Raw genomic sequence first — 72,089 nt, forward strand, 5'->3', positions numbered from 1 at the left:
TTTTAAAAGTTTAACCTAATGTGTACAAAACAACATAGATTTATGAAACCAAAGGTAGTACTGTTAGGTACAGCATATATATATATATATATATATATATATATATATATATATATATATATATATATATATATATATATATATATATATATATATATATATATATATATATATATATACACACACACATATATATATATATTATATTAATGTGACCATTTGTTGTTATAAACATTTTCGAATAATAGGGTTAGAATAAACCAACCTTTCTAAAAATTTGGTCAAGTTTATAGGAAACAATCCAAATGTTTATGTCTCTAGTAAAAGGTTTACTATAAGAAAAATTCTATAATAATTACTCTAACAATATTTATTTAGTACCATAGACGCTAATACCTTTTATATAAATTTGATCACAATTAAAATTGTTTCACTTATTGAAATACAAGGATTGCAATCTTTTTTGGGATGTTGGGGTCTCTGGACAGATGCATGTGGCCTTCATGTGTTTGAACACATATTCAACTACAGTGAGTCTATTGAATGATCTTTAGATCGAATGTCCTTCTCAGAGTAGTGATTGCTCCTAGGTTTGAGTGAAAAATATGCCGTGCGGTATACTAGTGAACACACTTCTGGTTTGAGCATAAAAATATCAGTTTTGAGCATAAAATAGTGACAGATATAGCGTAAATCCTCACTGGATCGTCCGCTTCCGCCACATATGTATCCTGCAGCCGCGCCCGTCGTCGCTCGTGCATCGCGCAGCCGCTGCCCGCTGGTTCAAGTCTCAATAAAACCGCCACCACCGCTCGTGCTTTGCGCGGCCACCGCCTGCACTCGAGCCTCGCATGGCCGCCACCGCATGGCCTCACATATGTCATTATATTTGTTTTGAATAATATTTTCATCATCCTATACAATTACATGGCACTAAATAGGTTATAGAAGAATTGTGGTTGAAAGGGAAATATGCCCTTAGGCCATTTCTATAAATGTTTTGGTGATTAGATGCCCAACACATAATATTTTAGTTCATATGTGCCAAGTGCTAAAGAGAGATGCAAATCAAAGAATCAAGGTATTCTCTAAGTGTTAGGAACCTTGTTTAATCAAAAGAAATTGGATTGGAGAAGGTTTGGCTAAGTCCAGCCAAACTTGCACCAGCCTTCGGTGCATCGGACACACAGGCTGGTTCAGCAGCGAACTCGCTGCTCTCGGGAATCGGTGAAGGCGCCGTGGCTAAAAATCACCGGACTGTCCGGTGAGCCATCAGCGCCCGCACCAACTGTCGGCAGCGAAATCAACGGGCGACACGTGGACCAAACCAACAGTCACCAGGCCGCACTGGACTGTCCAATGTGCACCGGACAGTGTCCGGTGCGCCAAGGGGGCCGAAGGCTCAACGGTCGGCTTCGCCAGAAGAGGAAAAAAAATAGGCACTGTTCATGTCCGGTGGTGCACCGGACTGTCCGGTGCGCCAACTGGCAGAAGGCAAGAATTGTCTACCAAATAGAGATCCAATGGCTCCTAGCTGCCTTGGGGCTATAAAAGGGACCTCTAGGCGCATGGAGCAACATACCAAGCCTCCATTGAACATCCTAAGACGCCTAGACTCCGCAAACACGCATTCAGATCATCGTGACTGAGATTTGAGCACTAGCTGTGTTGTGAACTTGTTGCACTGTTCTTGTGTGCTCTCTTCTTGACTTGTGTGCGTGTCATTGCTGCGATTCTAGCTCTTGCGTGTGTTTATTTCCCTCCATTACTCTTATGCTTTTTGCTGTGATCAACATTGTAAGGGTGAGAGGCTCCAACTTGTGGAGATTCCTCACAAACGGGAAACGACTATAAGGAAGAAAACCATGGTATTCAAGTGGACCATTGGATCACTTGAAAGGGGTTTAGTGCAACCCTCGTCCATTGGAACACCACAACGTGGAAGTAGGCAAGTGTTCTACTTGGCCGAACCACGGGATAAAATCACCGTGTCTCTTGTGTCTCTTTTCATTGTGATTAGTTTCTCTTCTAAAGTTCTTGCTTAATCATTTGTGTGATTGTTCCAAAGTTCAATACTCATTCGAGAGGAACAATCAAGTGAAGAGTTCTCGCTATAGCAACTTGGTTTTAATCTTACTAACATTCCATAACCAAGTTTGGGCTATTTAGTGTTTGTTTTTACAGGATCACCTATTCACCCCCTCTAGGTGCTCAATTGACAATGTACCGATAATAACAATGACCAGGCACAAGAAAAGTATGGGAAGAAGGAAAGGAATAAGAACTATAGAAAAGCAAAGGGTGAGGCGCACATTGGAAAAGAGTGGGACTCCGACTGTTCTTCATCCAACTCCAATGATGAAGGACTAGCTACCTCGGCCTTCAACAAGTCATCTCTCTTCCCCAACGAATGACACACATGCCTCATGGCTAAGGAGAAGAAGGTATGCATACGAGATACACCCAAGTACACTTCTTCTAGTGATGAGGAATATTCTGATGATGATGAAATAGATTATAGTGATCTTTTTAAAGGATTAGATAGATCTAAGGTAGACAAAATAAATAAATTGATTGATGCTCTTAATGAAAAAGATAAGTTACTAGAAAAACAAGAAGATATTCTCTATGAGGAACATGATAAGTTTATTAGTGTTCAAAAATCTCTTGCACTAGAAGTTAAGAAAAATGAATTGTTGTCTTCTGAGTTGTCTACCTGTCATGATTCTATTTCTAGTCTAAAAAATTTGAATGCTGATTTAAATACTAAGCTAGAAAAAGTTAATGTGGCTAGTTCATGTGTAGAGCATGTTATAATCTGCAATAGGTGTAAAGATTTTGATATTGATGCTTGTAATAAACATGCCTCTACTATCCTTAAATTAAACAATGATGTTGTAAGTCTTAATGCTCAACTCAAGACTTGCAAGGATAACTATGAGAAACTAAAATTTGCTAGGGATGCCTACACCATTGGTAGACACCCCTCAATTAAGGATGGACTTGGTTTCCAAAAGGGGACCAAGAACTTTACAAGCCATAGCACTTCCAATCTCAACAAGGAGAAAGGGAAGGCTCCTATGGCTAATAGTTATAAAAAAACCATGCATATCTTTATAAGAAAGTTACTAATGTTACTCATCATGATAAGTGTCATAATCATTCTGTTTTTCCTGTGTGTCATGATGATGTATTTAGTTCTCATGCCATGTTTGCAACTATCTCCTCATATGCTCATGGTAGAAATAGGCCTAAGCGTAATCATGTTGTTTCTCATGTGCCTAGGAAAGTACCCACAGGTCCAACTGCTATTTATCATACATGTGATGCTTCATTTGTACTATCATGTAAAAATTCTAAAGTAGTTGCTAGAAAGTTGGGATCTAAATGCAAGAGAGACAAAACTTGCATTTGGGTTCCAAAATATGTTGTAACTAACCTTGTAGGACCCAACAAGAGTTGGGTACCTAAAACCTAAGCTTAATTACCTTGCAGGTTTATGCATCCAAGGGCTCAAGCTGGATTATTGATAGCGGATGCACAAACCACATGATGGGGGAGAAGAAAATGTTCACTTCCTACGTCAAGAACAGGGATTCCCAAGACACTATTATCTTTGGAGATGGGAACCAAGGCAAGGTCAGAGGCTTAGGCAAAATAACCATCACAACCGAGCATTCAATCTCTAATGTGTTTCTAGTAGAATCGCTCGGGTACAATTTGTTGTCTGTAAGCCAATTATGTCATATGGGGTATAATTGCTAATTTACAAATATTGATGTATTTGTGTTTAGAAGAAGTGATGGTTCATTAGCTTTTAAGGGTGTATTAGACGGCAAGCTCTACTTAGTTGATTTCTCAAAAGAGAATACCGATCTAGATGCATGCTTAATTTCTAAGACTAATATGGGCTGGTTCTAGCACCGTCGTCTAGCACATGTTGGAATGAAGAACCTTCATAAGCTTCTAAAGGGAGAACATGTGTTAGGACTAACCGATGTCTGTTTTGAGAAAAACAGGCCTTGTGCAGTGTGCCAAGCAGGGAAGTAGGTGGGAAGCACTCATCAAAGCAAGAATGTGATGACGACATCAAGACCACTGGAACTCCTACACATGGATCTCTTCGGGCCCGTTGCCTATCTCAGCATCGGGGGAAGTAAGTATGGTCTTGTTATAGTTGATGATTTTCCCGCTTCACTTGGGTGTTCTTTTTGCAGGATAAATCTGAAACCCAAGGAACTTTAAAGCGCTTCTTAAGAAGAGCTCAAAATGAATTTGAGCTAAAAATAAAGAAAATAAGAAGCGACAATGGATCAGAGTTCAAGAACCTTCAAGTCGAAGATTATCTTGAGGAGGAAGGCATCAAGCACGAGTTCTCCGCTCCCTACACACCACAACAAAATGGTGTAGTAGAGAGGAAGAACAGGACGCTAATTGACATGGCGAGGACGATGCTTGGAGAATACAAGACGCCTGAGCGGTTTTGGTCGGAAGCTGTGAATACAACCTGCCATGCCATAAATCGGCTCTATCTGCATCGCCTCCTCAAGAAAACGTCTTACGAACTTCTAACCAGTAACAAAACCAATGTTTCATATTTTCATGTATCTGGGAGCAAATGTTACATATTAGTGAAGAAAGGTAGACATTCAAAGTTTGCTCCCAAAGCTGTAGAAGGGTTTTTACTAGGGTATGACTCAAATACAAAGGCGTATAGGGTCTTTGACAAATCATTAGGATTAGTTCAAGTCTCTAGCGACGTTGTATTTGATGAAACTAATGGCTCTCCAAGAGAGCAAGTTGATCTTGATAATATAGATGAGGATGAGTGTCGGTACCCTAAATCAGGGGTACCCCTTACTACAGTATAAAGGCACGGTGCCCGTGCGGCAATCTCTAGTTGCGCGGTGAACAGCACCCGACTCCACCACGTGGACGGCTCCAGGGGCGCCGCGTGGCCAGAAAAGATGATATATCCCAGGATGCAATCAGCTAGACCGGACCTCCACGAGGAGGCACCGAACCCCTGTACGCATAGCCCGGACCCCCGAATATGGTCCGGGACTCCCAAGTAAGCGTGCGAGGGTCCCTTGGATGGGGTCCGAATCCCTCCGAGTAAGGTCTAGGCCACCCATAACGAGGTCCAGGGACAGGGGATACCCTGGCCTAAGCAAGGGTCCGGTACTGACACGTGTCTAGGCTTTATCCTGTGCGCCTACGCTCCCCGCTCAGGCGGAGACCCGATGCTGCCACGTGGCTTGTTGCCCGTGACATAAGCCAGCGGGCGGAGCCTGACGTAAGGCCTCTGGGCTGCGTGATCTCTGCATTTATTGCGGAGAGGACGCGCCGCCTGTCCACCCTGCTGACAGGCGATGTGCCGCCTGAGCATTTATTGTGACCTGTCCACTCAGCTGGCAGGCGGCGTCCAGGCCATCCTGCAAGCGGCGTGCCTGTCCAGTCCATTGCCAAACCGTACGCCCGTGCTGCAAGGTGCACTATGTCCATCATCACTTATGCATTGCCAGGGAAGCTTCCCCTGCACGCCAATACCACGCAGATCACGGATGACAGGGTGCAAGACGATTGCTCCAGCAACTCCAAGTATTACATCCATTATATTCCTGGGCCCACATGTCAGGGCTCAGCACCCTTGTACGCGCCCCCTTGAGCTATAAAAGGGGAGGCATGCAACGTTACAAGGGGACAGACCAAACTTAGACTTAGACTCTCAGCTCTCAAGCTTTCACAGCAATCCAACACATAGTGGAGTAGGGTATTACGCTCCGGTGCCCCGAACCACTCTAAATCCTCGCGTGTTCCTGAGTTCATGGTTCATCTACTAACAGGCAAAACGCTTAAGCCCCCTCCTCATCTTAGGATTTAGGGCGGTGCACTCTGCCACTCGGCTGGAGAATTCCCTCTCCGACATTTGGCGCGCCAGGTAGGGGGCTTGGCATTAGGTTTTTGCTTGTTTTCTTGCTCGGCATGATGGTGCGAATTGTTGAGCACCGTGCCGATACTTTGGAGGATTTCGTGGTGGTGGAAGAAGCTACGTCCTCCGTGCCGCGAGTATCTCACCTCCCTGTGTCTGGGGCTGCTGCTGTGCACGCTGTGCGGCAGCACACACCTGCACAGGTGTCCCGGACTCCGTCAAGGGCGGCGCCCGACGTGTTGTCCGCGGCCAGAGAACTGCTGTGCCACCCTCCAAGCTCCACGGCCTCGTCAGGGGCCATGAAGCAGTGGCACGATGACGTCGACCGACTGCTCAGCATGACGCATTCCACCTCGACCAGGTCCAAGCCTCGGTCAACCCGGCGCCAATGTGAGGCGACGGCGTCGGTGCGCTCACCCTCAGTAAGGGGCGCGCAGACCTACGACCTCCGGGCAGAGCTCAACCGTAGGCGTGTGGGAGAGTACACCCGGATCTCTTTAGAGAGGGCGCGCGAGCACCGGCAAAACATCGAGGGTCGCAACCTCGATCAAGACTTCGCTGCAGTAGCACCGCAGGCCCCAATGGGCACCCGGTCCCAAGCGGGTGTCCCCTTGGCCGGTGTGGGTTGCGCCGTCCTCGTGGATTATCTCCACGCTGCGTCATGGCCATCCAAGTTCCGGCCGCACCTGCCGGAAAAGTACGACGGTACGTCAAACCCGTCGGAATTCCTGCAGGTGTACGTCACTGCTATCACAGCAGCAGGTGGAAATACCGCTGTGATGGCGACATATTTTCATGTCGCCTTGTCTGGGCCTGCCCGGACTTGGCTCATGAACCTCGCCGCAGGGTCAATCTACTCCTGGGAAGAGCTCTACGAGTGGTTCGTTGCGAACTTTGCCAGTGCTTACCAGCAACACGGTGTGGAGGCCCACCTCCACGCAGTAAGGCAGGAGCCCGGGGAGACTCTCCGGACGTTCATCTCCCGCTTCACCAAGGTGCGAGGTACTATACCTCGCATTTTCGATGCTTCCATCATCACGGCCTTCCGCTAGGGAGTACGTGATGAGAAAATGTTGGAGAAGTTGGCTACGCATGACGTGGAGACTGTCTCCACACTCTTCGCTCTGGCCGACAAGTGCGCCAGAGCCACCGAGGGCCGCGCATGGCACTCGGCCCCGCAGACTAGGGCTACCCAGACGGGTGGCTCGGGTACCGTCCCCCGGGACGGTAAAAAGAAAAAGAAAATGGACCGCGATCACCAGAAGCCACGGTCCACCGCTCTAGTTTTCGCAGCCACGACTAGGGGCCGGGGCGACCGCAACAGACGCCCACAACCACAGAGGGGCAACAGGGCTCATGTCCTGTGCACCCCAACGGTCGCCACAGCGCCGCGGAGTGTCACGAGATCATCGACCTCGCGAAACGTGTCGACGAGCGGCGCGAGCAGTCTTCCAAGGATGGCTCCCCACCTCGTCGCCGACCTGGCAAGGAAAGGGTCGACGACGGCGAGGTGGCCGCGGCTGAACGGGACCTTAGGTATCAGTCACCCGAGGGGGACCTGAAGGATGTCTTCGCCGGAGACTCCTATTCCGATGGCGACAACTAGATGGACCCATGGAGGGACCCCGTACTCCCGGGTCTACGGGGCCGAAGCCTACCTTCCCCCGAAAACGCTTCTAGACTCCCCACGGGTCCAGGCTTCTGACAAGTCCATGCCGAAATGGCTACAGCACGAGGACGAGGACTCCGTCATCAAACACAGATGGGAACCCAGGGTCAGACCTAGTCCTACGGCAAGTACCAAACCAAGAAGGGCTCCGCAACTCTCCCCCAACTAGGAAGGACCCTTCAAGGTGACGGGAATACACCGACCCGGAGGTGTAGCATCCCAAAAATTCAAATCTTGAATTTTCTCAAACTCGCCCTAAATTCAAAATGAATTTCAAATTTAGTTTCAAAAATGTTTGTTTGCGAGTTGATATCAGCAAATAAAATATAGTGGTCTATATTCTCTCCAAAATCCTCCTCAAAGTATCCTACAAATATTTTCCCAGTGATCCCCTCTGATTCTTTCCAGAAATACTGCCAAAATATTCCACCGATATTCCTCCAAATACTTTCCTCTTGATAAATACCTTCCGAATCATTTTTAAAGTCCCCACAAATATTTTCTCCATAATTTTCCTCATGCTCATACGTATACGTATCCCTCCGGTGTCATACGATGAGCTCTACAAGCTAATTACACTCATATAAGACAAATCCATGCTAATCTTCCACTAATCCTCTCATCCTCCCACTAATCCTCTCATCCTTCCCCCTAGTCACCCACCATGGCTATAAATAGAGGGGCAAGGGCCTCCTCTCATCCCACCCAAGCCATTTCATGGCAACTCTCTCCACTCCCCCCACATGCCCACTCCACCTCCCACACAAGCACACACTAGCACAAGGATCGTTCGGTCGTTCTTCGATCGTTCGTCCCCCTGTTCTTAGTTTGTTCGTTCGTCCGTCCGATCGTTCGATCGTTCGTCCGATCGTTCGATCGTTCGTCCGATCGTTCGATCGTTCGTCCGATCGTTCATGGTTCGTTCATCCGTTCATCCGATTGTTCGATCGTTCGTCCGTTTGTTCGTCCAAATAATCTTTTTCCTGCCGTTATGCTGCCGAAATTCCGATCGTTTGTTCGTTCGATCATTTGATCGTTCATCGTTCGCTCATAGTTCCTATTCATCGTTCATCGTTCGTTCATAGTCCCTATTCATCGTTCTTCCAGAAAATCTTTATCCTACCGTTATGCTGCCGAAATTTTGATCGTTCGTTCGTCCGATCATTCGATCATTTGTCCGTTCGTTCATAGTTCCTATTCATCGTTCGTTCATCGTCACTATTCATCGTTCGTTCGTACGAACTATTCACCATCGTTACTATTCATTGACACTATTCATCATCGTTACTATTCACCGGTGATATCTATGATAACTTTTTCGACGTCACTATTCATCATTACTATTTATCAATCATCCGATCACCCCAAATTTCAACTACTCATCCATCATGCTGTCCAGTCCACCTAAGACCAGCCAGACCCATATTCCAGTCATACGAACTCCGGTGACTGTGATTTTCCTTCCAGTAGGGAACTTCCCATCTGGTCACCCATCCCAGGTTTCTCCAAGTTGAGCACGCTTAACTTTGAGATTCCTTCAAACCAGGCTTCCAAACTCAGATTCCAATAATTCTTGTTTCTAAATTCTTATCGAATTATTCCCTATCCAACCATGTCATCCCTTAAGCATGGTTCATGTTCCAGAAAACTCCCAAAATACTATTGTCCCATATTCTGCCTATAACTCTCTTGTTCATTCTAAGTCAGATGATTCATTCATCACTATTCTCACCAACAGTGAACTTCACTGTGCTACACCACATACACCCAGCTATAAATACACCTAGCTACCCTCTCCCTCTCCACACACACTCCACACCCTCAGCCAAGGAATACTCCCACCCACTCAGTTACCTCGCTCTGCCGGCTACACACATAGAGTTGCTTCGCCTCCAGTCCACCCTCCTAGTAAGCACCTCCGCTCCACCACTAGTAGTATCTCAACACCACATGACACAGATTCTGCTCAAGACTCTAACCATCCATATATCGCTATTCTGACCACTATACTAAATATTTGTTGGCATGCTTGCTTGTTTGTATGTTTGCTTATTCATGTTGCATAGTTATCGGAGCGTTTGTGCCGTCTCGTGGAGGCCAGATCTGCAAGTCTACGCCAGGCAGTGGAGCTAGAAGCCAGTTCCGTGAGCTCCCCTTCCCCCTTCACCGGATAAGCACGGCAAGCTCACTGGATCCCTTTGATGCATAAATTACCTATGATTTTTCAACCACAACCGTCAGCCTGTTATTTTATGCATGATATGATTTTGAGACAAGTTATTATGGCCACCCAGCTGCTTGCCGCAATCAATCCTTGATATATTTGTTACAAATGATTTGAGAAAAGGTGTGAGTTTTCAAAAGAAAATGCTTTTCAAAATGTGTATGATGAAGGGTTTTCACCCTTATCACCTTTGAGTAGGGATGATCAGGGACTCCCTGGTTTAGGGGAGGGCCTAAGGTGTTGGCCCAGCTGGTTTAGGTGTGAGCAGAAGGATTGTCCCCTCATATAAGGACCGGTTTGTCATCCTTCACTACCTGTACTCATGATAAGTACAACCACTCGAGACTGTATGGGTAGTCACTCACTCTGAACTCGTACGGTCCAACCCCAGGGTTATGAAGGCTGGGGAGCACCAGGAGGATAAGGCGGGGGAATGTTTTGTCCAGTTTGGACATGGCGGTGGCCTGACTCCTTTCGGTATAACCATTAAGGTTAGGACGTGCGAGGAAGGAAAGAGATTCGGATTCGGATCTCATTGGCCATGAGATCGCAGAGCCGGACTAGTGGGTAAAGTGTACCCCTCTGCGCAGAGTTCAAACCTATTCGAATAGTCTGTGTCCACAGGAATGGATGAGTCCGGTGTGGTATGGCAATTAGTGTTTTGTTTTCAAAAAAAGGGTGCGTTTGAGAAAAGTGGTTTTTAAAAGGTCTGGCGGTTGAGCCGTGAGCTATGGTGGATGGGAAGTCCAGTAGCTGTTTTCGAAAATGAAAACCAGTGTGAAACTGCTGAGATACCTGGATGGTTTAGTCCAGGGGATTTTGTTCTATACTGAAAATCTTCCTGCTCCTTTGGGAGAGAATGCGCTTTGAAAAATGCAAAATGTTTTACAAAACAACCCTGCATAAAATATTGTTGTTTCTGCAAAATATCCTGAGCTCCACATATTCCATGCATTATATCTGATTTCCCCATTCCACGGGTGAAGGTGGGCTGCTGAGTACGTTTGTACTCACCCTTGCTTATTTGTTGTTTTTTAGAAAAAGGAGATCGGGTAAGAGTTACGACTGTTCCCAACCTTGCCTGTGGCTGTTGGACCGCTGATTTGCTTCGCTGTGTATATCGGGCTGCTTCAGCCCCACTCTGATGATATGTCCCGAGTTGTGGACCAACTCTTAAAGTTGATCACCACCTTTATAGGTTTGTCTCGTTTAAGCAGATCTGGAATTATCTGATGTATAAATGTGTTTACTAGCCTCCTGGACTAGTGATTGTATCACATTTGAGTCCCAGAGGATCTGGGGCGCTTCAGGGGGTGACTATCTTGCTACGACTGAAGGAGTACCTGTTCCTGACCACTGGAGCATCTTTGTAAGTTCTACCCGTAGGAGCAAGTCTGAGGGGTCGAATCTTTCTCCCTTTTGTAACTAGGTAACGCATACATGTACGCCAGCCCGGTGAGGTCCGCCCTCATAAGCCCGGCCTGTTGGTCTGCACCCATGCATGACAGGTTATAAAGAAAAGATTTACCCCCTCAGACGTGCCTCTATGATAGTTTTATCCTACTGCTCCATGGTCTTACCTTGCAGTTTTCCGAATGTTATTTTATCTAACCCACCCAAACAGTTCCCATCCCATCAGACATGATGACATCCAAATTGAATAGCCAGGCTTGCAGTTTAAGACCTCTCTGCGAAAGCAGGAGGGCCCGACAGCCTGGGGGCCGGTTCTAAAGAACGGGAGCCCGTTCCATGGGGTGGTCCGGAGTCTGTGTGGCCGCTTAGCCTGGTCCCGTACCCAAAAGCCTGCACACTCCACCACTCCGTGATGGGTACCCTAGTATTTGGAGCTATAAGTCCTGTGGGTCCGACAACCTGGGGTCCGGAACTAGAGAATGGACACTTGTCTCCTGGGGTGGTCCGGAGCCGTGTGCCACTCAGCCTGGTCCTGTATCGTGGGCCTGCACGCTCCAACACTCTGTGACGGGTGTCCTAGTATCTAGAACCACCGTCCAGGGGGTCCAGACGCACAACTTGGCTTCCCAGATTAGACCCTGCAGGTCCCAAGCATGTATCAAAGGATGGCTAGTGTCAGATGGCGGGTCCTGTGGGTGTACTACTAATGCTCCCTAGCTGAAGCTGTGTGCAGGCCCAGGTCCTAGCCGAGGCTACCTCCTGGGGGCCATTGCCAACTCTTTCTTAGGTATGCTGGTCTGCAGCCTCGACAAATCGAGCCTACATCCAAGGGGGGCCAGGTACTAAGGAGGAATCGGTTACACCACACATGACAGGGACAAGTGGTACACATATAAGTGATAATATTGCTTGATAAATAGTACTCAAAAGTACATTACAAAAAGCAAAAGTATTACACCCGCCTTCAAGCGGAGTACTAGCTCCATCTCTACTCTACAGGTATGAACTACCTCCACACCAGTAGGGTTGCGTGGGTAGCTAGCTCTCACGGCTCGCCAGCGGCTGCGACCACCTCTGCACCAACGGCTCGCCAGCGGCGGCGACCACCTCTGCACCGATGGCTCGCCAGCAGCGGCAACCACCTCTGCACCGACGGCTCGTTAGCAGTGGTGGCCACCTCTGCTCCGAGCGGCTTGCAAGCGGCGGCCACCACCTCTGCACCGGGCAGCCTCCCCAGCGGTGGCGACCACCTCAGCGTGCGTGCCATGGCAAAGAGGCCCTCGCCCCCACCCTCCTACGGGGGTGAGGACAAGACCATCCAAGCCATGGAGCTGGGAGCACGGCGGCAGGTGGTGCTTGCGGTCTGGCCGGGACCGCGTACCCGAAGTTCGCCTCCTTCACAAGGCTGGTGATCATCCTTTTCCTCTGAATGCTGGAGGAAGAGGCGGGTCACCAGCCCATGTGGGAAGCGGAGCCACGGCTCAGCTCGCTCTCCACCACCGCGAGGCTGATGAACATCCTTGAAGCCAAGCACCGGTGGAAGAGCGCCGCTCCCACAAGGTCGCGCACCTCCAGCAGAGGAAAGACAAGACCGGTAGCACCAACCCGTTGGGGAGGACGAAAGGCACGAACTCTCCAGCGGCAAGTTCACCGGGATGGATGGCGTCGGCGCAAATCCTTCCGCCGAACGCCGGCGCATCCCATCCAAGCAGGCGGTATACCATGTCGAGCACTCACTCAGTCTGGGCACGCTCGGGATGAACTTACAAGGCCATGACAAACTATGGCAATGCAAAGCAGAGACCTTGAAGGCAAAGGGGCGCAGAGCGCTCGGAGGCGAGAGGACGCCGTGAGTGGGAGAGAAGCAAGGCATGGCTGCTACTCGAGGGATGAACCCCTCTTTAAAGGCAGACTCCCCCGCTCTCGCCTCGAAACGTCACGAGAAGTCTCCCCCTATGCACACTGGGGTATCCATCCTATGACACGGGAGCCCGGTTCCACAAGTCATACAGCTGGCGTGCTGGTCTTCGAGTGCGAAGAAGGCGAACCGCCGCACAAGGAGCATGCCACCGCCCCACGGTAGTGCGCCCCTTTATCTTCGCCTGGACCAATGGTCATGAAGGCGAACCGCCGCACAAGGAGCGTGCTACCGCCCTGTGGTAGTGTGCCCCCTCGTCTTCGCTGCAACCAGCGGTCCAACCTCTGGCATGGGGGCCCAGGCCCACATGTCATGCACCTGGCGCGCCGGTTTCTATGTGCGGAGAAGGCGAATCGACGCGTGAAGAGCGCGCCACTGCCTGCGGTAGTGCGCCTCTTCGCCCTCGCCGAAACCGACAGCCCAGTCTCTGGCATGGGGGCCTAGGCCCACGAGTCATCCTCCTTGGGCGCCAGTTCCTGCGTACAGAGAAGTCGAACCGCCGCTCGCACCAATACCGCGCCTCCTCGTGGCTGCCGCAGAAGACAGGGAAGGTGAAATTTCAAAATCAATGCAGCGGTACTGAGGCACCTCGCGCGTGGCCCAGTAAAACCATCAAGTGCGGTGGTCATGAGCCAGTTAGCCATGGGAACAGGCGTGGCGGTTGACGTGACTGAAGGCGGACTGACAGTAATTATGTTAGCAAGCGCACGGAAACGGCACGCCAATCGCCGATCAAGCTTTGGCCCCACCTGAGGCGGGCCCGGGGGCCACTGTCGGTACGCTAAATCAGGGGTACCCCTTACTACAGTATGAAGGCACGGTGCCCGTGCGGCAATCTCTAGCCGCACGGTGAACAGCACCCGACCCTACCACGTGGACGGCTCCAGGGGCGCCGCGTGGCTAGAAAAGATGATATATCCTAGGATGCAATCAGCTGGACCGGACTTCCACGAGGAGGCACCGGACCCCTGTACGCATAGCCCGGACCCCCGAATATGGTCCAGGACTCCCAAGTAAGTGTGCCAGGGTCCCTTGGATGGGGTCCGGATCCCTCCGAGTAAGGTCCGGGCCACCCATAACGAGGTCCCGAGACAGGGGATACCCTGGCCTAAGCAAGGGTCCGGTACTGACACGTGTCCAGGCTTTATCATGTGCGCCTGCGCTCCCCGCTCAGGTAGAGACCCGATGCTGCCACGTGGCTTGTTGCCTGTGTCTTAAGCCAGCGGGCGGAGCCTGACGTAAGGCCTCTGGGCCGCGCGGTCTCTGCATTTATTGTGGAGAGGACGCACCGCCTGTCCACCCTACTGACAGGCGATGTGCCGCCTCAATATTTATTGTGACCTGTTCACTCAGCTGGCAGACGGCGTCCAGGCCATCCTGTAGGCGGCGTGCCTGTCCAGTCCATTGCCAAACAGTACGCCCATGCTGCAAGGTGCACTGTGTCCATCATCGCTTATGCATTGCCAGGGAAACTTCCCCTGCACGGCAATACCACGCAGATCGTGGATGCTAGGGTGCAAGAAGATTGCTCCAGCAACTCCAAGTATTACATCCATTATATTCCTGGTCCCACATGTCGGGGCTCAGCACCCTTGTACGCGCCCCTTGAGCTATAAAAGGGGAGGCATGCAACGTTACAAGGGGACAGACCGAACTTAGATTTAGACTCTTAGCTCTCAAGCTTTCATAGCAATCCAACACACAGTGCAGTAGGGTATTACGCTCCGGCGGCCCGAACCACTCTAAATCCTCGTGTGTTCCTGAGTTCATGGTTCATCTACCAACAGGCAAAACACTTAAGCTCCCTCCTCATCTTAGGATTTAGGGTGGGTGCACTCCGCCACCCGGCCGGAGAATTCCCTCTCCGACAATGAGGTTCCGACGACCACAATGTGAACAATGGCGATAGGTGATGTTCGACCACTGGAACCACAAGAGCAAGATCAACCTTCTTCCTCTACACTGGTGCATCCCCCAACTCAAGATTAGGAATAGGTACCTCAAGATGAAGGGCTGGATCAAGGAGGAGCACATGAATAACATGATAAGGAGGAAGAAGCTTCACAAATTCCTCCAACTCAAGTCCAGACGACAATTCAAAGAAATCATCCAGTGGATCAGATTCTGGGTGACATAAGCAAGGGAGTAACAACCCGCTCACGTTTAGCTAATTTTTGTGAGCATTACTCGTTTGTTTCTTCTATTGAGCCTTTCAGGGTAGAAGAAGCCTTGCAGGATCTGGACTGGGTGTTGGCCATGCAGAAAGAGCTCAACAACTTCAAAAGAAATGAAGCGTGGAGCCTGGTGCCACATCCAAAGCAAAATGTTGTGGGAACCAAGTGGGTGTTCCGCAACAAGCAAGACGAACACAGTGTGGTGATAAGAAACAAGGATCGACTTGTGGCAAAAGGTTATGCCCAAGTCGCAGGTTTGGATTTTGAGGAGACATTTGCTCCTGTGGCTAGGCTAGAATCAATTTGGATTTTATTGGCCTATGCTGCTCACCACTCTTTTAAGCTTTTTCAAATGGACGTGAAGAGCGCCTTCCTCAATGGACTAATCAAGGAGGAGGTATACGTGGAACAACCCCCTGGCTTTGAGGGTGACAGGTATCCCGACCACGTCTATAAGCTCTCTAAGGCGCTCTATGGACTTAAGCAAGCCCCAAGAGCATGGTATGAATGCCTTAGAAATTTTCTCATTACTAATGCTTTCAAGGTTGGGAAAGCTCATCCTACTCTCTTTACCAAGACTTGCAATAGTGATCTTTTTGTATGCCAAATATATGTCGATGACATTATATTTGGTTCTACTAATCAAAAGTCTTGTGAGGAGTTTAGCAGGGTGATGATGCAAAAGTTCAAGATGTCAATGATGGGCGAGTTGAACTACTTCCTTGGATTTCAAGTGAAGCAACTCAAGGAAGGAACCTTCATCTCCCAAACGAAGTACACTCAAGATTTGCTTAAGAGGTTTGGGATGAAGGATGCAAAGCCCACATAGACACCGATGGGAACAGACGGACATCTTGACCTCAATAAAGGAGGTAAGTCCGTTGATCAAAATGCATACCGGTCTATGATAGGATCTCTGCTTTATCTTTGAGCTAGTAGACAATACATTATGCTAAGTGTATGCATGTGTGCTAGATTTCAATCTGACCCCAAGGAGTGTCACATTGTGGATGTTAAGCGAATTCTTAGATATTTAGTTTCTATGCCTTGCTTTGGGATCTGGTATCCAAAGGGGTCTACCTTTGACTTAATCGGATACTCGGATTCCGACTATGTCGGGTGCAAGGTTGATACGAAGAACACATCAGGGACTTGTCAGTTTCTGGGAAGGTCCCTGGTGTCCTAGAGCTCGAAGAAACAAACTTCTGATGCCTATCCACCGCTGAGGCCGAGTATGTTGCCGCAGGACAGTGTTGTGTGTAACTACTTTAGATGAGCAAACCCTCCGGGACTTTGGCTACAACCTGAGCAAAGTTCCACTCCTATGTGACAATGAGAGTTCAATCCGCTTGATGGATAATCCTATTGAACACAGCCGCACTAAGCACATAGACATCCGACATCACTTTTTGAGAGACCACCATCAAAGGTGAGATATCGATATCTATCATATTAGCACCGAAAACCAGCTAGCCGATATCTTCAACAAGCCTTTAGATGAGAAAAGGTTTTGCAGGTTGTGTAGTGAGCTAAATGTCTTAGATTCGCGTAACTTGGATTGATCTATAGAATACATGTGTTCTATGCTTTTGATCATGTTACTTTAAGCATTCATGTCATTAATTGCTTATTTCTGGTGCTCAAGTTGTACAAGTCATCCCCGGACCTCACCAGTCCCTATGCAAATGATGCACATGTTTAGGGGGGAGGATGTGCTACAACTTGACTACCTTGAGCCTAACTTGTTTGTTGAGTATTCTTGAAATAGTGTAACTTGTCCAAGATTGAAAGGGAAAAGTGAACTTGGACCAAGAAAGAGCTTCCACTGCACTCTGGTATAAGTGTAACTTGTCCCAAGTTCGTACTAATGTTCTCATTGCCTTTTGCTCGAATTTGACACTTTGGTGAGGCAATGGGGTTAAAGGGCCAAAAGTTCTCCTATTTTGGTGCTTAATGCCAAAGGGGAAGAAATTAAGGCCAAAGCAAATGGATCAGTCAACCACTTGTGAATTTAAAAACTTGTAGAGTTAGAATCTTTGTGTTTGATCAAAACCTTCTGATTGCAAAAATTGTTCTCTTACGAGGGAGAACTTTGATTATGGGAAAAAGGGGGAGTTTGTGGCATTTGATCAAATTTACTCTTGAATGATCTCTTGATTTGCCAAAACAAGTGTTTTTGATATAGATATAGGAAAAATAATTTGTTTTGTGAAAATAAACCAAGTGGTGGCAAAAGTGATCCAAATATGCCAAATCCTATATGAGTTAAATCAGTATTCAATTTGCACTCTTTAGATTCTCTTTGAAAATGTTGTTGCATTTTGAGTTGCTTTTAATGTGTTGGCATAAATCACCAAAAAAGGGGATATTGAAAGGGAAATGTGCCCTTGGGCCATTTCTATAAATGTTTTGGTGATTAGATGCCCAACACATAGTATTTTAGTTCACATGTGCCAAGTGATAAAGAGAGATGCAAATCAAAGAATCAAGGTATGACTCTGGCCTTAGTAAATTGTTTTTGGTACTAACATATTTCTCTAAGTGCTAGGAACCTTGTTTAATCAAAAGATATTGAATTGGAGAAGGTTTGGCTAAGTCTAGCCAAACTTGCACCAGCCTTCGGTGCACCAGACTGTCCGGTGTGCACCAGACACACATGCTGGTTCAGCAGCGAACTCGCTGCTCTCGGGAATCGGTGAAAGCGTCGTGGCTAAAAATCACTGGACTGAGATTTGAGCACTAGCTGTGTTGTGAACTTGTTGCACTATTCTTGTGTGCTCTCTTCTTCACTTGTGTGCGTGTCATTGCAGCGATTCTAGCTCTTGCGTGTGTTTTTCCCCTCCCTTACTCTTGTGTTTTTTGTTGTGATCAACATTGTAAGGGTGAGAGGCTCCAACTTGTGGAGATTCCTCACAAACGGGAAACGACTATAAGGAAGAAAACCATGGTATTCAAGTGGATCATTGGATCACTTGAAAGGGGTTTAGTGCAACCCTCGTCCATTAGGACACCACAACGTGGAAGTTGGCAAGTGTTCTACTTGGCCAAACCATGAGATAAAATCACCATGTCTCTTGTGTCTCTTTTCATTGTGATTGGTTTCTCTTCTAAAGTTCTCGCTTAATCACTTGTGCTATTGTTCCAAAGTTCAATACGCATTCGAGAGGAACAATCAAGTGAAGAGTTCTCGCTATAGCAACTTGGTTTTAATCTTACTAACATTTCATAACCAAGTTTGGGCTATTTAGTGTTTATTTTTACAGGATCACCTATTCACCCCTCTAGGTGCTCTCAGTGGTCAAAGTTAAACTCAAATACCATAAAAATAAAACAATGTCATATTTTTGTCTAGAGGTCGGGAGCATATATTAAGGTCTATATTTTCTAAAATCATGTTTGTAAGCACTAACTAATTTATCCACATATACCACTAGTAACGGCTGGTAATAAAACTTGCAATAAGTTTACTGTGAATCTATGAAACTTAAAGTCGCACACACGCACGCAAGCACACGTACGTATATATACTAGTTAGGTGCTTATACGTTGCTATAATTTTCATTTATGCTTAAATATAGAATATAAAACATAAAAACATATATGTAGGTGAGTGTGAATATAGGTTTTGGAGATAACAATCATGTTTAAATCCCTCATTTATGTATAATTTTAACTTTGTTATCATTTAAATATGAGGAAAATGGTGACACATAGACATGAGCATGGACCACCCGACTCGACCAATGTAATGAATGAGCACAAGTCATAGTTTTTGACTCACAACGATCCACAAGTCGGGTATTAGCCATCATTTTTATCCAAAATCCGACCAACCCGAAAAAATCTGATCCAAAGCCAAAAAACTTGACTCAACCCGAAAAAACCCCGACCCAATCCGTCCAATAAGGAGACACGAGCCAACCCGACCTAACCCGATACTGTACCATGCATGGGTCGGGCGTTGTGGGGGACAGATATCCCCCGGGTCCACGGGAAGGCTAAAAGACCTCGCGAAAGGCCTGCGGGCCCAATAATTCGCAAGGTCACCCCTTCGTGGGCCTGGGGGAGGCACGTCCGGTAAAGCGAATTGACACAAGATTGGATTGACGCAGGCCCAGACGGCCCGATGAGTTTGAACGGCAACCACAACAAGGATCCGACCTTCCCGCGCAGGGGCCTCATACATCGGAACAGAGCGGAGATAGGTCGGCTGAATTATAGGAAGATAGGCTCAGTCGGTTCACTATTACTTAGGCTCACATTGTTATCATATCCACATGTAATGCCCCACGGTCGAGTATATAAGGCCTAAGTGGCATCCCCTCAAAAATATATCTCACTACTTAGCCATCCACCCAGTTCTCTAACATCCTCGATACTAGAGAACCTCCTTGTAACCCACCACACAAAGTATTCACGCCAGGACGTAGGGTATTACGCATCTCAAAGCGGCCCGAACCTGTACAAAATTGTCCACTATCTCTCGTGCATCTAGCGCGAACCATCGAGCTACAGTCGGTAACACCGTCCTACTCCAAAAAGCATCTCGAGGGGCAATCCTGGGTGCGCGGTCGGACCCAAAACACCGACAGCTAGCGCGCCAGGTAGAGGGTGTGTCACTGATCCAAGCTAGCTCAATGGCCATCACTTTCCAGCGCAAGATCGTCCTCCGCCCCGGGTCCACATTCTGCTTTGGAACCATCTCCTCCGTGGCAGATGAAAAAGGAACTCTACATCGCATCGCGGATCCACCGGAGAGAGAGCCTTCCTCAACAAACTCCAGAAAAGCCAGAGTGAAGTAGAAAAAAGCGCAACCTCCGGTGCCGCGAACAAAGACTCCCTCCTGCAAGCCAGGGGCAGAGGGTCTGTCAACCCGAAGAACTCCGCTGTCCACCTCTTCCACAGAGACGTGGACATAGATCACTAGGAGAAAGGAGGCGAACAAGGTCAAGGATTGTCAAACTGCTTTTCTACTACCTCCACCCTCAAAGGAGAACAGAAAGAAGCTCGTCACTACAACGGTTCCGTTCTACCCCGAAACACTCTTCATCGAGGGAAGAGTAGAATCGAATCATGTCTCCGACGATGAACCAACCGCACCAGGAGAAGAACCTCTTCAGTGGGAATCTCGCCGATGAAGGAACCGACGTTGAAATATTCAACGACATCACGAAGCCAGAGAGTGGGACCTGGCGCAGCCCGTGTCACGAGACGAGGTCTCAGAGATAGGAGACACTCCAGAAGAACGGGTCTTAAGGGAAAGGAGGAATTCCCGACGACGTGGTCGTCAGCAAGCTCAAGAGCAGGCCGAGCAGGAAGCGAGACAACGCCAAGAGAATCCACTTTTCGGACGAAACCTGAACCCCGACTTCTCCCGAGCCATGAACACACCGAGTGAGGTCGGTGGAGTATTGGCTCGGATAGCCGATGGCCTCCCCCGGACTCCGGACGCTGAGGGCTATCGGCGACTGTTCACTCGGGTAGCTAATCAGCTTCTACCTCTCGCTCATCCACTGAGTGACCTACGACACACCATCAACAGTCGGCGAGACGCACGGAGCTCCATCAATGCCTCGCGCGAACGACGACACAAGAACGAGATCCGGCGCTGAGAAGAATATGACTGGGATCACGGCATCCCTGCGTGGAGTCAGGCCACCAGAACTGAGTCGGCAACGGCTTCGACTAGTGGCACGACCTGGGATGGTCGAGGCACCACGACAAGAACTCCCCTCCCCGGGATAGACATCATCATCGACGACAGGAGGACACGTGTGGAGTATCGGCACTCACTCCACGCCTCAGGGCCATTCAATGGCCCCCTAACTTCAAAGTCTCCAATGTCGACAAGTACGAGCCCAAGCAGGATCCAGGAGGCTGGTTGGCCGTCTACACCACCGCCGCCCGAGCTACTGGGGCAACCGAAGATGTGATGACCGCATACTTGCCTATCGTCCTTAGGCAAGATGCACTACAATGGCTTCGACACTTACCCCGACACTACATCGACGATTGGAGCGACTTCAGTTGGCGCTTCACCGCCAACTTCCAATCTCTCTCCGACAAACAGGCGCATCCATGGGACCTCAAATCCATCAAGCGCTGAGGGGATGAGACTCTCCGGTCATACCTCAAAAGATTTCAGACCATGAGAAATCGTATACCCGAGGTCACAGAAGCGACAGTGATCGAGGACTTCTACCGGGGATCTAATGACTCGGCCTTCGTCCGAGCCATACTACAGAAGGCGTCGACTACCTCCGAGCAGCTGTTCCGGGAAGCCAACCTCTACATCACCACCGAAGAACGGGCTCAGGACCTCATCGGAGGAGCAAAGCCTGCACCAGCGGCACCACGATGCGACATGAACCAACAACCCGAAAAACGTTGGGAGAAGAGACCTCGTGAAGAAGTCCACACCGCCAGACCACCCGCCTCTCGCGCCCAAGGAGGACCTCGCGGAGGCGAACGTACGCTGGACAACATCCTCGACGCCCAGTGCCCGTACCACAAGGACATGCGCCACACCCTCCGGAACTGCAGAGACTTCAAGCACTCCATGGGGAATGACCGACCTTTCCAACCAATGCAACCTCCCCCACCACAAGGAGGACCTGGAGAACCTCGACAACCCCAACAACGGGAGGGGGGGAGGAGGCAGAGCATTCCCACGCATCGACGGAGAAGTCAACGTCATCTTCGGCGGACATGGGTCGCAAGAAAGCAAGAGGCAACAAAAGCTCAACGACCGTCAGATACTGGTGGCGACCACTGGTCCTCCCGCCCCATATCGATGGTACAAACACCCGATCACCTTCACTCAGGCGGATCAGTGGCTCAACTTCAACCACCCGGGCAAGTACCCGCTCCTCGTCGATCCGCTGATTCGAGAAAGCAAGGTAAAGAAGGTATTAGTGGACGGGGGAAGCAGCATCAACGTCACCTTCCCTCGGACGCTTCAAGGCTTGGGAGTCCCCCTCAAAGAGCTCCACGAGTCAGACACTCCTTTCTTTGGCATCGTGCCGACTGAAGGAGAATATCCACTGGGACACATCTACATGTCGGTCACCTTCGGAACTCCGGAAAACTACCGAACCGAGTTCCTGAAGTTTGAGGTGGCGAATTTCGACTGCGGATACAACGCCATCATCGGCAGGCCTGGATTGGCGAAGTTCATGGCCATCCCACATTATACGTACATGATATTGAAGATGCCAGGACCACAAGGAATCATAAATGTGCATGCTGACTTCCAAGGTGTCGCAGAGTGTTTCTGAGTGGCCATTCAGGCGGCCCTCACCACCAAACCATCGGTGACTTCTTCTGCGCAGGCGAATTCAAAGACTGAGGAAGACCTCGCGGTACCCGAGAATGAAGCTCAAGCCGTGACCTCTATACGGCCGACTGAAGAAACCAAGAGAATCAACCTCGGGTTCGCCGATGAACGCAAGACTGCCATCATCAGTTCCAGCCTGGACGACAAATAGGAAGGTGCGCTCATCCAGTTTCTGCAAGATAACCGAGATGTATTCGCATGGCAACCTGCGGATATGTCGGGAGTCCCGAGAGAACTGGCCGAGCACAAATTGAAGGTCTACCCCCACGCGAGGCCGATCCGACAGAAATTACGTCGTTTCACGCCCGACAAGAGAGAAGCCATCCGTGCAGAGCTGGCTCGCTTGGTCGCGACCGGATTCATTAGAGAATTGTTACATCCCGAGTGGTTAGCAAATCTTGTTCTTGTACTAAAAAAGAATAAAGTGGATTGGCGCATGTGCATCGACTATACGGATCTCAACAAACATTGTCCAAAGGATCCCTTCAGACTTCCTAGAATAGACCAGGTGGTAGACTCAACCGCCGGGTGTTCTATGTTGTCTTTCTTAGATTGCTATTTCGGATATCATCAGATCAGCTTAGCAAAAGAAGACGAGGAAAAAACAGCATTCATCACCCCGTTCGGAGCCTTCTGCTATACCTCCATGCCATTTGGCCTCAAAAACGTTGGAGCGACTTACCAGAGGGCTATTCAGACATGCTTAGCCGACCACTGGGGCAAGCGTGTGGAAGCTTATGTGGATGACGTGGTGATCAAGACAGAAAACTCAGAAAATTTCATTGAAGATTTACAGCTGGTTTTCAACAGTCTGCGGCGGTATCGACGAAAGCTTAATCCTGAAAAGTGTGTCTTTGGAGTACCAGCAGGAAAATTGCTTGGGTTTATTGTCAGCCACCAGGGAATTGAGGCTAACCCAGAAAAGATCGAGGCTATCATGAGAATGGAGGCACCACGATCGCAGAAGAAAGTACAAAGACTTACTGGATGCATGGCAGCCCTAAGCAGGTTCATATCAAGGCTGGGAGAAAAAGGCCTACCGTTCTACAAGTTACTCAAGAAGGTGGACAAGTTCCTCTGGACTTCAGAGGCTCAGGAAGCTCTAGACGCACTGAAGAAATTCCTGACAACACCACCACTGCTAAAGCCGCCGCGCCGAGCCACACCGAGTCAACCGGCCAAAGATCTGTTGTTATACATCTCTTGCACGACTCACGTGGTAAGCACCGTGTTGGTAGTCGAGAAAGCAGAAGAAGGACATGCATACCCAGTACAACACCCCGTCTATTTCATTAGTGAAGTCCTGGGTCCCTCAAAGAAGAAATATCCTCAAGTTCAAAAACTATTGTACGCAGTACTTCTAACTGCACGCAAGCTCCATCACTACTTTGACAATCACAAAGTCATAGTATTCACTGGATTTCCAATAGGGGATATTCTCCACAATAAAGAAGCCATCGGAAGAATAGCCAAGTGGGCCTGCGAGCTGGGAGCTCACGACATTGACTTTCGGCCTCGTACTGCAATCAAGACTCAAGCACTAGTTGACTTCATATCAGAATGGACCGAGCAACAAGTGTCGGATAACCCGGAGACCGCGAAAGTATGGCGGATGTATTTCGATGGCTCGTTGAAGCTGCAAGGGGCAGGCACAGGAATCCTCTTCATTGCACCTGGAGGTGAACAACTCAAATATGCTCTTCAGTTACTATTCTCAGCGTCCAATAATGCGGCAGAGTATGAAGCTTTGATTCATGGACTGAACATTGCCATATCACTGGGCATCAAAAGACTGATGGTATATGGGGATTCACTGGTGGTCATAAGTCAGATAAACAAAGAGTGGGATTGCTCGAATGACTCCATGGGGAAATACTGCACCACCGTCCGAAAGCTAGAAGACAAGTTTGAAGGGCTAGATTTTCATCATGTGGAGAGAGACTGCAACACGGCAGCTGATGCATTGTCAAAGCTAGGATCCAGTCGGGCTTAGGTCCCGCCTGGAGTTTTCGTCCAAGAAGTACTGCGCCCGAGCATTTCATTAGATCGGGTAGAAGAGTGCATTATTCTGAGCCAACCAGAGTCAGATTCTGATGACTGGAGAGAGCCAATCATTAGATACATAAAGAATGAGTAGGAGCCAGATGACAAAAATGCAGCAGAGCGCGTCGCAAGACAGTCAACTCACTACACTCTCTTTGGGGAAACACTATACAGAAGGGGCGCGACAAGAGTCCTCATGAAATGCATTCTTTCGGCTACTGGGAAGCAACTGCTAGATGAGGTCCACGCTAGGCAATGCGGGATACACGCAGCATCCAGGACTCTGGTTGGGAAGGTATTCAGGTCTGGTTTCTACTGGCCAACGGCAAAGAGTGATGCAGCCGAGTTAGTCCAGAGGTGTGAAGCTTGCCAATACTTATCAAAACAGTAGCATTTACCAACGCAGCAACTGCAAACCATACCTGTAACATGGCCATTCGCGTGCTAGGGACTGGATATGATTGGACCCTTCAAGAAAGCTCAAGGAGGATACACTCATGTACTGGTTGCTATTGACAAATTCACTAAGTGGATAGAGTACAAGCCCATTGCTTCTTTAACTTCAGCTAAGGTAGTGGAATTCATACAAGACATAATATTCAGGTTTGGAATACCGAATAGCATCATAACTGACCTAGGATCCAATTTCACTAGTTCAGAGTTCTTTGATTTTTGCGAACAAAAAGCATCCAGATCAAATATGCATCAGTGGCACACCCAAGAGCCAACGGGCAAGTAGAAAGATCCAACGGAATGATATTGGAAGCACTCAGAAAAAAGTCTTCGGCAAGAATGAAAAGTTCGCATGAAAATGGATCAGAGAGTTGTCGTATGTGGTTTGGAGCCTAAGAACTCAACCTAGCCGAGCTTTGCACGGAAACACTCCTTTCTTTATGGTCTATGGTTCAGAGGCAGTGTACCTGCTGATCTCAAGTTTGGGGCGCCAAGATTGATCTTCGAAAACATAGCCGAAGCTGAAGCTACTAGACTGGAGGATGTTGATATATTAGAAGAAGAACGATTGAATACAGTGATTCAGTCAGCCAGGTACCAACAGACTCTGAGGCGCTATCATGATAGGGCTATACGACATCGATCCTTCGTAGTGGGAGATCTTGTCCTCTGCCAAATTCTAATGGGAGAGGGACGACACAAATTGTTGCCACTATGGGAAGGACCATTCATAGTAGCAGAAGTCACTCGGCCTGGATCATATCGTCTTACTCAAATGGATGGCACGGAAATAGGGAACTCATGGAATATAGAGCATCTCAGAAAGTTTTACCCCTAGCTAGATTTCAAAAGCTATTGGGATGGCATTGTATTCTGTAACTGGGAGATACACCATCAATAAAATGACTTCATTCTCAAAGGCACTCGAATTGTTTTTTGCATGCTTACTCGACTCAGGGTGACCATTATACCCTACAAACGGAGCAATCGACTTAACTCGGCAATGACTTAAGGCGGTGTGACATGCTCACACTTACTTAACCCAGGGCGACCACTAAGCCCTACTAACGGAGCAATCGACTTAAGTCGGCAATGACTTAAGGCGGTGTGACATGCTCACGCTTACTTAACTCAGGGTGACCACTATGCCCTACTAACAGAGCAATCGACTTAAGTCGGCAAAGACTTAAGGTGGTGTGACACACTCACGTTTACTTAACTCAGGGTGACCACTAGACCCTACCAACGGAACAGTCGGTTTAAGTCGGTAGTGACTTAAATCGGCACGACATGCTCGCGACTACTCGATTCAGCATAAGCACGTTTGCAATTGCTCGTCTTAGGGCGATCTCTATGCCCTGCGAAATAGGAAGAAGTCTCAAAACCATCACACTGCACTTACTTCTGCAATCATAACGACTGTTGAATTCAAACAACAGAAAAATAATAATAGCGTTCAGTATCGAGAACATTTTCTAATAGAATATTCGAGGACATTGACCACATACACAATGCATTCAGTGTTTCTACTTAGTAATGTTTTTCTCAGGGGCAACTGATGAAGAAGGGCGACTCGAAGAGTCAGGAGCAGCGTTGACATCAGCAATTATGTCGTCAGGAACAATCACACCCGACCTTCTCATCAAGATCCGCCCCGCGCGAATGGCTTTGTCCATAGCCTTGTCGTGCTGAGCCTTCAAGGTGGTAGAAATGTCTTCAGCAGCCTTAACAGCCAGCCGAGCAGTTTCTAGCTCCTGGGCGACTGATCTTTTGGAAGCGCGCAGATCCTTGATGACAGAATCTTTGCTTGACACCAATTGCCTAACACGAATGAGTTCATCCTAGGACTCTTGCAGCTTGTAACGATGATTATCCAAGTCTGCCATGGTAAAGCGATGGCTCCTCTCCAAGATAGTCAAAGAATTGTTGGCATCGCGATACAACCTATCAAGGTTATCGTGAGAAGCTGCAAGGGCACGTTTTTCTTCCTGCAGACAAGAGTCAGCTCTCAAATACCCAGTGGGCAGTAAGAACACAGCAGAGGAAGTCAAAGTAAACTTACTTCGTTAGCCAACCTTTCAGAGTCAAGCTGAGCACTGAGAGAGGAATTCAATAAGTTGGCATCGTCTAAAGAAGCAGAAACTCGAGCCAGGTCCATCTGACCTTGAGAGTACTTCTTCTCGAGCTCAGAATACCGTCGGACCATATCTAGCAAGAAATGGTTGAAGAAGGACACTTAGTAAAAAGCAGACTAATCAAGTGGCCAAAGAGGAAACAGAGGCACTAACCAGCATTTGTTATCTCCAACTCAGATACCCGCCGCTGAAGTAGCACTGGATTCTAATGCATCAGAGATAGAGCTCCTTCTGGTATAGAAGCACCCTGTGATCTCAGCTGATCAGCCATCTCATCAACCAAAGCCTGGTATTGAAAACAAGTGAGTGCAAAGATAATATTTTGCCCGATGTTTAGCCAGATCAGGAAAAACCAAGTTACCTGAAGATTGGAGAAGAATGAAGGAAGCCCCAAATCATGAGAAACCAGTTGGTGACTCGATGAGGGAATATCAGCCGAGGCAATCTGAAGAGCATCATTGGGGATCAACTCAACATCACCAGCAGGAATCAAAACTCTAGCGTTGGGTGTGTCGGTCTCTAAGGCGACTTCCTGATTTGAAGCACGTGTTGCTGCCATGCAATCAGAATGTGGAGGAGAAGACCTGACGTGGACATCCATGGAGGTATGAGAAGGGGAGCCCACTCGGACACCCTCAGGGGCTGGGTCGTAGATTGCATTGCCCATCGGAGCCGGATCACCACCGGCAGCACCCTCGGGGGCTGGGTTGTAGCTCACACTACCCACCCGGGCCGGATCATTGCCGGCAACACCCTTGGGGCCTGGGTCATCGCTGGTGCCATCCTTGGGGACCGGGTTCTCTGCAACAGCCACCTCTAAGGCTGAAGGATTCTCAGTTACCTCCATGGGAGTGGAGCAACCTAGACCAGCTTCTTGACTGTGAAGACCGCACTCTAAGGTCGATGGGGCTCGAGACGCTGCTCGGGATAACTCTAACCCCACATCCAGAATGTCAGTGCAAACGTCCATCATACCACCATCTGTTGGCTCGGATAGCAGATCTTCAGGAACCATATCCTTGAGAGGCTGATCAAAATTTGCTATGGACAACTCTTGCAGACCAACGAGTGCAGACAAGGCTAAAGAAGGAATATCACTACTCCCCCCACTGACCAGGTAGCGCCGACTGTTTTTCCAAATTAAGGGGATTTCCTCCTCTTCTTCCTCATCCTCGTCAACAATACAAACAACACACCCATTGGGGTCAGCTCTGGGCGGATTGCACCCATTGGGATCAGCATCATCAAGGTCACACCCATTGGGGTCAGCGTCAGCAGGGTCACACCCATTGGGATCAGCTCCAGTAAAAAGTTCCACTGGCACTTCCTCAGCAGCAGGAGCAGAAGGGCCGGCATCCTGATTCAAACATGACACTCGCCGAAGCCTCCTCTTTTTCTTCTTCTTCCCCTCGGCAGGAGTAGTTGGATGACTGGCCGGGCGAAGGCGCTTTGGGCGAGCACCATCAGATTTTAGAGCAGTCAAGGTCTTTTCAGGCTCGAGGACAGTTACAATAGCTATGGTTTCAGCAGCGACGGAGTCAGATGAATCCTCAGCCAACATGTCCAGCATAGCACTTATCTCTGCATCACTCGGGTTTATAGGCATCTCAAATTGAACTTGCCTTTCATCGTTGGGGAGATCACCAAGTGAAGCAACCAGAGCCTCGACTTCTTCGGGAGAGGGTCGCACTCTAAGAGCCAGGCCACTGTCGCTAGCAGGAGGATTGGACACAAAACTGAAAAAAGTCTTGGAAGGTGGCAGATTCCAGGCAGAATATGCAACAGGAGCACCAATATTCGACACCTTGCCTCTAAGGATCATCTCCAGCCGGCTTACCAAATCCACAGCAGGAATCTTCTTGTTGGTAACCCGGGTAGAATCAGTAACACCACTGTACAAATAAGCGGGGTACGCTCTATCCTTCAGTGGCTGGATATTCTTGAAAACAAAATCTGCGACTACCGCTTCAACAGTCAGACCTCTCTCCTTTAACAAGCCAATTTCAGCAAACAGAACCCTGGCTTCGGTTATCTCCAAGTCTGTGGGGGATTCAGTCCAACTTGGAGCACGAACATCCGGTTATCTCCCCGACCGAGGAGGAAGGGACTTGCCATGATTCTCTACAATAAACCACTCCAAGCGTCATCCTTTGATGCTATCCTTGAGTGGGATGTCGAGATACTCTGTCTTCCTCCCACGGCACATCTCCAAACTCGCACCACCCACGAGCTGGTGCTGCCCCCCGGCCATTCCAGGCCGACAATGATATAAGTACTTCCACAAGCCAAAATGCGGCAAAATTCCGAGATAGGCTTCACACAAGTGAACAAAAACAGAAACTTGCAGAATAAAGTTGGGATTCAGATGAGTCAGATTCAGATGGTAGAAATCAAGGAGACCACGAAAGAAAGGAGAAATAGGAAGAGCAAGGTCGCGGATGAGAAAAGGAACGTAAATAACGGACTCGTGGGTGTCCTCCGTCGGGATAGTAACCCCACGACAGATCCGCCAAGAGCAAAGCTCCTTTGGGAGAAGAACTCCGACATAGACAAGATGAAGAAGGTCCGAGTCGCAAACAACAGACATGTGATTACCTGCGAAAGGCAATTGACTGTTGGGATCGATGGGAGGAATAATTGCAGCGGTAGAATTCTGACTCTTTCGCTTGGGTGCCATCTCAATCTCGCTGGCGAACTGAGCGGAAGCGAGATCAAATGGAAACAGAGGAGGTCTGGAAGCGGAAAGTAAGGCTAGGGCTCAGAAAGTAGAGGCGTGCGACGGTGCGGTACAAATGGGGTTTTCCCAGGCCAAGCACCAATTCTAAAAATTGCCCAGTCATCACTCGGCTGTTACTTCTAAAATGCCGACGTGGCTCGATATAACTCAGTGGTTATTTCTAAAACGCTGACGTCACCGGTCTTCACTCGGCTGTTACTTCTAAAACACCGACGTGGCTCGATATAACTCAGCGGTTATTTCTAAAACGCTGACGTCGCCGGTCTTCACTCGGCTGTTACTTCTAAAACGCCGACATGGCTCAGTATAACTCGGTCGTTACTTCTAAAACGCCGACGTCACCTGTAATCACTCGGCCATTATATCTAAAACGTCGAGATGGCTCAAAAGGACTCGGTTACTTTAAACACAAATACAGTCGATCGACCAATTACAAAAGAAACGCTGGCAAAGCGAGAAACGCGCACAAAACGAGGAGAAGTCTTCTTCATTATATAAGGAGGGGAAGTATTTTCACAAACTTAAAAACCAACTCATTATGAGTTGATTTTCTTCCCACTGTTTAGTACATTACACTAATACATTACATTTCACTATGCTATACTACTAACTACTAATACATTATTCTACTAATACTACTTCTACTACTATACTAACATCTAAGCCAGTGGTGCCTAACCACTGGCCTTGCCGTTGCCGCCGCCGTTGCCGCCGTTGCCCTTGCCGTCGCCCTTGCTGCCGTCGCCACCGCCATCGTCGTCGCCCCCGTCGCTGCTGTCGCCCTCACCGCCGTCGTCGCTGTCGCTCCCCTCCTTGGACGAGTCAGAGGAGTCCCCCTCATCCGAGGAGACCTCCGACTCATCCGAGCCCTCGAGCCCAGCACGCTTGACGGCCCGGATGTATGTCCACACCTCCGCCGCAATCCTCTGGGAATTGTCTGAGTCGTCAGACGATGCCGGGGGAGAGGCATAGACCGACGACCCCTCGGACTCGGAGGAGAACTCCTCCTCCGAGTACTCGGAATCGCCGAAGTCCTCCGAGGGAGGAGTCGGCTCGTGCTTCCGTTTGTCGCCAGAGTGGTGCGACGAACTTCCGCCCTTCTTGCTCTTGCCCATGGTGGAGTAGAAGAGAAGAGAGTAAGCAACAAGCGGCAGAAAGATGTGTGAAGACGACAGTGAAGCAAGCACACTATTTATAGAAGAAGAAGGCAACCGCTCACCTCCTACCACGGTCACCGAACAGTCGCAAATATTTAATAAGCAATTCAAACCGTTTGGAAACAAGTCAGGCGGCTGGCGCCGTTCCACATAACACGACACCCATTGGGACTCAAGTCAACTGCTTGGACGATATGATTACACTCGCGGTCACGTCAAGTTACTACTCAGGAGCAGTTTGTTAAACGCTCAGCGCACCAAGCTGTCCCTTGCCTACACCCATCGGGGGGGACGTCCAGGAATTTTCAATAGATTTTCCCAAGCAGTCACATCCGCACAGTATACACAATGAATGTATCAAGACAGAAGGAAGATATCAACGGAGATAAAAAAGGCCAAAAATAGCCAATGAGGTACAACTGTACAAGTCTAATCAACAGAAGCATTGAAGCACGAAGTGATATGAAGACTAGCCAAAGGCCATCTACTAAACATCCAATCTGTCGCAGATCAAATAAATTTCAGACCTGACAAGATATGGGCAGATCGCATGCTCGATCTCGAAGGCAAAACTGTATGCTGACCTCTAAAGCATAAAGTTGATGATATAATGCTGATTTCTAAGGCATTCAACGAAAAGGAAAGGAAGATTTCTAAAAAATAGCATGAGATGAAGACCTTCGAGTGGATTATTTTCAGTAATCCACTCAAAGCTCGGGGGCTACACCCGGTGCACCTAATGAACCATCAACCCCAAAAGACAGAATGCTGATTTCTAAAGCATAAGATGAAAATAAAACAATGCTGATTTCTAAAAGCATGAGTTGAAGATAAAAATGATTTCTGAGAAGACTTGAAATGAAGACCTTCGAGTGGATTATTTTCAAAAATCCATTCGAAGCTCGGGGACTACACCCATTGGGTGCACCTTTGGTGCACCCAATGAATCTTGAATTCCAAAGACAGAATGCTGATCTCCAAAGCATAAACCCGAGACAAAGCACTAATTTTTGAGGAATAAAGCGAAGGCCGATGAATAATGGTGAAAGAAAACAACAGAAGATCGTTTTTACCGAGTCACTCAGAGTTCAGAAGCAACGGCTTGACAGACTTATTTTCAAGGCATTCCTTATCAAAATAAAAAACTGCAAGATGGACCTAGAATCTTTGGGCCATTTATTTCAAAATCGACCCAAAGATTGGGGGCTTGTGGGGGACAGATATCCCCCGGGTCCACGGAAAGGCTAAAAGACCTCGCGAAAGGCCTGCGAGCCCAATAATTCGCAAGGTCACCCCTTCGTGGGCCTGGGGAGGCACGTCCGATAAAGCGGATTGACACAAGATTGGATTGACGCAGGCCCAGACGGTCCGATGAGTTTGAACGGCAACCGCAACAAGGATCCGACCTTCCCGCGCAGGGGCCTCATACATCGGAACAGAGCGGAGATAGGTCGACGGAATTATAGGAAGATAGGCTCAGTCGGTTCACTATTACTTAGGCTCACATTGTTATCATATCCACATGTAATGCCCCACGGTCGAGTATATAAGGCCTAAGGGGCATCCCCTCAAAAATATATCTCACTACTTAACCATCCACCTAGTTCTCTAACATCCTCGATACTAGAGAACCTCCTTGTAACCGACCACACAAAGTATTCACGCCAGGACGTAGGGTATTACGCATCTTAAAGTGGCCCGAACCTGTACAAAATTGTCCACTGTCTCTCGTGCATCTAGCGCGAACCATCGAGCTACAGTCGGTAACACCGTCCTACTCCAAAAAGCACCTCGAGGGGCAACCCTGGGTGCGCGGTCGGACCCAAAACACCGACAGGCGTGGGTTATGCCAAACGACCCACGACCTAAGCTTGACTTGACCCAAATATAAAGAACATCTTATGCCAACCTAAGGAGCAAGGGGGTCTTGAGATCCAAGACCTAAATATAAAGAACATCTCTCTTTTAAGTAAATGGTTATATAAGCTGGTAACATCAGAGGGAACCTGGCAGCAATTACTCAAAAATAAATATTTGGGGTCAAAACCATTAGTACAAGTCCAGTGAAAACCTGGTGATTCACATTTTTGGGCCAGCCTGATGAAAGTGAAGCATGACTTCCTTCGCTTCGACAATTTCAAAATTAGAAATGGCTCTCAGGTGAGATTTTGGGAAGACAACTGGCTTGGGAATGGGACTTTAAAACACTAGTACCCAGGGTTATATTGCATAACAAGAAGAAAATTTATAACCATTACAAAAGTTTTATCAACCCCACAACCAAATATTTCCTGGCGGAGATCTTTGATAGGACCAAAATTAGTGGCGTGGAACGAATTGTATTCACGTATCACGAGAGTCCAGTTGGACCAGGGTGAAGATGAGTTCACCTGGGGTCTAACTAAGTTAGGAAAATTCTCAGTTAAGTCGCTCTACCAAGCCTTGATCAAAATCAACATCCCAAATCATAATAAAGTCATTTGGAAGCTAAAGCCCCCCTAAAAATCAAAGTATTCTTGTGGTATCTAAAAAGGGGAGTCATCCTAACAAAGGATAACTTAGCGAAATGTAACTGGAAAGGTAGTCTGAAATACTGCTTCTGTCACAAAAACGAGACGATCAGACATCTCCTTTTTGACTGTCATTTTTGCGAGACGGGTTTGGGACTTTATTTTTCTAGCTTTTGGTATTTCTAGACCTTCTAATATCCACAATATGTTTGGTAACTGGATAGGAGGCTTCGGAAATGACCATAAAGATCTAGCTCTACTTGGGGCAGCAACCGTATGTTAGTCTATCTGACTAGGTAGAAATGAGTTAATTTTTGAAAACAAAATTTCTTTATCTCCTTTGCAGGTTATTTTTACTGTAGCCCAGAGGCTTCGCACATGGGCTGTGCTATAGAGGCAGGACTCATGCAATTATTTGGTAATGGCTACGCAACATTTGACTCAAGTGGCCAAGGAGTTTTTTTCCCGGGAGCATGGTTGGTGGTCTAGTCTTCGGATTGATAGCCACTAGTGTGTGTTTTTAGATTCTGTTGGGATGTGTGCTCTTATGGGCAGAGGCCGGAAGTGACTTTCAAGGACTTGTATCATCTCGACGTACTGTTCTTGAATGAATAAAAATCCTTCCCTTATAAAAAAAAGAGGTCGGGAGCATATATTAAGGTCTATATTTTCTAAAATCATGTTCGGAAGCACTAACTAATTTATCCACATATACCACTAGTAACGGCTGGTAATAAAACTTGCAATAAGTTTACTGTGAATCTATGAAACTTAAAGTCACACACACGCACGCGAGCACACGTACGTATATATACTAGTAAGGTGTTTATGTATTGCTATAATTTTCATTTATGCTTAAGTATAGAATATAAAACATAAGAACATATATATAGGTGGGTGCGAATATAGGTTTTGGAGCCAACAATCATGATTGAAATCCCTCATTTTTGTATAATTTTAACTTTTTTACCATTTAAATATGAGAAAAATGGTGACACATAGACATGAGTATGGACCATCCGACTCGACCAATGTAATGAACAAGTACGAGCCATAGTTTTTGACCCGCAGCGATCCACAAGTCGGGTATGAGCCATCATTTTTTATCCAAAATCCGACCAACCCGAAAAAATCTGATCCAAAGCCAAAAAAACTTGACTCAACCCGAAAAAACCCCGACCCAATCCGTCCAACAAGGAGACACGAGCCAACCCGACCTGACCCGATACTGTACCATGCATGGGTCAGGCGTGGGTTATGCCAAACGACCCACAGACCTGAGCTTGACTTGACCCGAACCCAACCGACCCAACGTTTAAACAGGCTTAAGTGACACGCGACGATGGTGTGGAACGGTAAAATTGTGCTTTATAACAGTAGAGAAGAGATATGCCCGTGCATATGTGCATGCATGCTAGAGAAACCTATTTGCAGCTTATAAACATGAGAAAGGTAAGTAGCAAAGCTAAATTAAAGGCGACGTAAAGAACTAAAGGCTAAGATTTCAGGCAATATCAAAAGGGCAAACTTTATGCTTCTTTTCCTACTTTGATCATTGCCTGGTGTAAGTAATCAGGGATAGGAAGAAGACTACAAATGAAAGAAACTTAGGACCCATTTGGATTCCACACGCTAAACTTTAGCACTCTTTGTGCTAATGGGTGCTAAAATTTAGCAGTTTATTTTTAGTACCTTCTTCTAGCACATTTTAGCATTCGTGTTTGGATCTCCAATTGGTAAAGTTTACTAAAAGTGTAGTGTTAAACTTTAGCACTGTGGATCCAAACATTCTCTTAAACAACTGTAGGATCGACAAACATAGTTCGCCAAGATATCGCTCACTAGATTTCATATAATCATTCCACCTTCACCTTTCCATCCTCCAATTTCAGTTAAATCCATGAACATATAATTTGGACACGGAAACATACGCATCTCTCTCGTGATTCTTAGGTGCATGGTAGGCTGAAAATAAAGAAGAGTGCATTTGCTATTGGGGCAAAAGCATGCATGGCTTTCACATTCTTGAAAGCTATAGGGTTATCCCAGGCATAGCTAGCTAGAGAGGAGGTTGCTCAAAGGTATAAACTTTAGGAAAGCACATATCTTTGTGCAAATAAAGATGAGAGAGGATTAAAGCAAAACTAGCAATGAGATTCCTATGCACTAGGATCCACCAGGTGTGCTGCATGTTCTAGATAATTTCTTCTCGCATGCACGGAATCACCAAGTTAAATTGAAATAGAGGTCTTTACACATCCGTATAAAACTCAAGTGCAAGTGAAATTGAAACAGTTCAAACGACCTAGATGGAAACTCATCAAGGCATCAGGTAGGGGTCTATCTACGACATGCATGGCTGTCCATGAATTGTAAAAGAATGGTTGGATGTGCAGGATTTAAAATTGAAATAATTCACACACCCATTTTAATTCCGTCTTTCATGCATATGTGATATGTCTGGCACTCTGGCTAGGGTAATAATAATGGATCACGATCTGGATCATGCAAATGTTTCTTCAGATTCGTTTGGTATCTTAATTAATTTTAGTTGAAAAATGAATAAAAATAGAGTCAGGTCCTAATAGGATCTGATCCTTAAATTTTATACTATAAAATTTATAGCACATCATCATCCCTATGCTGCATGGCTAGTTATTACTTAGTTCAATGTCCAGTAGTGTATGTTGTGCCTTTTGGATCGGTATTCATGGCAATATTGGGTTGCTCACATACTGTATATATATATATATATATATATATATATATATATATATATATATATATATATATATATATATATATATATATATATATATATATATATATATATATATGATGATATGCCAAATTATAATCAGTGTGTTATAAATAGTGGGATAAAAAATTTAGCAATCTTCCTTTTCAAACAGCTAATATCAAGCTAAGTCAGGCTACGGCAAATAGCAGCTAAACTATATACATAAGAGCAAATAACTTTGTCACTTGCAAACAACTATTCCTCGAGATGGTAGGAGATTTAGAATCTTGATCAATTATAAGCTAAACATAGTTTTTTTAAAATGTACTACCTTCGTTCTCGAATATTTATCATCCGCTAGTTTATTTTTGAACTAAACGGCGCCAAATAAAAAAGAACGGAGAGAGTAATATGCGCTTTCCGTATTTGCTACATACTAAGCTGGTTTCACTTCTTCATCAAAAGAAGAAAATGTAAGCTCGTCATAAATTTCATTAAAAGGCATATTCTGTTACTTGATTGAACTTCATAGAATAAACACAAAAAATAGTGCACATTGTCTTTCCACAAGAAATACCTAGCATCCAAGGAGAATTAAAAACCACACATTACAAGTATTCTTAAAAACATTGGATGTTATAAATTTTCAGAAATAATATTAATTTCAAAACCCCCCTCCATTTTTTGATTGATTGGCATAATTCTTCCAACTGTCACAAATTAGTTTTGGATACTGATACGTTCTGAAAGAAAACTTTGAAAACAGATTTCCATTTATTTGGTTGGGAAAAGGCAATGACCATTGTAATTTGTATGTTAAAATCTAGAATCTAAAACATACTAAAAGTAATTATGGACTCTAATATACATATATCATAGTTCTTACGTCCTCGGCACAAGTTTTCTCAAACATATATATAGAAAATCAATCAGTTTTATTAAGAAAAACGTTGACTTTTCAGAATTAATAATGCGGGAGTACAAAAGGTTTTCTTTTTTATGTATAATTTATCTCAATAAAGAGTGGCATAACATCATCACTAAAGACATTTATTTAAGTGCATGAAAAAACTTCATCACTAAAGTTATTTATTTAAGTGCATTAAAAAATTAGAATTCCAAGGATCAACTAGTGCACTTGCAGTAGTGGTGATGCACAAGTTTAAACTACCTTAGCTTGCCAAATATCTGCAATAATCTGTTTGCATGGATTTTTTTTCTCACAAGCTGTACCTCAATTTAACATCTTACATCAATATTTTTTTCTTACAAGTTATGTTTCATATGGACGAAAAATAGAGTAAAACATCTTGAAAAGAGAAATGTGCAGCTGACATGGATTAAGGGGGTGTTTGAATGCACTAGAGCTAATAGTTAGTGGTTAAAATTAGTTGAGACATCCAAACATCCTAGCTAATAGTTCAGTTATTAGCTATTTTTGGTAAATTAGTTAATAGTTAGGTAACTATTTGTTAGCTAGCTAATTCCACTAATAATTTATAGCCAATTAATTAACTATTAGTTCTAGTGCATTCAAACACCCCTAATTATTGCTAATAATTAATTTTGTGCCGGTTTTTGGTAAAAAAAATAGTTTCATAAGGGCTAGTATAGGAACTCTATTTTACCAAGAGATTTCTGTTTTACTAGAGGAAAATAAACTAATTTCCCTTATGAAAATGGAAATCCCTCGGAAAAATATGATTCTCCCTAAGGAGGGAAAAACCCATTCTAATCCAGATAACCCCAATATGCATGTATATCCCCAATTACTAAGAAATCATTATATAACACTTCATCTCTAAAGATATATAATAGATTAACATGCTTTCACCACTTGCATGCATATGCATGATGCACTGCACTGCACTGCACGATTATTTTCTCAAAAGTTAGCATTAACAAATCTGTATTTGCACCGTTGACCATATATACCAGATGGATCAAAGTCTGCACATACAATGAAGCTAGCTAGCTACTCAATTAGATCTTTTGTATGCATAATACATAAACCCGGCTGCATGCTTATACCTCCATCTATTTTAATAGAACGAACCCTTGCGTGCATGCTCTCTCTTGCACCTACTAATAAATCAGCTCTCCTCTCGATCGGATCGGCACACCTCAAGCTAAGTAAGACCAGTGTTTAAAATAGCTGGATATAGCCGCCGCTATATCCGGATATAGCTGTTGCATAAGATTAGGGATAAGATAATCACAATTTAGCGCTAAACGGACAGAACCGCTAATAGCGGATATTAGCCCGCTAAAACAGCTAAACACTACATCATTTAGCCCGCTAAAGAAGTTGTTGTGCGTTGTGGGCCAAATGAAATTTGGGCCCAAAACAAAATAACCTGTCGTGCCCAGTTGCTCCTGTTGCTAACCCTAGCCGCCGCCTGTGTCACACTCACAACTCCCGTTGTTACTTGTTCCTCTCCTCGCCCTTTGTCCAGCAGCAGCCGCCGAGGGACCGAGGACCGTCCCCGGCCGAGACGAGGACGCTGCTGCTCCTCCTCCTGGTCGAGACGAGGATGCTGCTGCTCCTGGCGCTGTTCGGCTCTCCAGTCTCCATCGCAATCGGCTCTCCAAGTCTCCATCGCGATCTCCACGGTTGGGCGCCTGGGCGGACACGCACGGGAGGCCGCAGGTGGGCGTCTCATTTTGATTTGATCTCATTTGTTAGCTAATAGCTACTGCCTAGACCTTCATTCACAGATGTTCATAGTGTAGACTGCTGCCATTTTATCAAATTAATGTCTTGGAACTTAGCAACTTAGCAACTCCTTTTGAAGTACTTTTGCTGCTCAGTATGCTGTATGTTTTGCTGCTCAGTACACTGAATGTTGCAACCAGTGATTGTTGCAACCAGTAGACTATAAAACTTAGCAAATGAATGTTGTTTTTCTTGCTATTATTTTTGGTTCTGAAGTCTGAACCGCCTATTGTATATTTTTGCTTTGGTTAATTAGTTTATTACATAGGTAATGCTACTCGATTGTTCTATGTTCTGAAAACCGCTAAAACATTTAGCTGCGGCGATATCTAGATATATCCTTCTCTAGCTGTTAAAAAAGGCCGAGGATAAATGCCTTAGCCCGCTATTTTAAACACTGAGTAAGACACGGACAGATGGATGATATGCATGGTTATACACACACGCACACAAGCATACGTTTGCATTTGGCTACAGATCGACTGGTTGCTGTGTAGGATGTATGTAGTAGGACCGTACGTACTCACCCTTGTCGATCTATAGTAGTCGGTCGTCGCCGGAGCCTCTGCTCGACGACGACAGTGGCGGCGGCGGCGGCTTCCAGCTGGTGTGGTGATGGTGGTGAGCATTGGCGGCGGCAGCGGTAGTAGTGGTGCTGTTACTAGTAGTGTTGGTGGCTGCGTGGTCGACCTCGGATGACGACGGGTCGTCGCGGTCGTCGTCGTCGTCGAAGCAGTCGTCGACGCCGCAGGCGGCGTGGCCGCGGCCGAACGCCCGGATGTGGTCCTTGAGGGAGCGCTTGTGCTTGAAGTCGGAGCCGCAGGCGCAGTACCAGAGCCTGCCGCAGTTCTTCTCGTGGGTGCGCCAGTCGCCGCGCACGGCGAAGGGCTTGCCGCACTTGCGGCACATGAAGGGCTTGATGCCGTGCCTGCGGCGGTAGTGCGTCTGCAGCGTGCGGAAGTCCTTGAGCGGGCGCGCCCGCGGGTGGTCGATGTTGTTCCGGCAGCCCGCCGCGCAGCAGTAGCACGGCAGCCGCAGCATCGCCGTCGGCTGCGTGCCCCGCAGCGACTCCGGGCCCTTGCGGTACTGCGACCCGTGGCCCCACATGTGCATCTGCGTGCATCCGACGGTGGGGTTATTGGTTTGGAGCGGATGATCCATCGATATATAGATAGATAGTTACTGCACGGCATTATTGTCATGTATATATCATGTGGATGAGCTCGTGCAGTTCGTTAGCTGCATGCATGAACACTGACTGAGCGGTTAGCATCGCCGTCGGAGCCGTACTGGTCGAGTACTGGGCTAGGCAGGGAGAGAGGGCTCAAAGCTGGAAGGAAGTGTGCAGGTGGAGTGGCGCTCTTCACGTGCCGGAGCAAGGCGACGGCCGGACAGGCACTACAGTAAACGAAGAAAGTTCCGACGGTCACGCTATCTCCGACGGCTTCCTACGAGGCCGTCGGATATTATCTTATGTCCGACGGCCAACAGGGGCTCTCGGACATAAGGTTTTTTAACACACGGACCGTCCCGGCGCGGTTCATTTTCACGCGCGCGCGCTCGCTTCTCGCTTCTCTCTCTCTGCCCGCTCACCGCCGCCTCCGTCGACGCTCGCCGCCGCCGCCGTCGAGGCCCGCCGCCCCGCCGCCCGGCCACCCGCCGCCCCGCCGCCGCCGTCGACGCTCGCCGCCGCCGCCGTCGAGGCCCGCCGCCCCGCCGCCCGGCCACCCGCCGCCCCGCCGCGGCCGTCCGCCGCCCCGCCGCGGCCGCCCGCCGCCCGCCGCCCGCCGCCCCGCCGTCGGCCGCCACGCACAGCCCGCCGTCGACGCCCGCCCCGCCCGCCCGCCGTAAGGTATTAATGTATTATTAATATTTTGTATATATTAATATTGTTTTGTAGTTTATTTTATTATATCCGAGGGCCTAAATTTAATTAGTGGTGCTTAGATAATTTTAATTTTTAATTTCCGACGGTAATTATTATGCCCTCGGAATTAAGGTCAGTTTATATGATTTGTCACCCGTAATAATGTTATGTAGTGGTGTCTATATAATTTAAACTCTTAATTTCCGAGGGTAATTATTAAGCCCTCGGAAATAAGGTTGTTTTATTTGATTTAGGTTCCCGTGAAATGATTTTTTGTAGTGCTATTGTATTAGTTTGGTTAATTAGTGGCTATTGTATTAGTGTGGTTAATTAGTAATCATAACTAATTAAGTTAACGAAACCTAGACGTCACCCGTTTCGGCCCAACACACCTTACATGCGACGCATGTGAGGTATGTTGGGCCGGAATTGTCCCTTTATTGGACAGCCTCGGGGTGACCGACAGAGTCCGTGTTTATGACAAAGGCATGTGCTCCTGCTTAGTTTCGGCAGCATAACCCCTGTGTTCTCCAATTGCACCATTTTTAGGCGTGCGATTGGAGAACAGCGGGGTTATGCTGCCGAAATTTCGCACGACCACATGTCTTGTCATAAATACGGGCTCGTCGGTCACGCTTGGGTGGGTTTAGGACCTATCATTTCCTACAGATGTAGGGGCGTGATTTCTTCGTAAAAACGGATTGTCCGTGCATTACTTATCTAATTAAGTTAACGTCTCGTATCTAGTATGGAGGAGAATCGTCGATGGATGTATGAAGGTTGGAAGAAAAGAGGTGCTCTATCAAGTGAGTGGGTTGCCAAGACTGATGCTTTTCTCGACCATGCTTTTGCTCGGTCAGAGACTGGAACCGATGTTAGGTGCCCTTGTAGCAAGTGTCGGAACATTAATTTCCTTGACAGGAGGACTATGTCTATACATATTTGCAAGAACGGTTATATGCCAGGCTATGAGGTGTGGGTGCACCACGGTGAGGACCCACCTCCTCGTACTGTATCGAAAGTTCAGTCACATGAAGAGGAGGACTACGATAGGATGGAAGAGATGCTTGACGATGTACGCCATGAGCTTCTAATCGTCGATTCGGAGAACCCCGGTCAACCCACCGAGTTTGAGGATCCAGCTACACCTGAGGTTCAGAAGTTCTTCGAGCTCCTTAAAGCTGCCGAAGAGCCATTGCATGAGCACACAAAAGTGACCGTCCTTGTATTTGTGACTCGACTTATGGCTATTAAGTCTAAGTTTGCATTCTCAAACAACTGTTACAAGGAACTTTTGAACTTGATCAGTGATGTACTTCCGGAGAATCACAAGATGCCAAAGGACATGTATCAGTCTAAAAAGCTGTTATCTGGCCTCGGTATGGACTACGAAAAAATCGATGTCTGTGAAAATAATTGTATGCTTTTCTGGAAGGAGACCGCAGGTGAGAAGGAGTGTACTGTATGTGGTGAGCGTAGATTCGTTGAGGTTGAAAACGACGATGGTTTGACCGTGACTACGAAGATTGCACGTAAGCAGCTTCGTTACATGCCTCTTATACCTCGGTTGAAACGTTTGTTCATCTCCAAGAATACAGCCAGACACATGAGGTGGCACAAAGAAGGGGTACGTGAGAATCGAAATGTCATGGTGCACCCAGCTGATACAGATGCATGGAAGGCACTAGATGCTTTTGATTCCAGCTTTGCTGATGAAGTGAGGAATGTTCGCTTCGGTTTGGCAACAGATGGTTTCTCGCCATTCAATCTAACTGCAACGTCGTACTCATGTTGGCCCGTCTTTGCTGTTCCATACAACCTTCCACCAGCTCTTTGCTTGGGACGAGGAGTAGCTCGAGGAGCAGCTCGAGGGGTGAGGATTCAGTTTTTCAGGGCTCAGGTTCTACCATGAGCAGACGGAGAGCGCTGGCAGAACATTTGCCTCCACAAGATGTAAGTTAGTTGTTAAATTACATTATTTGAGTTACTTAATATTGTATGATGTACGGTATTTGTTTCATAGGATGCTGAAATTGAGGAACCAGTGGTAGAGGATCATGCAAGAGATGATGTTGAAGATGATGGTGGAGATGATGGTGGAGATGATGCTGGAGACGATGCTGGGGATTCTGGGGCTGGTGGAGATTCCGCAGCTGGGTCTGGAACTTCTCGAGTTAGGAGAATGAGGAAGCTGCATTTTGTTGGACCACCTCCAGAGCTTCCACCCGAATCTCGGGTTTTGATAAAGCCTAGTGGAAAGTGAGTGACATGTCTTTGCTTAAATGTTATTGAAAGTTATGTTTTAATTTCCACATTGTGTATACTATTTCCAGGTCTTGGATCGACGACTCGTTCACAGGCACAGGACACTACAGGCAGGTGAACATGGTGCTTGGTAATCTTGTTCGTCTGCACTGGCCTGGTGTTGTGACTTTGCCTACTGGCGAGTCTGTCCCCGCCACCACTTGGGAGCATTATCGCTATGGTGTCTGTAGAACGTTTGGCAACACACAGGCACTAGTTTGGGATGCATTCTGGGTATGAATTATTTATACTATTTTAGTTATTCCATACATGTTTGCTTTTATGATAACACTAATTTTTTTTGCAGAAACGGTACAAGTTGCCGGACGATGGATCATATGATATGAACGCTCGTTACGTGTTTGAGTATAACGCGAACGATGTCGTTGCAGATGCAATGTACTATGCACGAATTCAGGCTATAAAGGCATGGTACAGAGCAAATGCTGATGATCGACCGATGCCAAATACCAAGGCCGAGTGGTCATCAATTTACTTGACGGAGGAGCAATACCTAGAGGTAAACAGGTTCTTGCCTCTCAAATCGCACGAAGCCATGTATTTGCTTGCTTTATTTAAAAAATTTCATGTAGGTGTCGGTGCCGTGGATGGCCACCCGATCGGAGGGTTATCGGGCATTGTGCAGATGGTGGGCTTCCCCTGAGTTTCGTGCCATTTCCGAAAGGAACAGGGGAAACCGTGGGACCGAGTCGTTCCACAACTACGGTGGTGATGGTCATGTGCGCTTGGCTAAGCGAATGGTAAGTCACAGTTTGTTGTAACTTTTGAATTACATAGAAATGTGTCATTGTAACTTTTATGTACAGGAAGTCAAATTCGGTCGTACGCCCACGGATGTGGAGGTGTATATGCAAGGGCATAGGGGTTCTGATCCTCAGAATCCTGATGTGTTATGCACTCAGACGGCCACCGACCGTCTAGTGAGTTTTTGATACTCTATTATGTGTTTGATATTGTTTGCAATGGCATATATAGGGGTTATGCACTTATATTTGATATTGTTTGCCTCCAGGCTTCGTATGGGGAGGAGATGGTTCAACGCCATGGGCAGGAGTACGATTGGAGGAGCCAGCCAATCGACCCTCAGGCAGCATATGCTAGCGGAGGAGGACAAGCCCACGGACGGTGAGATTATTTAATTTGGATTACAAAATTGGCATCATATGCTTGCGATTCAACTGAGGCATGAGTTACTATACTAAGTGCATGGTTCACTCTTGTAGGTTGGGTATTTTTGATTCTACGATTGATTCCAGAGAGCTAAGACGCCGTGGACGACAGTCCACATCGTCGTCTTCACAGTCGTCCCGTTCACGATCATCCGCCCACGACATGGAGATGGCAGTGTTGCGTCAACAGGCAGAGTACCATCAATCAGTCTTGAGGGAACAATTGGAGTACCAGAGGCAACAATCTGAGTACCAGAGGCAACAAGCCGAGTACCAGAAGAAGAGGGACGAGTATTATGCAAACCTCCAGGCCCAAAATCAAGCTCTTCTCTCGGTAAGCTGAAGTAACATTTTGTAGCTTATTTTGCAAAACACTTGATGTGTATCTTATTAGCTCAACAATGACTTGTATATAATTTGTAGCAACTAGCCCAACAAGCGGGCGTCCCGATGCCGACATATGGGATGCCGCCTCCGGAGTTTGCACTGCCAATGCCAATGTTGGCGCCTCCACCACCGCCTCCGCCTCCGTCACAATTCCCTATGGTATGTACACATATGCGTGTGTGACATGTTCATAGATGTCTTATGTGTTTAAATGAACAACTGAGTGGTTACTATTTCATGTGCTTGTGTTATAGGGATTTCAGACACCACCCGCTTCAGTTGCCGCACCTGGAGATGGGTCTGGTCAGGACGACCCAACACATTCGTGGGTGAACAATCTTTTCAGCACGCATAGTCCAGCCGGAGGAGGTGGCGATGGATATGAGTGATACTGATGTAAAACACTTGTTGAAACCTTTCATGTGAAAGCCTACCCGTCGAATAATGTTCATTTTGGAGTTTGGACAACTATGTTTATGTAAACACTTATTGCAACCATTTGGAACTATGTTGTTATGTTAAATTTTGTGAATGTGAATGCTTATGTGATTATATTTGTGAATGTGTATACTTATGTGAGTATATTTGTTAATGTGAATGTGTATATGTGTATGAATTCTGTTTTGTATTTGCAAATGTCAGATTTTTTAAAATTCAGATTTTTCTGCAAATTCTGAAAAACGTTATGTCCGACGGCTTTCGTGTAAACCGTCGGACATATGCTGTAAGTTATGTCCGACGGCTTAAAGCCGTCGGACATAGGCTCTACGTTATGTCCGACGGCTTTAAGCCGTCGGACATAGCAGTTGTGGGCCCAGGCAGCGGTTAAAACCGTTACTCCGCCTTATCGCCGACGGTCGGATGGGGCCGTCAGACATAAACTATGTCCGACGGCAGCCGTCGGACATAATGTTATTTCCGACGGCTTTAGCTCTTATGTCCGACGGCTTTAGCTCTTATGTCCGACGGCTTTAGCCGTCGGAAATTTTGTCGTTTACTGTAGTGAGGGCACGGCAGGGGCAGGTGGTTTAAAGTTGCAGAACGAGCCGAGACGACGAAAGGCCCATGCATCTCCCCTCTGATCCTCGATCCCCTTCGTTCCTTCAGTTGTTGGACACTGGTCTGCCATGGCTACCTTGGAGTATGCAACCCACTCATAGATATGAGATGCAGAGGAGAGAGGACGGAGACGATCGATCGAGAGCTAGCAGCAAAAGGATGTTACGGAAGGGGTATCTGAGCAAATGGACAGTGCGTGCGACAAGGACACTGCTCGTGGTGGGGTTTGTTGCGATGAGGGGGGGGGGGGGGGGGGGGGGGGGGGTAGATATCTAGATTCTGCCCCTCTCTTTCTCGCTGCATCCACGCACACTGCGGCTCCAATTTAAAAAAGAGCACAATGAGCGAGCACAGACTCCAACAACACTGTATATTACTGCGACTACACTAGGCAGCTAGCCCAAGCCTAGGTTTCAGAGTCGTCCTTCCCCATGTCAATGGCCGTTTGGCGCGGCAGCGCCATTACTGCATGCCTATGTGCCGCGCGCTCCTGCTTCTCCCTTCTTCTCCTCAGTTCAATCAACTCAAAGACGCGGCTCTCACCGTAGGTAGTTAGGTACACGGGATCCGAGAGAGAGAGAGAGAGAGAGAGAGAGGGAGGGAGAGAAAGAGATAAATAGACACAGAGATTGATCGAAATCGAATCCCTGCAGCCTTAGTACTAGCTCCTACAGCAGAGCGGCACTCCTCTCTGCTGGATTCGCCACTCCACGGCACACAGAGAAGCTTCTCATCGATGCAGCATGCACATCTCTTCTGATGGTCTAAGGGTCCATGTCCATACATGCGCAGCAAGGAAGAGAGAGGAAGCACAAAGAGACTGAAGGAAGCAAATTCACATCTGTGTAGATCAAAACACCAAGAAAATTAGAGATGATGAGACGAAGCAGCTGATAAATCACGAGAAAGAGCGGAACGACCCAGCACCAGTCTACCAGAGTACCAGATCGATCAAAATCAGACACACACACACCAGGAACCAGAACACCATGCAGATCGTGAGATCGATCAATTAGACAGAGAGATGAGCTGACCCTGCTGACCTGCATGTTGTTGTATCGGTTGAAGGTCTTGTAGCAGACGGGGCAGGAGAACTGGGTGGGCCCAATGAGGATCTGCGACGGGGTGGGGATCCAGTACTGCCCTTTCGTCAGCCTGCCGATCCCGACGATGGACGCGCAGCCCACCGGCATGGCGGCGGCCTCCTCCTCCTCCTCTTCTCCTCCTTGCTCCTGCAGGCTCCTCCCTTCCGCTGCCTGTTCCTGGTTCTCGCCACCGTCTGCCGCCGACTCAGAGGGAGAGGGGCTGGGGCTGGGCAGGCCGATGTGCAAGGCCACCGTGACCTCCCCGGCCGCCTCTTGGTCGTCGCTGCACGAGGTGGCGTGTGTGCAGTCCTTGTGGTCCTGGACGTCGCCGCCGCAGTGCTGGTGGTGGTGGTGGTTGGTTCCTGACGACGACGGCGTGAGGTTACTGAGGAGGGGGAGGGCTTCCCTGATGGGAGGGGACGGGGGAGGCGGGTGGTGGAGGTAGGAGGAGGCGCAGTAGCTGCTGGGGAAGGAGGTGGCGGGGGGAGCGTTGGAGGGAGGGAAGTGGGAGTAGTAGCCTCTGAGGAAGTTGGTGTCGTAGGGGTCTCCCATGGTGGAGTGGAGGCACCTCTGGGTTGGGTTGGGTTGGGTTGGGCTGGAGAGTTGCTGAGGATAGGGAAGAAGAGGAAGAGGTGTGGACGGGATGGGAACTATTATAGAGAGAGTGAGATGGCAGGGGTTGCAGCTGCTAGTAGCTTCCTATGGTGAGATGGAGATAGAGAAGCGTGTGCTTGCAGCCCTAAAGGTGCAAATGAAGTTGTAGTGGATGAAAGGGAAGTTCAATAGAGAGAGGAAGAGAGAAAGTGTGTGGGAGAGATGTAGAGAGAGCGGTGAGGATCACCTAGCTGAAACACACGCAGAGAGTAAGGGGGGAGAGAGAGGAAGAAGGCTCATGGACAGTAGGAACAATAAAGCAAAGTTTTGGAAAGGGGAGGAGTTCATAGTGAAGTTGAAGGAGCACGTAGTACTCCCTTCGGTCTAAAAAACAAGTCGTCTTTGACAAGTTTGAGTCAAACATATAAAACTTTGACTACTAATAACAAATTTTTAATTTAGTTTTGAAATATAACAATCATATATATAGACTTTACCTTAAAAAGTAATTTTGTAAAAGTATAAATATATTAAGAGTTTATTTTTAATTTTAAGAAAAACATTAGTCAGAGCTATATTTTGAAGACCGTGTCACTATCCTAAATGACTTGTATTTTGGTACCGGAGTGAGTACTTCGATATGTTGTATACTCAGTAAATGCATTGTAAAAATCTTGGGATTCGGAAGCATGAATTCTTCAATTCCCATGGAAGTAGTCTGGGAACCAAGGCCCCTTTGGCAGGGCTCTCTGGCTCCTTGCTTCTCTGGAGGAGCTAGAGCCACTTTGCAGTTTTATTGGCAAAACAGTTTCTCTTTTATTTGTTTCAAATGGTGTATGAGTAATATGTAGGATGAGTCGATAGAAACCACATTTTTGGTGCTCTGGCTCCCAACATAAAAACGGCTCTAGCTCTTGGAGTGCTCTCGACGAGAAGCTATTTTTTGACGGTTTGACAGAGCTTCACGATATGATGAGTCAGAGCTAGAGTCGTTCAAAGAGCCATACCAAAGTGGTCCCAAATTAAATATCCTGCTGCAATAATGCAACTGACAATAAGGGGGTGTTTGGTTTCTTATAAACATGCCTCTCCAGCTATATCTTGTACCACTATTTAAGGGGTATTTGAATGCACTAGAGCTAATAGTTAGTTCGCTAAAAAATTGCTAGGGTAATTAGCTAGCTAATAAATAACTAATTAACTATTAACTAATTTACTAAAAATAGCTAATAGTTGCTATGGTGTTTAGATGTTCCTAACTAATTTGAGCCACTAACTATTAGCTCTGTTGGATTCAAACACCTCTTAAATCAGTCAATATTCAATGCATGTATTATTGTGTAACTATCAATTAAGGTGGGAAAAAGAATCAAGTGTGTAATCATATGTGTCACTAAGATTTTGCTCGTGACAAAACAATAAGTTACATGATATGTGTAGTATTATATCGTGCACATGCATGCGCGGGTCAAATAATGCTAAACAAGCTCAAACAGAGATGATCACAGAGAAGAAGATAGACTAGATGCCTAGCGTTACATGCACCGTGACAAGCTTGCATGCATCATGGCATCATGCTAGCGTTACATGCATGTTGCTGTGTCCCATCCCACCTAGCTAGAGAGAGAAAGCCTAGAGGGAGAGGCAGCTAGGACTAGGAGGTGGTGTACTACTGCAGTACTGGTGTGTCAAGAAATAACACAGCTCGCCAGGCCCACGTACGCTTAATTACACGAAGAGCGTTGTTTGGAGGACACTGTCACTAGCTTACAATTATCGTATACTGTACAAAATATGCACAAAAAAGTACAGTATATGATTATAGTATGTATATATGTATGACAGTCTTTCCCCCCATGCATTGTTTCATTCGAATATAATATGGTTATTTGTATGAAGTAATAATGCTCAAAATTAGGGGGGATTAAACAAGTTGCAATGCATATGCATATGCATCTCTAGCTACGCCACTTTCGCTTTGTGTAGTGGAATACTAAAGCAGACCTTTTGTGCCCAGCAGCTTTAATTTGCAAGTTAGTCATAGATTGCCCTTGGTGATTAAATAATTAATAACTGTACGTGGTTGGTGCCTTGTTTATTCATGGCCCAACCGATTGTTCATGGCCCAACCGAGCAGATCAGATTATTCTACGTTGCTTGAAGCGACAAAGGAGAGCTTCCGCAACAGGTCTGGTGAAACAGACTTCAAGCTAGAACACATGGTGAACAAGTTGTACAAGGCTAGTGAGAAGATAAATCACTCCAAATTATATGACTACTTCACCAAGTTGTTTGATCAATCCACTGCCGACATGGATGATGACTAAAAAGGGTCCACGGGTTGGCCGTAAAAAAAAAGCAAACAATTAAAACCAGAAGAGGAAGAAAAAGAGGATGAGGTGGTAGAGAAGGATGAGTGGTAGTTTTATTTTTACGGAATTTGTAATTTTTCATATTTTATTTACTTTGATAAATTTTCTTAAGAAGATGTGTAGCTAGCGGTATGGAGTGGAAGCATTGAATGCAGTCTTAGCTTAGAAGCCAAACCATGTGGCTGTAAAACTAGTACAAGTCCAATTGTTATTGACTTGAAAATGTGTGCCATGTGTATGCAATAATAATAAGATCCTGTACGACTGAAGTTTATTACAATATGATATCTCACAGGTGTTATGAGGTTCATAGTACTCTTCAAACTGAGCATCACTATAACTACTCATAGATTGTCAGTTGGAATAAACATGTCCATTGTATATATTTCTCCAGTCTGTCTAACCATTATATTAGTCGGTATAACTACTCATAGATTGTCATTTTGGAGGAATTAGAATATACTTTCTTGACTTTATATATAAGTATATCTAAATTATAAGGTGTTAAAATGGAAATTGATTCTACATATCACCATACTATGGGGTTGTTTGTTATGGCTACAGGTTCTAGCTAGCTCCAGTGTGGATCTGTAGTTTATAATATCAATTTAATTAGTTTTAAAGATATTTTAATCTAAATAATAACCAAAATGACTTATCTAAAGGTCTTCTAAAGGCTTACAACTCCCTTCACGGTTTTCTGGAGCACCTAATGATCTGCTTGTAATACCCAACTTATAATTTGTGGAGGATAACCTAAAAGGAGAAATGATATTCCTTTATATATATGTGTGTTATCCATATTTATCATTCCATGAGAACATCACATGAAAAACAAATAAATAAATAACAAAAGATACCCAAAAATAAATTATGCATCATGCTGGATTCTATTTTGTGTGCATTTTATGACAATATAAAAATAATATAAAAAGAAATATATTAATATCCAAATTTGGGGATTTAACCCTAATTTGCAAATTAGAGTTTAGAGAAGAGAAGGAAAATACTATACAAAAATAAAGAAAATAAATAAAATCCTTCCATACTTGTTTATTCAATTTGTACATTTGAATCTAGGTACAAAGTTCACAGAAAAATTTGGAATTCAAAATAGCAAGTTTGAATTTAGAAAAAAAAAGAATTCAAAATAAAATGGAAAATAGCGAAAGCATTCTAACCTAAATGGGCTGGTCGCAGCACTTTCGGCCCATCAGCCCCTTCACCCGCGCAGCCCACTTCCTCAACCGCGTGCACGGCTACTTCCAGGCGGGACCCACTGCTCAGGTCCATCTTCTTCACCTACCCACGCCTGTCAGTCCAATCACCCGCGCGCGCGTTTTCCACAGCCAAACCCTAGCCGCCAGACTCCTTCCGCCACCTGAGTCACTGCTGCATGGGCCCGCGCTTCAACTACTGCCACTACCACTACCAGTGGGCCCCTCTCGGAGACTGGTCTTCTTCCCCGCGAAATCGGCGCGGCATGAACAACCTCACGTTCTTCGCGCAGGCCGTTCCTCCAATTGCGCATCGCGGGGTCCTTGGCACCCGCATATAAACTCGGCTGCCGTCCTTCCTCGTCCTCCAACCCTGGGCGTCGAGCTCAACACCAGGTGAAGCGACGCCGGGTGTGACTGTCGCCGTTCCCGTGCGCGCGCAAATCTCGCCGACGAACTAACTCAGCGGACTTCTTCCTCGTCCCTCCGCTACTCCGTCATCGTTCCCCCGCTCAAGCCGTCACCAAATCACGGGTCTGTGACTCTGTGTGCCTCCTCGACCGAATCGGGTGGGTCTGCGTGCTTCACCGAGCACCGGAATCGACCAGGTCGTCGCCATCTTCAAATCACCACCGACGCCGGTGGTGATTCGGGCCGGAGTTCTATGTGCTACCTCGTGGGTCGTGCTCCGGTGGTCAATCGATCGTTTGCGGCGGTGGTCGGTGGGCAGTTCCTTGCTGGTGGGGTGGCGGGCGCCCGTGTCGTGGTCGGCTGCATCTTCAAGCGCATCGTGGGTAAGACGCCGTTCGTGTTGTTCGCCTTCCACTACGCAATGTGTAGCGCTGTTTGGATTGACGCTTAGTGCTAGGAGGCCCGGGGCACATTGCTCGCTGGCGTGCACCGCCTCGCGGCGCTGCCGCGGACCGATGTTGGCGCCGTGGGGAAGATGACGGTGGCACCGTCTGATCGCTCCCGGACGGTTCAGATTAGGTACCGCGTACCGCTTCAGATTGAACGAATGGGAGTCCTTAGATGTTGATCGGACGGATCCGATCGACTGCGCCCGTTTAAAATCCTGACCGCTGGTTTGGGATCCATCGGCTGTGATCCAATACCGGTTCAGGTGAAGAGTGATCTAATTCGTGCCATTGGATTTTAATCCAACGGCCCAGATACAACCATACCCCTTCGGCGTGTACATTTCTTAAAGAATCCTTCTGTTCATAGGGATTCAACCCGTGGTCCGTCCTGGTAGATAACTGAGTCATTGGAAGAGTTACACCGAGCCCCCTAGACTTTTATGAATTTGACGCCCAGTCCAGTGCCATGATAAACTGAATAAAGGAATTAGAAAATATGTATTTATTATATAAATAAGTGCTAGAACTTGATAAATTCATAGAAAATCCATTTTAGTCCAAATTAGTCCATTCCACTTTCTAAAATTTTGTAATTTTACTCTCTATCACTTAGTGCCTCTGTTTAGCCATGAAACTTGAATTAAAAATGTTCAAATGAACTAATCCATTCTAGGTGCTTAATAATTTCAGAAATTCATAACTTAGTAACCATAACTCTAATTTTAGTAATTCTCAAACTCATGATCTCTTAGCAACGCGTAGATTATTATTACACAATTAATTCTTATGTTTGGTGTGATGTTAATTTTGCCTATACCATGCTTGTTTGTATTGCTACGACTAGCGCGAGGTTACGAGTCACCTGAAGATCATCCTGTTACCTGGAATCTCAAGTCCCAGGCAAGTTGTGCCCTTGACCACTTTTTACACAATAATGTTCTTTAATATCATTTATTCATGCATAGGTTAATTTTGATGGGACCCAATAGGTTACCCTAGATTGTTTATCTCATTACCTTGTTTACCCCTGAATCACTTGGGTAGTTTGTTATTGCTTTACATGAATTTGGGATAATTATTTATCATATCTATGTTCCAGTTATTTTGTTATTCTATTTATGTTCATGTCAAGATCATTAATGTTAATTGGAACATAGAGCTTAACTTGAGAAACACGTGCCACCACAAGGGTTTATGGACGCCCTTGGCTGATTAATTAGGAAAGCTAGTGGAGGACTACCTTACCCGAAAGGGGCAAGGGCAGTAGGGGAGTGGTCAGTGTAGGGAGGTCCTTGGTTGATTTTGCGGCGATGGCAGTCAGGCAAGAACCCTGCATTGGAGCTTCCTATAACCTGTAGCGGGTTTTCTGAAGCTAGTGGAACTTTGTAAAGGCCTCGTAGTGTTACCCTGCCTCGCCTCCTCGATAGAGGTGTATGGGAAGTCGCGATCCCTTGGCAGATGGGTAACATGACTTGTGGGTAAAGGGTACCACCTCTGCAGAGTGTAAAACTGGTATACTAGCCGAGCTCACGGTCATGAGCAGCTCAGGACTCTCTGATGATTAATTTATGGAACTAAATTCAATTTGTCATATGCATTGCATCGCAGGTGATGTTGTTACTTTTGTTCTACTACTTAATTGGGTTGGTATTTACTTATACTTAGTAATTGCTAATAAAATTTTGACCAACTTTAAAAGCAATGCTCAGCTCTAACCATCCTCTTTGGTAAGCCTTACACTTCACGTGAGCTCCCACCTTTGGCGAGTTCATGCACATCATTCCCCACAACTTATTGAGCGATGAACGTATGTGAGCTCACTCTTGCTGTCTCACACCCCCCATAGGTCAAGAACAGGTACCGCATGATGAGGCGCTTGGAGGATGCTGTGATGTGTTCGTGAGAGATTTAGGCCGTCGTCTCCCAGTCAACTTTGGGTTGCTGGACCGTTGTCTCCTTATAATGTAATTATTTATTTTGTATAGAACTCCTGTTATATAGCAAAGATGTGACATTCGATCCTGTGCCATGATTCATCATATGTGTGAGACTTGGTCCCAGCACACCTGGTGATTATGTTCACGCCCGGGTCTTGGTGCCCCGAAATCCGGGTGTGACACTGCTCCACCAACTACATCAAATTTCCTTGAGCTGAAGCTATCCCAAATAAATATAACCTCTGCAACTTATGGCACCCTCTCCAACTCGCTTTTTTATAGTAGAAGTACAATGTATAAATGTCTTTCTTGTATGGCTAACAATAGTATACAAATATATTACAAGTCTATTTGGTTGAGTTGTGGTGGTGAAAAAAGTCGTTGTTGATTGTGAGCTGTTAAAAAAACCATTGTTGTTTATGAGCTATTAATAATCCTAAAACTGTTAAAAGTTTTTCCATATATATTTTCACGGTTCCATCCGAAAGTCGTTAAAAGCAGCTGGTTTAGAGGTGCTTTCAGCCTGGATCTATCTCTTTAGTTTAGCTTTTGGATTTTAGGGGAGAAAACTCAAAGCCGAAAGCCAAACCAAACACAACATATTATTTCTATATAACTGCATTAGCTCAATCTCTAAATTATAATTATTAGAGTACATTGAATTCTGAAGATCCAACATGGCCTTAATTAATTTCCTCCAGATTTCATATATGCCTATGAGATCGGCTTCCTATTCAATGGGAAAAATGATGCATGCGCCACCCTTAAGTTCGAATTAAACATCACACGTGTATATATATAGTGGATCTTTGACATTAGCATGTCGCCAAACATGGATCGGAGTGGATCTCTGAAAGGCTGAAACTTGTTTTGAAATTTAGCCACACCGACGTGAGCTAGGCAACAAAATTGTAGACATGATGGCGAACTATAGTCTCCCATCTCATGAGTATGCATTGTCGGTGCACCAACATGCGGTCCCGGCCGTGTACATGCTAATGAGATGCCTCTAGCTAGCTCTATCAAACACCCTAATCATTTCATATCATGCATGTAATATACCCTATCACATATATAAAATTGACTTAATCTCAAACTTCTCTTAGCCATAAGCAAGTACTGGCTTATACAGATGATATATGTTAAAAAATTAACAGGGACTAAGATTAATTTGATAATGCAACACAAAACGAAAAATCTAGATCTATTGGTAGATAATTGTCGGCGTTTCGGACCCGCGAGGACAGTCAACCGACTAGTAAATTTATCGCTGCGTGTCCCTGCCCAGATAGGCTGATGTAAGATGGAACACAAGCGGGAGGATGAGGCTTATATTATCTTGCACCAGGGTGCTCGTAGTAGGGGTTACAAGCGTTGCGAGAGAGCGAGAGCGAGAGAGAGAGAGAGAGAGAGAGAGAGAGGGTTTGGCCTTGAGGTGAGCTGTCTGAGTTTGCCTCCACCGCGTCTCTCCTACTCTGCCTGCCTCTGCTCGCCTGTCTTCGCTCTTCGTCCCCCCCAGGAAGGCCCTGGACATCCCCTTTTATCGATACAAGGAGATGTCCAGCTGTACAATAGGGGTGTAGCTATGTGCTAACGTGGCTGACGAAGAAGTGCCTTGAGCCCTGTATAGGTACTAACGTGGCCGTCGGAGGAGTGCCTTGAGCCCTGTAGAAGCATAGCTGGCGGTGCGGCATGGATCCTGCTGACGTTTCCTTGCTTCCGTAGGGGGTTGAGAGCAACCGACGTCATGGGCGCACACGGGGAACCATCATTACCTGTTACCGGAGTAATCTAGATGGGACACCGGTCTTGTTCCTTTATAGCCTGAGGCAGCTAGCTAGGGGTAGGGTAATGATGTATTCCCTGTAGCGTAGTCGGTCCGAGGCTGAGGTCGGGCGAGGATGTGACTCCTCCCGAGGCCAAGGCTGAGGCCGAGGCCTGGGGTCGGGCGAGGCGGAGACCTTCTCCTGAGGCCGAGGCCTGAGGTTGGGCGAAGCAGAGCTCCTTGTCGCGCCCGAGGCTGAACTCGGGGGAGGTCGTGACTCAGCTTTACCCTGGTGGTTGGCACAGTAGTCGGAACGGGATGAATAGCGTTGTTTTCCTGTTAGAACGGTCAGTAAAGGGGCAAAGTTACTGCAGTCACTTCGACCTTGCCGACTGAGGCGCGCGTGTCAGGATAAGGTGTTAGGCGATCCCCGCATTAAATGTGCATGCGATACGGTCGGTTGGTAAGACGATTTGGCCGAGGTCGCTGCACGACAAAGTCTGCCTGAGCTGTGCTTCGGGTGAGCCGAGGGTGCGCCCACTGCCTGAGGGGACCCTCGGGCGAGGCGTGAATTCGTCCGGGACTACCGTCCTTGCCCGAGGCTGGGCTCGAATGAGGTCGCGTCCCTTGGTAGACGAGGCCTTGACTTGAACCGCGCTTCATCAGTCGTGTATGGTTTGTTCCGAAGATGTTTTCTAGCCAGGTTAAAGAGCATTGGGGGTACCCCTAATTACGGTACCCGACAATAATATCAATGACATTAGAACTGAGCAGATCTGAACTAACTCAACAAGATTAACGCATAACATAAGAATCGACAACGGATCTAACCATAAGATTGTCATCGCAGTAAACTGAAACCACAGATTTACTCACAATGATTTCCACGAGTGTTGAAGAAGAACCCGAGCGACGTACGTGAAGCACTTCTCAGAAACCTGATTCGCCGGCACCCGTGCAGGTCGTCAAAACGCTGGCGGTGGTTCGGAGACACCGCTCTCCCATGATCTGCTGCACGGCAGACGAAGGGACGACAGGGCAGAGAAGTGACGGCGCAAAGAATTGAGAAGAAGAGGATGAGTCGGTTGCTATTCGTCTCTGTCCTCTGACTGAAGGACGCCTGCCCTTTATAGATGAGCCCAACAACCCCTTGATTCGATCTGCTATATTCCAAGAACCGCCCCCTGGAATATCTCTACGTGCATCCGCTTGAAGATCCCGCATGAGTCACAAGTCACACGATAAATAACGCGAAAAACGCGGAACGCGAGCGAGCGCGTGTGTCAACCTGCATAGCCATTTATTTATCTCATGTGAAGAGTAGTGAACACTCCCACATATAAAGTGGTTCTCTCCTATCTAGATAGACGATGTGGGACTAAAGCTTTATGCCATCCCTACACACCACCTTGACTTCCTTATTGAATTGGGTCACACACAAATGTTCCTAATTCCAACAATATATACACCTACCTTAGCCAAATCATACACGTAGAAACAAAGAGGTTTTTTAAAAATTAGGATATCACAAAATCTACCAAATGTATGGTACCAGCTGGTATCCCTATCTGGTCGGCCAGCTGCATGCCGTACGTATGTATGCTGCTACATGCATGTCGCATGTTGAATTGACCATGAACTCAACTAGCTCATCACTCTAGCCTGTACACTGCTAGCTGACTATTTACGTAGGAGAATACCAGTTCGATCGCGTAACACGCCGCGCCAAAGTCCACGTACAACACGCCCATATAAATCTCGATTCCCATACGCGAGTTGATCAAACCTTTCTGGCTGCTGTTAAGTGAACAAATTGGCCCCTCTTCACAAAAAAGTGAATAACAGTATCAGAATCCGGCTCTTTGCCGAGTGTTTTTTTATCGGGTACTCGGCAAAGTTCTGTTCTCGGTAACGATCATGTTTATCGAGAGCAAGACTCTCGACATAAGAAAATACTCGGCAAAAAGACATCTTTGCCTAGTGCTAAACACTCGGCGAATAGCAACACTCGGCAAAGGGCCGTCAGCCGCCGTCTAAAGTTGACGGCCGTTATCTTTGTCGAGAGCCGAGTTCTGGCACTCGGCAAAGAGACTTCTTTGCCAAGTCCCTCCGTACGACACTCGGCAGAGCAAGCTTTGCCGAGTGTCCTCCTTAAACACTCGTCAAAGTATATATTTTTTATTTTGCCCACCAAACTTTTTATGTTATGTTCCTACACTATGTAGACCTACATGTACCATTTTGAGACAATTATAAAAGTGTTTTATATAACTATTAGATTTAGTTTGTTTATTCGAATTTCTTCGGAAAATTCACATTTGAACTGCAAGTCATTCGAAACTTGGAAAACCGTGTATGGAAAAATAATATGCATGTTATTTAGCACAAGTTATAACTGATTTCAGGAGCGGACCGGAAACTTCGAGCACCATGCTCACTAAACATGGTCGTGAACTTGCCATCCAGCTGTTTAAAAATTGTATAAAACATAAACAAGTGTTGTGGCCCTGGCACTCGGCAAAGAAGCAAACTTTGCCGAGTGCCTCCAAGAGCACTCGGCAAAGAACCTGACGCCGGGCCCCGCTGGTGGACCCGTTGCCAAGTGCAGGCTAGAGACACTCGACAAAGACACCGTCTTCGTTATCCGACGCTGTGACGACCGCTTTTCTTTGCCGAGTACCGACTGACACTCGGTAAAGTCTTTGTCGAGTGCCCGATAAAAAGTACTCGGCAAATAAGCCGTTGTCGATGTACTGTTCGCTGAGCTCTCTTTGTCGAATGTTACACTCGGCAAAAACTTTCTCGAGTGTTTTCCGGGCTTTGCCGAGTGCTTCAGGCACTCGACAAAGCGCTCGTTACCGGTAGTGTAAGTAAATCAGTTGTTTCTTGCTGCAATTGAACCAAGACATGTCAAATTTTGTTATATAAATCCCTTTGTTGCGACTGAACTAATTAAGGTCTATGTTGTCAAATTTGTTAGTTCACCATACTGCATGTCATTAATAAATGGATCAGAGTCTTAGACCTTTATTTTCGTTAGAAAAAAACATTTGTACGAAAACTAATAACAGTTTTCTTACTGAATTTTCACTAGATTGACACATCAGGCAAAGCAAAATATGGACATTTGTTCCTACATACTTACCATGCATGGACTCGCTTGTTTGCCATATATATCAGGCGAGAAAAATATGGACATTTTGTTAATACATAATCTCTCGAAAAAGTGCAGCTACTTATCCCAACACACAAACACGAAGTTTTTTTTTTGAAAGGAAGGGGTACACGGTTCGTTCATAGTAGACTTGTTCAAACTGCTTTAGGCCTTGTTCGATTATTCCTAAGTTATATGGATTGGATGAGATTGAGAAAAAATTAATAGACATATTGACTTGCAATAGATTTAAACCTATAAAATCCTCTTCAATCCATTATGGATTGGAGTGAAATCGAACGGACCCTTATAACAGGTAGGATTTTCTGACTGGGAAGCACCGAAGCAAAATATAGTTCATGCAAATCAGAAGGGCTAGGCGCTAGCGTCGTATTGATTTCTCTGACTCAGATGAACAACAGTGTAGGCGACAACGAACTGGCGAGCTCGACTCGACCTACTCCGGACCAAAAGCGCAGACGAGCTGGCGTGTCCCGGCCGTACCCAGCGTCACCCAAGCAGAGCGCTTGAACTGCAGGCATGCTAGACCTAACCAAGCCCAAACGACAGGCCACTTGCCTTCGGGCCCCCATGCATGCTGCATGTATACAGGTCAAGCAGCGCCTCATCAGCCTCGTGGGGCCATGGTTCCATTTCAGGCCATGTTCGTTTGATCCCAAAACCATAGAGATTGAGGGGGATTGAAAGGGATTAGAGAGGATTTTGTTTTATAGGAGATTTAATCCCCCTCAATCCCTATGGATTGGCACAAAACGAACAGGGCCTCATGGGGTCCGGGGAGGCAATGCGGATGCAGAGTATAAACCCTAGCTAGGCCTGCACAGTTGGCTTAATTTAGGTTTTACCGGACTCCTTGGCCTTTAGAGCAACTCCAAAAAGATGTTAAAAATTTTAACCAAAAACTAATTATTAAGAGTATGCTAAAAAGTTTTAAGAGTGAATTATGATGGTTACTCCAACAGTTCATTTAAATTTGACATGTGGTGCAATCTGTACAGTCGTCGGGAGGCTGTGAATGATCTGATACGTTGAAAAATGGATTAGGGGATGGAACACACCAAAATATGAGGGAGAGGAGGCTGTAGATGCGGAACGCTAATTTTTTGGGGAAGAATGAGGGAGCTGTTGGAGTAAGAAAAACCACTATTCTTGACTAATATCTGTTTTGGGTTAGTTTACACGTTCTTTTGGAGTTGCTCTTAATGGCAAACAGTATCTCCCTGTGCTTCCACAATTAATATCGTCTCCAAAAGACTACGCGCGTCCGCCGCTGACACTATTAACCTCCCCAGTACGTGCACTACCCTACCGGGTGTAAACGGATATCCGAACTGTTAGGACAAATTTAATATTTTAAAATAGATATGCATGAAATTTGATGCTAATCTCTTCTTATGTTATGAAGCACATTATTATAAATAAGAATAAAATTTTGTATAAATTATTTCATACATTATTTACTTCATACAACAAAAAAGGTAAAAAAATATCCGTATCCGTATTCGATATGTATCCAAAATTTATATTTATTGTTTGAGAAGATATATGATAGATTTGAGGGTTATCTTTCATGAATCTTTACAAGCTCAATATTAAAAACAAGAATATAAATTTGCATAGCAGATTCTATATTCTATTAATTGATAATCAAAGAAAAAAGACCAAAAAACTGATATCCGAATAAGTATCCGTTTACACCCCATCGCGACGTCGAAAATGAGCCGCTTCGTATCTTCGCGAGCTCTCCCTCTCCTCCCCCGCACTACAACCGTCGATAGATCTCTCACACTCAAGACATCACGCTCTCTGGCCCGTCGTGGAACTTTCCACCTCCTCCAGTCCTCCCATGCATGCACCCTTCTGTCCTCCCCTGCAGGGTCGTTGCAGCTGCGAGGAGGGACCTCCTCTTTCGACTGGAAAAAAATTTGTTGCAACCCGGCTACAAACCAGGCTATTTACAGTCCCTCACAAAAAGGAGGATATATCCTACCCGCAGGTTAATAACACAACTAAAACGTTATCTGATGGACCTGCAGGTGGGGCCTATCCTCATTTTTGTGAGTGGCTGCAAATAGCCTGGTTTGCACCCGGGCTACAGCAAATTTTTTTCCCGACCGACTCCTCTCCTGCCCCTAAAACGGCGGTGCACACAGCTGTTGAGAGTTGAGACCCACCTCCTCCACCGCAGACTCTTGTCCGTCCTCCCATACCCCCTTCCCTCCTCTCTTTTGCCATGTCCCGTCTTCCCCTCTTCACTGGCGTGGTACGGCTAGCTGCAACGGACCTCCTCTTTTGCCACCACTTCCCGTCATCCCCGGGCCCCGGCCGTGGGTTCTAGCCCTCGATGGAGAAGGTCGTCCAGTCGGTGCATGATCTCTGTCACGACGCCTTTCACATCGTCCTCACCCCCTGCTGCACCCTCCCCTACTACATCGTCCACTAGTACACAGAAGCTCTATAGTGGCGGTTCTAAACATATTTACACTGGCGTTTTTCAGTACCGCCAGTGCTAGGGGTCAGTGGAAATCAGCATTTCCACTGGCGGTTATTTTGGAACCGCCAGTGAAAAGTTCATTTTCACTGGCGGTTTTCTTAACGAACCGCCAGTGAAAAGTGCATTTCCACTGGCGGCTGAATAAAGAAAACCGCCAGTGGAAATGCATTTTCACTGGCGGTTTTCTTAACGAACCGCCAGTGGAAATGCACTTTTCACTGGCGGTTTTCTTTATAAAACCGCCAGTGGAAGTTTTCCCGCCTTTTTTCAAAATTTCAAACAATACTGAATTATATATATATTTATTTACACACACACAAACATATATATATATATCTATATTGATATTGAAAGCAACATGAAATTAAATTCTATCATACATTTATATACATCAAAGTATTCTGTTTACAACCATATATGCTTCATGCATTCTATACATCATAAGTTTTCACCTAAGCTCTAATAACTATCTCGGCTAAGAGATAATCTACTAATTTCTGTTAGTATTCTGAACTCTGGCAAAGCTAATGTCCCGGAAGCATCGTGATATTTTCCTTCTGCGGGAATGACCTCTTTCAATATGAATGTGCAGAGGTCCTCGACTATGCCATACAATGCAGCTTCGGTCAAGTTCTCCGGGTTTCCTCGTTGAAATTGCTGTAAAGGAATTTTATAAACATTATCTATTTATACTCAATAATAACACATTTGCATCTTTAATGACATAAATACATACTTAACTATTACTAATAATACCTTGTCAGGGTTCGTGATGTATCGTCCGTTCACTCTCATGAACTCGCACGCATAGAATCCACATAGGACCGATCCTTGTGGTTGCTTGTGGCACTACATAACGGGAGATTGGTTATTTAGTTGCAACATTGTGTATGATATGTATTCATAAAATCACATACTTACCGGCCAGTGATGATGGATGTCTAGTGGCACGAGTTTTTTCGACAGGTCGTACTTTCCACCTTTCATCTTATAGAATCTATAAGCACTGTGATCTCAAATAGAATCACCATGTTATTCTCAAATTTTAATCGATAAAAGTATGCATGCATAGAAAAGGCTTACAGCTCTAAGATGCTGAGGAATGTTGCATATGTCGAAGGGTCGAAGTTCAAGGAGTCGAGCACCAGCACCTTTCCAACCTTAGGATAAATGAGGAAGCATATCCAGTGGTCCCTGTACGAATCAAATTTGTGATGCATGTGTATTGAAATTATTAATTTTATTTATGCAAAATCACACTTACTTAAAGTTGTACGGGGCCATTATGGCTTCCCTGTCTTAAAATTGAAGCATTGCATGTCCTATGTATGTGGCGTATCGAGCTTCAAAATCCTTCTTCATTTCCTTTATACGCTTCTCAACTTCTTCGTCCGTCTTTCCCCTTATTTCATCGTTGTCTTTCCCGATTCTAAAAGTGTGGCTTTCCTCGGATATAAGTATTGGGTTGAGATACCCAACCCTTTTACTGGCACTAGCATTGGGCTTGGTACCGTAAAGAATCTCCTGCTGATCATGTTGCATTCTGCAAGTCACACGTGCATGTCAGATATTGAAATTTTATACAGCTCACTAATAATAACACACATATGTGGAAGTATGAGCGACACTTACAATGCAAACATCGTTACAAGTTGCACGTCGAGTCTCTGAAGGTTCATCATTAACCACATGTCCTCGAATGTAACAACGGCCTTTTGGTTCGAACCAATAAAAGCATGGTCTGGTATATGCACACTGATTGTGTCGATGCCAACCGATGATGCCCGCATGTACCAGTCATGCAACCTTTTAACACCAGCCGGGACCTTTCTTAGTTTGTCAAGAGGTAGCAGAGGTCTTCCCGGCACATATTTTTTAGGCACGTTTTTGTAATCTGCCTTAGTTGGCTTCTTTATCTTTGCGGCCGTTGCCTCAGCCTTTTTTGCAGACTCCTCGTGCTCGGCCAAATCAACAGTTTGTGACGTGAGGCTCCGTCCAATCCCTTTCAAAAACCTAACTGTGCCAGCAGTAGTAGCTTTACTCTTCTTTTTCTGATACGGGGACACCAATTTTGGTATAGGAAGTTTAGATTTCTTTGATGGCCGTGGATCGTTTGATGGCTGTGGAGAAGGTGGATCCCTTGATGGTGGCGTAGACAGTGGGTCACCAAGAGGATGGGGAGGAGAAGGTGGTGGAGCCCTGAATGGTGATGCTTGTGGCGGAGACGGTGGGTCAGAAAAAGGATGAGGAGCAGCATGTGAAGTTTGAAGAGGTGAGGATGGATGTACAATAGGAACAGCAATTTGAGAAGGCGGAGACGGTTGGGCCTGCGACGCCTGCGACGAATTCGACAAATCAAGCAATTCGACATCCCTTCGAGGCCAAAGGATAAAATTCTTAATAGCTTGTCCAAGTTTCTCGATATCTTCGGGCCCAGGGATGTCTAGCATGTCGTCCTCGTATCCTTGGACGACCGTCGTCACTTCTACTTTGCAATAATCATCTGGAATATCGTTTCCATGGTACTTGCGTCCTGGGATCGCAAGGCCTGTGGCTACCATCTTTGTACGTTTATTGTTAATACCATATCTTATAACCAGTGTGCACGCCACAGGCCTTGTGATGTCATCAACTGGATAACGGTCCTTATTTCCCGTTGAAGCAACAGAGCTTGGTAATGTCGTACAATCTGTGGAAGCCGACGGTTGAGCTGCTGGAATTATTTGTAGCTGTGGAGTGGTCATCTGTTGAACAGACATCGCACTCGCCAACTGTTGCATCAATTCTGGAGGAGGATTCGATAGCATTTGAGACATCATGGCTTTGAACTCTTTCTTGGCCTCCAACTTAAAATAATCTGCCATCTCTTGCTTGTATCGATCACGTTTCCTGTACAGACCTTCCCACTGTTGTCCGAATCCTTCCTTCCATCCTTCCTTAGACGAGATTCCTCGTACACGGCCAGGATGCTCAGGGTTACCGAGACCAACCGTTAGGATGTCTCTTTCCCTTTGTGGCTTAAAAGTTCCTTCGCTCTGCTTAGCTGCCATTGTATATATGTTTTTTGCCGCTTCTTCGACAATGGGATCATCAAAAGATACACCGGTCTCGGTTTCCCTTGGTTTTCTAGCACGGAGCCAATTTGCCGCCCTTTCACCAAGTTGCTCGGACAGCGTCGGCAACCCTGCGGCCTTCTTCTCGGCGTCTTCTTGTCTCCATTTAGGAACCTGACGCTTGTAACCACCTGTGCCTAGGTGGTGGCGGTACTTGTTCTTCTTTGATAGTTCAGAATTTGCCTCACTTATAGATATGAAATCAGGGCTGCTCCTCTGCTCTAAAAATACTGCCCACTGACCTGCTGAGATTTTATATTTTTTGGTCGGGTCCAGACCTTTCTTTGCAAACTTTGTGTTCATCTCAGACCTCCAGTTTCGGAAATTTATCGCAAGCTGCTTCATCGTGTATTCCTTCACGAGTTCTTCTGAACCCCGAGGCAGAACGAACCTCATTAATAGCTTATTCCATATTTGATTCTTGACATCATCTGACACATCTCTCCACTGTCGTATTGTTATGTCAAGATTATCTCTAACTAAAAACCCAAGTGCATTCCGGAACTTAGGTAGTGCCTCTTCTGGAGCAAGGGGCTGACCTTTCGGGCTCACGTCTGAGATTTTGTATGTTTTGTCGGGAAACTTGTTCAGCCCCCTGTCACCTCTTTTTCGATCGCTCTGCTTCCTTTTCCTTGACGTCTCGGTTGTTGTCTTGGTCTGTTCCGGTGCGTCTTGGGTCGGCTCCGGTACGTCTTCGTTTCGTGCCACGGCTTCTTCGAGTATCGCACGAAATTCAGACATGACCTCCTATTCATGTAATAAAATGCACAAGAGATCATGCATGTGAAATCAGTAGGGTACACATACGAAGCTAAAGATGCGTACTTTTACCTCAGCTTCTCGTGGATCATAAGTAGGGTCACGTTGCAACTCACGGAGAGCGGCCCTATCTATGCTAGTGGTAGGAAAAGGGTCGCTAGGCGATTCATATCCTTCACTGCTGGATTTTTCTTTAGCAACACTCTTGTCCATGTGCTCGGGCACTAAATCTTGGTCCTTGATCGGAGAACTCATTGAGCTATATATATACAAATACATAAGCAATAATTAAATACATATTAACACATATTAACGTAAGCATATTAACCCGAACCCTTAACCCTAAACTCTAACCCTAACTATAACCCTTAACCCTAACTATAACCCTTAACCCTAACCCAAAACCCTTAACCCTAACCCTAACCCAAAACCCGAACCCTTAACCCGAACCCTAACCCTAACCCAAAACCCGAACCCTTAACCCAAAACCCGAACCCTTAACCCTAACCCTAACCCTAACCCTAACCCTTAACCCAAAACCCGAACCCTTAACCCTAAAGAGGGAGAGAGTCGCATAGGACGTATCGTATAGGACGTATCGTATAGTCGTATAGTATCGTGTAGGACGGGGAGAGAGTCGCATAGGACGTATAAAGAGGGAGAGAGGGAGAATCGTATGGATATTATCGAGTTACGTATAGAGAAGGAGAGAGGGAGAGTCGTATAGGACGAGGAGAGGGAGAGAGGGAGAGTCGCATAGGACGTATAGAGAGGGAGAGAGGGAGAGTCGTACGGAAATTATCGAGTTCAGATCGAATTCGGATCGGATATGTATATTATCGAGTTGTGACGGATAAAATTACAATGTATATATTGAACATACATTTGAACACATTTGAACACACATATATATATTGAACACATACATTTGAACACATATGAACACACATATATATTGAACACATACATTTGAACACATATGAACACATATATATATTGAACACATATGAACACACATATGTCTCCCTCCTCTCTCTCCTCTCCCTCCTCTAACTATCTCTCTCCTCTCCCTCCTCTCCCTCCCTCTATCTATCTCCTCTCCCTCTATCTCTCTCCCTCTCTCTATCTCTCTCCTCTCCCTCCTCTCTCTCTCTCACCCTCCTCTCCCTCCCTCTATCTCTCTCCCTCTCTCTATCTCTCTCCTCTCCCTCCTCTCTCTCTCTCACCCTCCTCTCCCTCCCTCTATCTCTCTCCTCTCCCTCTATCTCTCTCCCTCTCTCTATCTCTCTCCTCTCCCTCCTCTCTCTCTCTCACCCTCCTCTCCCTCCCTCTATCTCTCTCCCTCTCCCTCCTCTCTCTTCCCTCTCCCTCTCCTTCCTCTCTCTTCCTCCCTCTCGGCGGCGGCGGCGCGCCCCTCCTCTCTCTTCCCTCTCCCTCTCCTTCCTCTCTCTTCCTCCCTCTCGGCGGCGGCGGCGCGCCCCTCCTCTCTCTCACTCTATGCAGAGACGGCGGCGGCGCCCGCGTGCGCGCGGCGGCGGCGTGCGCCCGTGCGCGCGGCGGCGGCGGCGGCGCGCGCCCTCCTCTCTCTTCCCTCTCACTCCTAGACCGAGCCCGAGCGAACGAAGAAAGGGAGAGAGAGAGAGAGAAGAACTCACCTACGGCGCGGGGACGACGGCGTGGACGACGGCGTGGACGACGGCGGCGCACGGAGGAAGATCGCCGGGGCGAAAATTCGGCAGCCTGACGGCGGGAAGATGGAAAGACAGGGCGCCAGAGACTTAGCGAATTTTTCGGCCCCGCGCGCGCTCCTTTATATAGGAGATATTTCTACTGGCGGTTGACAATGAAAACCGCCAGTAGAAATCATTTCTACTGGCGGTTGTCATAGAGAACCGCCAGTAGAAATACCATCCACAGACTGTGGAGGCCATTTCTACTGGCGGTTCTCTATGACAACCGCCAGTAGAAATCATTTCTACTGGCGGTTTTCATTGTCAACCGCCAGTAGAAATGATTTCTACTGGCGGTTTTCATTGTCAACCGCCAGTAGAAATGTTTTTAGTATATTATTTTTTATTGTATATTCATACATTAAGTATATAAATTTTTGTACATATTAAATATATAAATATATATATTTAGTATACATAATATATATATTTATATATTACTTCTCTCTCTCCCCTCTCTCTCCTCTCTCTCCTCTCTCTTCCCTCTCCCTCCTCTCTCTTCCCTCTCTCTCCCCTCTCCCTCTCTCTCTCCTCTCTCTCCTCTCCCTAGCTCCTCTCTCTCCTCTATCCTCTCTCTATCCTCTCTCTCTCCTCTCTCTATCCTCTCTCTCTCCTCTCTATCCTCTCTCTCTATCCTCTCTATCCTCTCTCTCTCCTCTCTCTCTCCTCTCTCTCTCCTCTCTCTCTCCTCTCTCTCCTCTCTCTCTCTCTCCTCTCTCTCTCCTCTCTCTCTCTCTATCCTCTCTCTCTCCTCTCTATCCTCTCTCTCTCCTCTCTATCCTCTCTCTCTCCTCTCTATCCTCTCTCTCTCCTCTCTATCCTCTCTCTCTCCTCTCTATCCTCTCTCTCTCTATCCTCTCTCTCCTCTCTCTCTCCTCTCTCTCTCCTCTCTCTCTCCTCTCTCTCCTCTCTCTCTCTCCTCTCTCTCTCCTCTCTCTCTCTCTCTCTATCCTCTCTCTCTCCTCTCTATCCTCTCTCTCTCCTCTCTCTCTCCTCTCTCTCTCCTCTCTCTCTCCTCTCTCTCCTCTCTCTCTATCCTCTCTCTCTCCTCTCTCTCTCTATCCTCTCTCTCTCCTCTCTAGAAAGTCGTGTAAAATTACATGCTTCGGTTTGTCGCTAACAATAATCAATTACATGACATGTCCTAACAATAATCAATTACATGACAACTATATAATCTAGGGAGCTATTGTTCTGCCTTGTCCATCGTGGCGTACCCAGGGCATCGAATTGCGTGGGATGCTTCGCTCAACGTTCCTTATCTTGGTTGGATGGTCTATGAAAAGAGACATGTCATTGAACTGGTTAAAATCCTCTAAATCAGATACACCATCAACTCCTATAGCTTGTTGTTTTCCAGGAAAAACTACATGCTTCGGTTTGTCGGTGCTTTTCTTCTCATTGTTAGAAATGATATGTTCAGCATAGAAGACCTGTGCAGCACGATTAGCAAGGATCCATGGGTCATCTTTGTAACCTACCTTACTTAGATCAAGAACTCTGACCCCATAGTTGTCTACCGTGACATGTTTGTCTTCAACCCATTGACATCGGAAAACCGAGATCTGAAATGTACCATAGTCTAGTTCCCATATGTCCTCAATAAAGCCAAAATATGTAATAATCTCACCAGTTTCATCATCTATGGCTTCGCATCGAACACCACTGTTTTGTGACATGCTCTTTTTGTCCTTGGACTTGGTACAAAATGTGAATCCACTAATGTCATAGGTTTGCCATGTTGTGACCTGGCGTGATGGTCCAGATGCCAAGCCCTTGATGGTTTGTTCTTCTATTGTTTCTCCACGTGGAATGTCCTTCACCATTAGCCATGTGTTGAACCGCTGCTTATGTTGCTTCATTACCCAATCATCCGTATGCCCAGGATTTTGCTCGCGAAGCTCATTGATGTGTTGTTGGATAAATGGCTCCATTATTGTTAGCTGATGTAGGATGCTCTGATGTGCCTCAAGTACTATATCGTAATCCGGTGGGATGAAAGATTTCCGTCCCATCCTCCCGCTTCCATACAGTCTACCCTCGTGTCGTGACGGAGGCAGACCTATTGCAACCTGGTCTTTTAGGATACTATTGCAGAATGGAGCTCCGGACTCAATGGCCTCTTCGGTACAGTACCCCTCTATCATGGATGCCTCGGGACGAGCACGGGTTGATACATAGCCATTCAGTATTGACATGAAACGTTCATACGTCCACATTTCATGCAAGTACATAGGACCCAATGCCTCTATTTGTGGCACCAAGTGCACCACAAGGTGCACCATAATATCAAAGAACGATGGAGGGAAACACATCTCAAACTGTGATATTGTCTCCACTGCGAATTCCTGAAGAGATGCCAACTCATCACGGCCAATTACCTTTTGTGAAATCCTGTTGAAAAAGTAGCACAACCGTGTGATTGCCATCTTTAAAAACAAAGGATTTATAGCCCTGATGGCAATAGGTAGGAATGTAGTCAGCATGACATGGCAATCATGTGAGTTGTAGTTGGTGATTGTCAGGTCTTTCATTGACACAATACTCCGTATGCTAGAGCAGAATCCGGATGGGACTTTCAAATTCTTGAGCCAAACACACATCGCATGTTTCTCATCTACATTGAGATTGTAGCTTGCTGCTGGGAGATGGTACTTCCCATTTTCTTGAAGAACGGGATGTAGTTCCTTTTTTATGCCTAAATCTACCAAGTCCATGCGTGAATTGAGCCCTTCTTTTGTTTTGCCCTTTATGTCTAGCAAGGTGCCCATTATGCTTTCAAACACGTTCTTCTGAACGTGCATACCATCGATCGCATGCCGCACATCTAACTCTTTCCAGTAAGGCAAGTACTCGAAGAAAATAGACTTCTTCTTGAATATAGCCCCCGAAGCTGGTTTGACATCCTTCCTTGTTTTTCCGTCTTTTGTCTTCTTCCCAAAAACAAACTTGATATTCCTGACTATTTCAAAAACTCTATGACCTCTATTGTTACCCGATGGAGCAGTAGAATGTAGTTCACCATTATTGTCGAAGTACTTATCCATCTTTCGCATGCGGTACCTGTGTCCTTCCAATAAAAAGCGTCTATGCCTCATGTAAACTATCTTCCTAGATGCAGCAAGGGATACGTAAGCAGTTCCATCAATGCATACTGTGCAACCAACCTTTCCCTTAAACTGGCCTGATAATGTGAAGAGAGCAGGGTAATCGTTGATCGTAACAAAAAGAATTGCTCTCAGCGTGAATGAACCTTTACGATACTCATCCAACATTTGAACACCCGTTTCCCACAATATTTTCATATCCTCCATTAAGGGCTCCAAAAATACATCCATGTCAACTCCAGGTTGTGTAGGTCCAGAAATAAGGATGGTTAGCAAAATGTACTTCCGTTTCTGCATCAACCATGGAGGAAGGTTGTATATGGTGAGGATCACCGGCCATGTGCTATGCTTGCTGCTCCTCTCAGCAAATGGGTTCATTCCATCAGTACTCAGTGCGAACCTAACATTTCTCGGTTCATCGGCAAAGTCTCGGTGGTTGTCATTGAAATCTTGCCACTGCTTCCCATCGGCTGGATGTCGAAGCTTCCCATCGTTTTTGTGCTCATCAGAAGCATGCCAGCTCATAAGTCTGGCATCCTCAGGATTAGCGAACAAACACCTCAATCGATCGACGACGGGGAGGTACCACATCACCAAAGCAGGAATCTTTTTGAGCGCATAATAGTCTACTTCTTCTTTTTCTTTGCTCGTGGATTTTGAAGTCTTTTTTTGGGCTTTCTTTCGCTTCTTCCCTTTAGACACGGATGCAACACACTCTTCGTCCTCTCGATAGTCTTTATTCGTCTTGTACCTACTTGCACCGCACTTTGGGCAGCTCTCCAAGTCTTTATAATCATCACCTCGATAAAGGATACAGTGATTTCTACACGCGTGGATCTTCTCCACACCCATAGTGAGCGGACTGATTAGTTTCTTTGCATAGTACGTGTTAGCAGGCACATTGTTCTCCTTTGGAAGCATGTCTGCGATAATACTCAAGAACGCATCGAAGCCAGCATCAGACACACCATATTTAGCTTTTAACATCAACAGCTTTAGCACAGACCGGAGCGTCGTGAACTCTTTGGTACAACCCTTAGACTCGTCGTACAAAGGCTCTTCTGCTGCCTTCTTTAGGGACTCCATACCTTTCATTAAGAACATCGATTGATCTGTATGACGACGCAACATTGCCTCTAGCAACTCTGCATCTTCCTCATCCATAACACTTGGCAGAACATGAGGTCTATCATGTTCATTTCCTCCAGCGTAACCATGATCAGTAACATTTTGCACTACATGTTCGCTCTGTGGAAGAGGTTGGTGTGTCTCGTGAACGAACTGAAATCTGTCGTCGATGTTCTCAGGGTTTCCAGTCGTATAAGGCGAAGAGCTACCCTCTCCATGCTTTGTCCAAATTGTGTAATCCTTCATAAATCCTCGGCATACCAGATGAGATATGATTTGTTCTGTGTCATTAAATACAGCAGCATTTTTGCAGTCCATGCATGGACAATATATGTGTTTTGTCTTTATTCTCCAAGCATGGTTCGTAGCGACAACAATAAACCTATGGACCTCGGATATGTATGATGGATCTAGCCTTGATAAGTTATACATCCAGGATGTCCTCTCCATCACCACCTGTAAAAAAGTAACATAAAACACATGGTGAAACCCTATATCCAAAAATGTGGCTAAAATGGAGGAAAAATAAACAAAATTTGGCAAAAGAAACATAAGCCAAACTTTCCTAGCAACTAATAAACAAAAAAAAATTAATACCCAAACCTATCTTTAACATATGGTGAAAGCCTAGTTTCAAAATGTAGTTAAAATTGAGCAAAAAATAAACAATAACTAACAATTGAAACATAATTAAACTAATCTTCCATACAACACATTCACCATTCATTAAGCAACTAAACATGAAAAAGAGAGGGAATAGACAAAAACTAACCATCTTATGCAACCTCA

General features: G+C 46.3%; 3 protein-coding genes across 3 annotated transcripts; 1 reads left to right on the plus strand and 2 right to left on the minus strand.

Annotated features, from left to right (window-relative positions):
- Positions 1-27,094: 27,094 nt before the first annotated feature.
- LOC103629728 (opioid growth factor receptor-like) lies at positions 27,095-28,514 on the minus strand. The gene is made up of 2 exons (XM_020539845.1): positions 27,659-28,514; positions 27,095-27,583 (listed from the first exon to the last, which is right to left on the minus strand). The coding sequence occupies exons 1-2, from the start codon at positions 28,310-28,312 to the stop codon at positions 27,503-27,505; spliced, it is 735 nt and encodes a 244-aa protein (XP_020395434.1). The 5' UTR covers positions 28,313-28,514; the 3' UTR covers positions 27,095-27,502.
- Positions 28,515-38,877: 10,363 nt separating this feature from the next.
- LOC100383431 (uncharacterized) lies at positions 38,878-45,425 on the plus strand. The gene is given in 9 exon segments (NM_001176081.1): positions 38,878-39,091; positions 43,358-43,562; positions 43,636-43,848; positions 43,922-44,089; positions 44,156-44,269; positions 44,362-44,474; positions 44,573-44,852; positions 44,942-45,064; positions 45,169-45,425. Coding segments are annotated over 9 exon segments (1,458 nt in total). The 5' UTR covers positions 38,878-38,975; the 3' UTR covers positions 45,295-45,425.
- LOC100272543 (uncharacterized) lies at positions 39,505-47,620 on the minus strand. Its single transcript, NM_001147011.1, has 2 exons — positions 47,008-47,620; positions 39,505-40,270 (listed from the first exon to the last, which is right to left on the minus strand). The coding sequence occupies exons 1-2, from the start codon at positions 47,599-47,601 to the stop codon at positions 39,695-39,697; spliced, it is 1,170 nt and encodes a 389-aa protein (NP_001140483.1). The 5' UTR covers positions 47,602-47,620; the 3' UTR covers positions 39,505-39,694.
- Positions 47,621-72,089: the final 24,469 nt, after the last annotated feature.

This window comes from Zea mays, chromosome 6 (assembly GCF_902167145.1).
Source record: "Zea mays cultivar B73 chromosome 6, Zm-B73-REFERENCE-NAM-5.0, whole genome shotgun sequence".
Taxonomy (NCBI): domain Eukaryota; kingdom Viridiplantae; phylum Streptophyta; class Magnoliopsida; order Poales; family Poaceae; genus Zea; species Zea mays.

Coding starts and splice junctions, on each gene's coding strand:
- LOC103629728 (XM_020539845.1), bottom strand. CDS start 28,312: ATGGTTCCTGAAGATCTGCTATCCGAGCCAACAGATGGTGGTATGATG. Junction 27,584..27,658: donor CATTCTTCTCCAATCTTCAG/GTAACTTGGTTT, acceptor TTTCAATACCAG/GCTTTGGTTGATGAGATGGC.
- LOC100272543 (NM_001147011.1), bottom strand. CDS start 47,601: ATGGGAGACCCCTACGACACCAACTTCCTCAGAGGCTACTACTCCCAC. Junction 40,271..47,007: donor ACCGATACAACAACATGCAG/GTCAGCAGGGTC, acceptor GGATGCACGCAG/ATGCACATGTGGGGCCACGG.